Source organism: Monodon monoceros, unplaced genomic scaffold (genome assembly GCF_005190385.1).
Source record: "Monodon monoceros isolate NGI ecotype Baffin Bay Population unplaced genomic scaffold, NGI_Narwhal_1 Super_Scaffold_20, whole genome shotgun sequence".
Classification (NCBI taxonomy): Eukaryota; Metazoa; Chordata; class Mammalia; order Artiodactyla; family Monodontidae; genus Monodon; species Monodon monoceros.
The window spans coordinates 40,506,159-40,578,247 of NW_021703777.1; the positions used below are offsets into that span (position 1 = coordinate 40,506,159).

General features: G+C 38.5%; 1 protein-coding gene across 1 annotated transcript; it reads right to left on the reverse strand.

Moving 5' to 3' along the window:
• Window positions 1-2,840: 2,840 nt before the first annotated feature.
• On the reverse strand, window positions 2,841-34,199 carry LOC114903250 (vesicle-associated membrane protein 714-like). Its single transcript, XM_029236090.1, has 6 exons — window positions 34,122-34,199; window positions 29,203-29,273; window positions 26,103-26,199; window positions 24,413-24,514; window positions 17,499-17,657; window positions 2,841-3,364 (listed from the first exon to the last, which is right to left on the reverse strand). Exons 1-6 carry the CDS (start codon window positions 34,197-34,199, stop codon window positions 3,227-3,229), a joined length of 645 nt encoding a protein of 214 aa, XP_029091923.1. The 3' UTR covers window positions 2,841-3,226.
• Between the last annotated feature and the right edge of the window lie 37,890 nt (window positions 34,200-72,089).

The window sequence follows — 72,089 nt, forward strand, 5'->3', positions numbered from 1 at the left end:
ATGCATATGAAAAAGTATCAAATGTTAATGTCTTGTCTGTCTGTGCTAGGCAGTCCAAATACAAAAAAGGCTTGAGGGGAGTAGACACATAGTTGTCTACCATGATGGGGATGAGTGCCCTTTTTGAAGCTTGCCTGGGCACCTGCAGGGACTCCCTACTTTTGTTTCTGTCACTCTTCTGGGCTTCCCTGCTGTGAGTCTTCAGGAGATTTCATGTGGAAGCTCTGTGATTTTGGTGAGTAATTTGGGAAAAGGAGATAAGCAGAAGAAGAGGAGTCACAGTAGACTAAGGTCTAGATCACAGACCTAGATCACATAGCTGTGATCCCCTTTATAGACACAGGAGATAAGGTCCAGTAAGCAGGTTTGTGGGGAAAGGAAGAATATATACGAGTTTTAGGATTTAACATTTGAGGTGTTTGCACGTTATCCAAGTGGATGTCTCCAGTAGAGAAAATGGTTTGGAATTCAGAAGGAAGGTTATTGCTGGAGAAGGCAATGCCATGGGAGTGAATAAAAGTACCCTGGAGAGTGCGGAAAATGAAGAGAACCGAAGGCTGAGCTCTGCTACAGTCCATCTGAGTAAATGAATGAATGCACGACTGAACTCCCAAGGTCTAGTCCACTTTCTCGACCCACACAGCAAGCAGTGTCTTCATTTGTTCATCTTTTTTCCTCTTACTATGTTAGTCCAGTGGACTCTGGCAAGTGACCTAACTTGTGCTTCAGTTTTCTTATCTGTAAAATGGAAATAATAATAGTACCCATCTCAGGGTTGTTGTGAGGATTAAATAAAAATAAAGTACTTCAACAGCTACTGGCATATCAGTGCTCAGTAACAACATTAACTGGACTGCCTTTACCTATTGAGATAAATTTGATTTCTAATAAGGTCCAATTCCCATCCCACTTACAAGTGTGCAAATCTTCCTCAGTGACTGGAGCCAGTGTTGATCATTATCTTTCTTTTTTCCCTGCCACACAATGCATCACTTAGTAGATGTTATTTTAACGTGTTTATGATCTTTGTTGGTCTTACCTCCTCAACTGGAATGTAAGCTTCCCTTAGGATCGGAACCATTTCTTATACTTCTACATACAGCCGTTAATTTCGCAAACGGCTGTTATCTCTATCAATGTGGTAACTTAGAATAAATCCTAATGATTTAGGACTGTTTTGGTGCAGAGGAGCAACTCAACAATATTTGAATGCATAAATGAAAAATCTTAAGATTGTCTTAATATCTGTTTCTTTCTACTCAGGTACATTCTGCTAGGTGTTGCACAAATAGCAGGGGAACACTTTACTAAATGAGTGCTTTGCTTACTTCTTCCTAGCAGCTTTCAACAGTTCATAAAAATAGAAGTCATCTGGAAAACTCCTAAACTATCTAAGACTGCCTAGGAAAACGGGTATTACATGGGACGTGCTGCCTGGAACCAGGGTGATAGCCCTGGTTTAAACACGCTGCAAGTGGAGGGAGGTTGCAAAGGCATTTTATTTATTTTTTAGGCTTCTGGGTCTTGGCATCCTAAAATGTAAAATTGGGGGTGGTGTGGTGGCTAGATTAGGTGTTAAATTTGATGTCTTCTAGCAATAAATATGCTAGTATTCACTGGCAATCAGGATACAAATACATTGTTTTGTACATAATTATAAATTACAGAAATTTTATAGGGCTACAAAAGTAATGGCAGCAAAATGCATGACAATATCCTCACAATATTCCTTCAGATTCCTATCTCTACCCCCCCCCCACCAAAACAACCTACTAACCTGGTCCAAAGCAAAATAGTACTGATGTGTGTTGTCTGGCCCACAATTAATTTAAGGGGTCAGATAATATACTCTGAGTTAAACATGTGGGTTTCGTGGCTATATACCTCAGTCAGTACTTGAATCAGTAAAATCTCAGCTTTCTAGCTGTGTGATCTTGAACATGCCATTTAACTTTGCTCTTTTCTCATATGCAAAATAAAGATAATAATATGAACTAACATTAACATAGCACTTATGTGCCAGCCAGTTTTATGTGCTTTACATTATACTAACAATAGTTTTTACCTCTTCGTGTCATTGTAAAGTTTAATGAGACACCTCTCCCCCAAAGCACTTAGTACATATGTCAGACTATATTTCTTTTCCTGGGTATAAATTACAGAAACTCCAAAAGTTTCTAACATTTAAAATGCTTTAAAAAATATTTTGTGAATAGAAAGGTGATATTGTGCTGGAGGAATTGGGACCTACTTAAAATGCTGATATTTGATCATTATCAGAATTAAAATGAGTTCTCTAGTAGTCAGGAACCCCTGTTCTAATCTTTTTATTCTTCCCCATGGATCACTATGATTTTTATGATTTTTAAAACGTACTTTAGACCTCAACATCCCAGTTAGGAAATAGAATTCATAAAACCTTGTAACCAACTGCGAAGTGAGGTTGAATGTTTTGGGTTTTAGAAATCTTAGTGATTCAAGGTTATTGGATGAAGTGTATCAGTTAAAAAGAGAATAAAGCTGTTAGGGTGGTAAAACAGAAGACATGACCTGTGATTTATTAGAGAAATGATAGTTTCCTAATTTTTTAATCTTTACCCAAAGAAATGCCTAGTGTAAAACACAATGGTTTGAATTTTCATTTCACATGAAAGAATATGTAGAAGAGGTGAATGTGTATCTGGACTGTACTCATGTAAGAATTCTTACTTCTAAGGGAATTTTAAGGTCATTTCTGAGTAAGGAGTAAGATAATGGGGATTTAATCAATGCCATAAATGCAGTCATCTTTCCTATTAAGTAATAGTTAACACTTAAATAGCATTTTCTATGTGGTAGACAACAACTCTATGCGATATTATTATTATTAGCTCCATTTTAAAGATGAGACAGGGTCAAAGGTTAACCAACTTGTCCAAAGTCATCTATATGGTATGTGGCAGAGTGGAGAGTTGAAGCTTGGCAGTCTGATTTCAGGGTATGTGCTTGTAATATTAACAAAGAGAAGAGTAGTGGAGCAGTGGTTAAAAAAAAAAACATGGGATTACAGAAATGGGAGAGGTACAAAGACAAGAGTCAAGGAACACTAAAGGGACAAGGAAATACTTCCAACTCCCTTTTCCTCCATTCCTCCTACCACTAGAGAAGGCTTTTGTAGTTGTTGGTTGTAGAACTCTATAATTACATATAACAATTTATTGGTACCTGCTGGGGATGGGGAGAAGGGTCAAGTTGGTATTACATTTGTACTTAAAAGAATGATGATGATTGAAAGGAGAATGGCCATAGTGATGACTATAATCTTTTTGAAGTGTTTCCACCATATCCTCCCAAGAATCTTTCTTGTTTTTTGGGATCCTTTGGCCTGAAATGAAAATAAACACAAATTTAATGTTTTCTTTCCATTTCTGGATTAATGTGCACACTACAATACTTATTAGAACGATTTAGAAGAACAGATTTAATTTGGGTTTGACCAATCACAAAAAGTCTCAATAAGTCTGAGCAGCTGTTATAAAATGATGCACCAAGATTCTTTATTGTGTTCAGCTATATACTTTTATTGGCTTTATTAATTTTGTGACCTTGAATAAGTTACTAACTCTCTGAACTTGTTTCCTCATCTTAACATCATGATTTTACTTAAATTCCACTATCCCCTACAACCCTATTTAAAATTGCTACCCCATCTCCATTCCAGAAGCCCTCTTCTTCTTCAATACATTATTTTTCTCCAAAGTACTTATCTCTTATCTAACAATATGTACATTTTACTTATTTGTTGTTTGTTGAGAACGTAAGTTCTATGAAGGCAGGGATTTTTTGTCTGTTTCATTCACTGCTATATTCCCAACAGTGAACAACATAGAGCAGGTGTTCAATTATAATAGTATTTGTTGAAAAAATGAATGACTAAATCTATTAAATGAGGACAGTAGTATCTGCCACATAGTAGCCCAGATTGTGAGGATTAACTGAGGTAGTGAATATAGTATATCGAGACTGGATATAAGAATAAATTATGCCATTAATATTTTAATGAATAATGAGATGGACTTCGTTAAGTACGATACAAAAAGTTTCATATCTTAATTAACCTAAACAAAATAGCTCACTTTTATTAAATTTTATTAAGATTATTGAAAGAATCCAAGGAGCAGTGGAGAGAAATGAAACACGGTCACACGGAATTGTAAAATCCTTCCCCCCATCCCCTGAAGTAAGCTTTATTGTTTTCATTTGGTCTACTCCTTTTTATTTTTAAAATATATGTAACTGCTTTTCCTATAGCATGATACAAATAAATTGTTTGATGCTTACATGGATTTCTGCTATCTGCCACCTGGATGAGTAAAACTCTAACATATTTCAGTTATCTTTCTTCGTGCAACAGATCTGCTTTTTTACTCTCAGTATATATGGTGATTTTCCAAGAACAAAATCAAGGTATGTACATGATTACAGTGCATGCTATAAATGGCATGAGTCCTGGTATGCCACTCAGATGGTCTCATGACTAGTGTATGACAAGTTATGGGAGCCCCAGGTTTATATATCCAAGATGCTGGTGGTTATTCTCAAGGATCTGGCGTATGGAAGCTACTGACTACATATACTTTCCAAGATGTTATAATTTATTGAATGCTTAAAGTGCAGGTACTATAGGACATGCATTATATGTATTTTTGCATAATAATATGCAATACTTATAATAACCCTAGGTGAATATTCCTGTTTTATAGTGTTGAAGAAAATGAGGCTCAGAATGGTTTAAGTTGCTTGCCTCAGAGTAAGTGGTGGAGCTGGAATTCAAATCTAGAATTGCATGACTATACTGCCTCGTGTAGAAACAGTGAATTAAGGTATAAATGGACTTTATATCTTTCTCTTAGATTATTTATTCTCTTTTATTAATGTAGCATGTATATATAGTTTGAAAAGTCAGAATTCTATAAGGCTTATGAGTAAAAACTGCATTTTCCTGCCCTGCTCCTCTTCAACCTGATCCCATTTTTCAGAGGTAATCACTTTCAGCTCTTTTTCGTGTGTTTTGTTAATTGCTGTATCTCTATTTCCTGGAACAGTGGTTCTCTCCTGGGGATAAATTTGCCCTCCAGAGGACGTTTGGCGATATCAGGAGACATTTTTGACTGTCATGACTGTAGGGGTGCTACTGGGCATCTAATGGATAGAAGCCAGGAATGCTGTTGAATACCCTACAATGCATAGGACAGTCTAGAGTGTGCCACGGCTGAGAAACCCTGACCTAAAACAGTGTCTGACATGTAGTGGGTGCTCAGTAAATACTTGTTGAATGCACCTCATTTAGCTGTTTATTTTTTCCTGCTGTTTGTTTTCCTCTGTATTGCTAGAAACCATATATATATATATTTTTTCTTGATTTTTCCTGTTTCCAACTATAGAAAAGGGGATATAACTTCTACCATACCTCCAAACCCCCCTTCCCCAAACACATACCTTTCCTATTCTTTTTGTTTAATTAAAGCTTTGTAACTATTCCCTGAGACATGGAGCATATTTGACTACATTGACTTTAGTGTATAGCTTTTTGGTTTCTCTAGAGCTAATAATAGGTAGATAGTTAAAATGTTTTCATTTATTAGTTTTTAATCTACCAACCAGTAATTCATTCCCAAACTCTCCAAAGGAGCTGGAAAATATCCTTCCTTTGATGGCTCCTCTGTTGGATCCTTCTGCTTTATCTTGAAGTTCCTCACAGAGCCTTTTGATCTACTCCAGTGTGGTTTGGTTGGGGTCTAGGTTTGCTACACCTATAGCTTTAATCTTCAGATCTTTCTGCACCAGTATCCTGGGAATGCCCTTCTCTTGTGCTGGGCCTTTTGCTTTTTCAGTCTCATTTCGTTCCCTTTCTTGATTGACTTCCTTCTGTTGGTGAAAAATTTCTGCTGAAAACTTCTTAGAAAGGGTGAGTGGGAGATATGTTTCTGAGAATTTACATGCCTAGAAATGTCTTGATTCTACCCTTGGTAATTTGGGTATAGAAGTCTAATGTGGAAATCATTTTCCTTCAGAATTTTAAAAGCATTCCTTCATTTTTGTTTAGCACCCATATATTGCTTTTGCAAAATCTGTTATTCTAATTGCCAAGTCTTTGTTTTTTCTCTCTCTCTAAAAACCTTCAGAATCTTCTCTTCCTTTTTAACGTTCTATAATTTCGAGATTACATGCCCTGCTATGATCCTCTTTTGTTGTTCATTGAATCTGTAAATTCATGTTATTTAGTTCTAGGATTTTTTCTTGTATTAATCTGATTTTCTCCCCTCTGATTCCTTCATTTTCTTTTTCTGAAAATCCTGTTATTCATATGTTGGATCTCTTAGACTGATTCTCTGTCCTTTCTCTCTCTTTTTGCTCTGCTCTCTGAGAGAATATCTCAACTTTATATTACAATCATTCTATTTAATTTAAAAATTTTACTGTTGTTTTAACTTCCAAAAGATCTTTTTGTTCTATGAATAAGCTTTTACATAGCTTTCCATTCTTGTTTCAGGGTTGTACAATATTGTCTTCTATTATTTCTCCGAAGACATTAGAGAGGTTTTTTTTTTTTTTTTTTAATAAATTTATTTATTTAATTTTGGCTGCGTTGGGTCTTTGTTGCCGTCCGCGGGCTTTCTCTAGTTGTGGTGGGTGGGGGCTACTCTTTGTTGCAGTGGCTTCTCTTGTTGCGGAACACGGGCTCTAGGCACACGGGCTCAGTAGTTGTGGCTTGCAGGCTCTAGAGCTCAGGCTCAGTAGTTGTGGCGCATGGGCTTAGTTGCTCCGCGGCATGTGGGATCTTCCCGGACCAGCAGCTTTTACTGCTCTAATGAGGCTCGAACTCGTGTCCCCTGCATTGGCAGGCAGATTCTTAACCACTGCGTCACCAGGGAAGCCCTGTTTGCTTTTTTTAAGTGAAGTATAATTTACAATATTGTGTTAGTTTCAGGTGTACAGCACAGTGATTCAGATATACATACATATGTATATGTGTGTATATATATATGTATATGTGTGTGTGTGTGTGTGTATATATATATATATATATATATATACACACACACACACATATATATTCCTTTTCAGATTCTTTTCCCTTATAGGTTATTACAAAATATTGAGTATAGTTCCCTGTGCTATACAGTAGGTCCTTATTGGTTATCTATTTTATACATAGTAGTGTGTTCATGTTAATCCCAAACTTCTAATTTATCCTTCTCCCCAGAGAGATTTTTTTTTTTAAATGAAGCTTTCTTTTGCTTCTGCATTATCTGTTTTGTCTGAGTTCCTTTTTTCTGTTTACTTTGATTTTTTTTTTATTATAGAGATTTTTCTCAAATATCTCATGATCTAAAATGATGATTGGAAACTCCATATGAGTGAGTGAGGGCTATCATTTGGTGGGCTTCACTATAGGATAATCTGGTATGAACCTGACTATTTCATTGGGGGAATGCCTCAATATCTGTAGGTCAGTATCTGTAGGTCTTTTTTCCTTGGCCTCGTGAGTTTTCTTAGGGAGGAATCCTCTAATCTCCTGCCTGGGTGAAGCTGACTGTGAGAGAGGTTGGGGAATGGTCACCCTATTCAGGATGCAGATTTTTACTTAGTCCACCTAATTTTAATATGATGGTCACTCTGGCCTTAACTGCACCTGGTAAATGAGTTTAGAATCTCTTAGGTCTTTTGTCTTTAGATAATACAATTTATTATCCTTTGTCAGGGGTAAGGAGAGGAAACTGTGGCTGTAAAAAGTCGGGAAGGGGCTCTACGGGTAAAATGTTCCTTTTAAACACATTATACCCAATCTCTTCTTTCTAGACCCATACTGCTTTTAGAAGTACCATGTGTCTCCTTTTAGAAGTACGATGTGTGTCCAATTTCTGATCCTTTCCAAGGTTCTATGGCCTGGATCATTTGGCATCTTAATATCTTCTGCTATAAGCTTGTTTTTCGAACTTTTACTGCTCTAATGAGGCTATTAAGTACTCAGAACCCATTTTCCTAGCTTCCAAAATTTTGAAATTTCTTTTCTCTTGTTCTTTTTCTAAAAAATCCTAGTGGTTTATACATTAAAATCTCTAATTGTTGTTTTACCTATCATTTTGTTGGAGTTTTGAGAGGATACCAAAATAAATGTATATGTTTAATCTGCAAGTTAAAATCCATGACCCATATTTATCTGTAGGCAGACTGACAGAAAGCTTATTGGCCTACTTTTTGTTAAAAAGCCAAATCTGCTTTTTAAGAATAGTTGGGTCTGTTACAAAAAGATCAAGAGAGAGAAAATTAATTTAGCTAGGCAAAAATAGAGGGTTTAGTGAGAATGATTATGTGATATCTGTGTGAAAATAATCTGAGAACAATTGTAAAATATTTCAGTCAAATTTCATCTTTATTTTTTTTTCCTTTATTTTATTTTTTTGCTGCACTGCGCATGGCATGTGGGATCTTAGTTTCCCGACCAGGAATCAAACCGGCAGCCCCTGCAGTGGAAGTGGGGAGTCTTAACCACTGAACCACCAGGGAAGTCCCAAATTTAATCTTTTATTGAGCTGCTTCTACTCAACTGGCTTCAAAGAGGAAGTCATTTTTCCCCATGTAATCATGAATATACAATATATACATAAAAGTGGGATTTGTTTGGAAGGAAAGGCAGTAAAGTGAAAAAAAAATCTCAATTTTTTTGCTATAACTTTCTGGGATTTAGATGTTGCCTCTTTTCTGATAAGAAAGAAACATGATATAATCTAATAAAAAAGTAATAGATCCAGTGATATAGTGGATTATGTAACCCTATAACCCTGCCACTATTACTACTCAGAAATGCTAGATAAAATATAAGAAGCAAACTTTTAAATGCATAACTGATATTGGAAGAAAGTAAGAGTAAGGCCAAGTGCAGGAACCTAGGAAAGCAGTGAGAAGTTGCACTGATGGTGCAGCTCCTCTGGATTTGGGAAGGTGATGATGTTGGCCTCTGCCATGCAGGCAGGGCTTAGGATTTAGTGCTCACAGTGGGCTAACCCTTGGGCTCACGTGAGGAAAGCAATGAAACTACTCAATTTCCATCCTTCCTATTAACTAGGCTCAAAGCTTTGGAGTCTTCCTTGACTCTCTCTCACCTCGTGGCCAATCTGTCAGCAACTCTAATTCGCTCCACCTTCAAAATATATCCAGAATCCAACCACTTCTCATCACCTATATTGCAGTCAATATTCATTTAGTGTTACCTACACCTTTACCACTATCTATATAGTTCCTTTAGAATTTCCTTTAGTGATAAACTTCCAGATGTGATAAAGACAGCCAGCTATCCACTGAAGACTTTGAGTTCCCCTTCCATAATGTAGAGTTGTTGCTGGCAAGAGACTGTCCAATCACAGATCACATTTCTCAGGCCCTTCACCCCACCCCTTGCTGTGTCCTCTCTCTACCCCATGTACCTATGCAAAGCTATAAGACTAATTCCTACCAATAGATTGTGAGTAGAAATGATGGGTGTCACTTTTGGGCTGAACTGGCTCAAAGCAAATGTGCTTCTTCCACTCCCTGTTTAACCAGCTGCCACCTGAAATTGAAAGATTCTGAGGGGCCAAAGGCAATGACAGAGTCACAAAATGGAAAAAACTTGGGTTTCTGGATTACCCTGTGGAAGTCTGCTCACTGAAAGCCTGCCTTATACTGTTATACAACTGAGAAATTAACCTCTGTTGAGTTAAAACACTGAAAACTTGAGGTATGTTGGTATAGCTAATGTTTCTCTAATAGTGAAATTGTAGTAGGATGAGATGTTGTTATTATCAATACAGAACTCTAAAACATGTAGCGCTGGCTTAGCCATCAGGTGGTAGGCACAGAAGAAACTGATAATAGAGTCTGGAAAGATAAAGACCAATGCTCTTCAGGGTAAAATATTTGCTAAAACTATTGCCTGTGACAATTTGGAAGGCAGGCAAAATACTACTGAGTCTGTCCTTTTAGAAGAAAAGGTTGGAAAATAGAAAGGTAGTAGTGTGAGTTCTTGTTACTGGCTACATTTAGCAAGGCAGCAACTGGCTGGTTTGCAAGAAGAAATGAAAAGGAATAGAGAGACTGCAGAAATGTGGAACATTGGAAGATTGGATAAGCTGATGGTTTTGGGGCCCAAATAATAAGACATTAGATTAAAAAGGCCTTTTAATGACAGATGCCCATTAAGATTCTACCCTTCCTCAATTACAACCCCCCCCCAAACCTATTAAAAATGGACAAATGACTTGAAATGCAAATCAAAGTAAGATACCACTTCACACCAGTAGGATGGCTAAAAAAAAAAAAAAAAAAAAAAAAAGGAAAAATAACAAGTGCTGAAGAGGATGTGGAGAAATTGGAACCCTCTTACATTACTGGTGGGAAGGTAAAATGGTTCAACCACTGTGGAAAATAGTTTGGAAATTCCTCAAAAAGTTTAAATAGAATTACCATATAATCCAGCAATTCCATTCCTATGTACATACATAAAAGAATTGAAAACAACTATTCAAACAAAAACTTGTACACAAATGTTCATAGCAGCATTATTCACAGTAGCCAAAAGGCAGAAACAACACAGATGTCCATCATTTGATGAATGGATAAACAAGTTGTAAATCTATACAATGGAATATTATTCAGCCAGAAAGGAATGAAGTACTGATACATGCTACAACATGGATGACCCTCGAAAACATCATGCTAAGTGAAAGAAGCCAGACACAAAAGACAACAGATTGTATAATTCCATTTATATGAAATACTCAGAATTGGTAAATCCATAGAGACAGAAAGTAGGTTATTGGTTGTTAGGGGCTGGGGAGTAATTGCTTAATGGGCATGAAGTTTATTTTTGGGGTGATAAAATGTTTTGGAACTAGATGGAGGTGGTGGGTACACAACATCGTGAATGTACCAATTGCCACTGAATTGTATACTTTAAAATGTTAATTTTTTGTTATGTGAATTTTACCTCAATTACAAAAAGATTGTGCCCTGCATTAGAGATCAGATTAAGGGTATAAGCTTCCTATCCAACCAAGCCTAATGGCCTCAAGGTAGTTGCCTTTAACTTGAGAGGGAGGCATGAACAAGGAAGCAAAGAAAATACATATTGGAAAGGATAAAAAAAACCAGTCATTTTTCATATATGATGGCATTTCTATGTAGAAAATGCAAATAAGTCCACAAACAAACAGTATTACCATAAAAGAGTTCAGCAAGACTTGGGATACAAAATCAGTATGCAAAAATTGACTGCGTTCCTATTAACCAAAAATTTTTTGAAAATGTAGTTTCAAAAATATCATAGGGCTTCCCTGGTGGCGCAGTGGTTGAAAGTCCGCCTGCCGATGCAGGGGACACGGGTTCGTGCCCCGGTCCGGGAAGATCCCACATGCTGCGGAGCGGCTGGGCCCGTGAGCCATGGCCGCTGAGCCTGCGCGTCCGGAGCCTGTGCTCCGCAACGGGAGAGGCCACAACAGTGAGAGGCCCGCGTACCGCAAAAAAAAAAAAAAAACCAATAAAAAATATCATATACAATAGCAACAAAAACAGTAATATATCAAGAAATAAATCTCAGAAAAGTTGTACAAGACCCTTAGGGGAAAAATTATAAAACTCTACTGAAAGATTTTGAAAGAGACTTAGAAAAATGAAGAGACATAGCATGTTCAGAGAAGGGAAAACAGTATTTTAAAGGTGTCAGTTCTCCCCATATTAATGTAATTCCAACTAATATCCCAACAATTTGTGTGTGTGTGTGTGTGTGTGTGTGTGTAACTTGAGATGTAGAATCTAAAATTCCCCGAAAGAGAAAGAAGCAAGCCTTGCCAACATAATTTCTAAAAAAGAGAAAGTAGACGAACTTGCCCTATAAGATATTAAGACTTCTCATAAAACCACAGTAACTAAAATGGTGTAGTACTGGCCCAAGGAAATAGAAATAGATCAGAAGAATATAATACATACGAATCAAAAGAATGAAAATTGTTTACATATGAAAACATTATATGTGGCAAGGTTGGCATTACAAACCAAATGGGAAAGTCTGAGCTATTTAATAAATGGTCGTTTGGGCAACTGGTTATTTATACAGAAAATAATAGAATTTGATTCCTACCTCACATTTTATGCAAAAATAAAATTCCAGATGTTTTAAAGGTTCATGTTTAAGAAGCAGAAATAAAAACTTTTAGGAGACAATATAAGAGTATCTTTATAACCTGGCGAAAGGAAGGCATTCTTAAGACACAGAAAGCATAAAGGACAGGACTGATACATTTGCCTACATGAAAGTTAAAGACATCTGTCCTGATAAATGGATAAAGAAGAAGTGGTACATATATACAATGGAATAATACTCAGCCATAAAAAAATGAAATAATGCCATCTGCAGCAACATGGATGCAGCTAGAGATTATCATACTAAGTAAGTCAGAAAGAGGAAGACAAATACCATATGATATCATTATATATGGAATCTAAAATATGACACAAGTAAACCTATCTATGAAACAGACTCACGGGCATAGAGAAAAGACCGGTGGTTGCCAAGGGGGAGGGGGTTGGGAAGGGATGGATTGGAGGATGGGGTTAGCAGATGTAAGCTTTTATATATAGAATGGATAAACAACAAGGTCCTACTGTACAGCACAGAGAACTATATTCAATATCCTATGATAAACCATAATGGAAAAGAATATAAAAATGAATGTATATATAGTTATATATGTATAACTGAATCGCTTTGCTGTATAGCAGAAATTAACACAACAGTGTAAATCAACTACACTTCAATAAAAAAAAATAGTAAAGAGAAAAGACTTCTGTCCTAAAAAAGACACAATACACAAAGTTAAAATCAATCCACATACTGGGAGAACATATTTACACTTTCTACAACTAAGTATTAGGATGAAGATTATATACTCATTCATTATTCTAATAGTTATAAAATTAGTATTTTATATATATATACTAAATTATTAAAAAAGATAAGCACCCCATTAGCAAAATGGGCAAAGGATATCAACAGGCCACTCACAGAAGAAACGCTAATGGTTAATAAACAAAAATTTCTCTCTGTCATCCCAAATTAGGGAAGTGCAAATCAAGACAATAGTTACTTTCTTTCCCCTACCAGATTGTTAAAAGTTATAATCTAATAATCTCAGGTTTTGGAAAGACAGTGTGGAGCGATGGGGCCTCTCGTACAGCGCCAATGGGAGTATAAACTGGCACGACACTTTGGAAAGCAATTTTGAAACATTTGTCTAATTCAAAGGTGCACATATTTTAAGATCCAGCAATTCCATTTCTATGTATATATTATAGAACAGTGGGTCAAAAATGGGATCTAGCATCCCAGGGGGTTGTAGAAGATGACCCACTGGAGAGCAGGAAAATAATATTAGAACCATATCTATTTGTTCATTTTAATCTAAAAAACAAGAAGGAAATGAAAATATTTAAAATTTAACATACACTGACATTTTCCCTAGGTATGATGTAAAATGGTAAATCATGAAAGTTAAGATGTTTTGAGGGTAGAGGGGAAATTCCACAGTGATGCAGAGTTGGCCACAGCGGACCCCTTTGTCCACTCTCTTGTAGTGTATTGCAATATCTACAATTTATATGGGTAAGTGAATTATGGGTAATATTATTTAGTTTTAACTAAGCTAAAGTAGACATGTGACTTAATTATACTAACAAGGCAAAGGTAAACAACAAGAAAATGACAAAGAGGATATATCTCTGCTTCTAGTTTGAACACTACCTGCCATATTTAGAGACTTAAAAAATAGTCATTTGTAATCAAATCTGGCTTTTAATCACACTATCATTAAAATACATTATTAAAATTTTTCTTAGAGAGACATAGTTTTAATTTTCTTAAGAAAAATTATTTAATATTTTATTTCATCTTTGTCTCATTCTTTTAATTTCTATTAGTATGTTTTAATATATAACATTACTATCGAAGAATATATATAATTTATATATATTTAAATGCATTCTCAAGAATATTTTATGAATAAGTATGCATGATCAAAAAACTCTATAGACCATTGTCTTAGAAACATTTTGTAAATGTGTACTAAAAGACATGTACAAGGGTGTTCAGTGCAGTGTTGTTCATAATAAAGAAGTTGGAATCTACGTTAATATTTATTAAAAGGGGAAAGGATAAGTATTTCTGTATTACTTAAAATAGTAATGATATGCTGTCAGAAGCTAAATTGATAAATTAGAGCTAAGTGTATCAAAATGAATACATTTCAAAAACATAATGTTGAACTAAAAACTCAGGTTGCAGAAGGATAGGTTCATTATAATGTCATAAATACAAAGTTTAAAAATGCAAACCAATACTACAGATACATATATAGCTACACATATATAGCAGAGGAATCAAAACATGCATACAAATGATTCAAATCAAATTCACGATAGCGGTTCTTCTGGTGAGGGAGTGGAATGGGCTTGGGAAAGGTACACAGGGGACTTTAATTATATGTATAATTTTATTTCTTTAAGAAACAAAGGCCCAAACCAAATGTGGCAAAATATTAAGTCCAGATAAAGCTGGCTGATGATTACAAGGGTATTAGATATATTATTCTCAAAACTTTTTCATAGGGACTTCCCTGGTGGTCCAGTGGTTAAGAATCCGTCTTGCAATGCACAGGATGCTGGTTCAATCCCTGGTCTGGGAACTAAGATCCCACATGCCCCAGGGCAACTAAACCCACGCCACAGTTACTGAACCTGCTTGCTCTGGAGCCCGCGCGCCTGTGCACCGCAGCAAAGAGCCTGCACGCCGCAACAAAAGATCCCGTGTGCGCAACTAAGACCCAAGGCAGCTAATAAATAAATAAATATTTTAAAAAACCCTTTTTCATATACTTGAAATAAATGTTGAACGAGTTAAGGAATTTTCTGACTAATTTCAAAATGCCTTGTAAAAATGTAGATACTATCAGTTATCCACTGTTTGGCTGTTATGCTTTATCCGTCTATTATGACACTTAACACATACTTTATATTGCAGTTAGGTTTATACAAATATGTCTCCTGCAGTAGATTAAACTGTGGCAAGTATCTTATTCCATTCTTTTATCCCTGAAGATGACAAGCATAATATCCTGTATATAACAGGCCCCCAAAGAATGTTTATTAATGAACAATGAATGAATCTAAATGGCTTGGACAGTTTTATCTGAACTCTTGTGTTATAACTCTCATAAAGACAACAACTGCAATGCTAGACAATGATTTACTTTATTAATTCTTCTTTGTAGATTATACAAACTGATGTGACATCTTTTTCCTGCTATAAAAACAATGTAGAGGATTGCTTTGTTTAAGTAAGTAGTGTTCGATTTAACTAACATTGAGTGCTTGTTTGCTGGGGTTGTGGCTATCATATTCATCCTTATTATTCTTAGTGCCTATTATAGAGCCTGGTAGACAGTAGATCTTCAAAAGATATTTGTTTAATTGATCAATAAATACAAGGTGCAGGGATGGCATACATGAGAGAGGCATAAACTCAGTCTGGGCAATGGATGAGGAGATGATTCTTGAGTTGGGTTTTGATGGATGAGTAGAAGTTTTCCAGGGGAAGGAAAAAGAGGGAACAGTATGCATAAAGGTGTGAAATAATGCAACAGGTATTTTGGAGAACTACAAATAGTCTGATATTTTTTGAGATTTATAAACTACAAGACATGACCTCTGGGTGATATGACTGGCAATATAATCAGAAGAAAGCTCACTAAGTTAGGGAGGTTGGACTCTGCCCTGCTTGGACAAAGGGGCACCACTAGAGGGTTTCAAAAAGGCTATAGATAACGCTCATACTTGCATTTTAAAAGAATAGTGTCGGTATGGAGGATGACTGGAGCAGAGTAGAACCAAAAATAGGGAGAACAATTAAATCTGGGAATTACCATAGTCAGACAAGAGATAATTGATCTTGGAGTGAGGCAGTGAGTGGCATTGGAATGGGCAGAAGGTGTGTTTAAAAAAGATTTAGCTATCTGTGGAATACTATTTAGCAATGATAAGGAATAACATATTAACACACAACAACATGAATATAAAAAACATATTAAGTAAAAGAAGTCAAACACAAAAGACTGTATTGTATGATTCTATTCATATGACGTTGTAGAAAAGACAACACTGTAGTGACAGAAAGCAGATTAGTGGTTTGTTGGGGTCAGGGTTGGGGAAGAGTAAACTACAAAGGAGGGCAGATTTTAGGATGGAAGAGCTAGTCCACAACTTGACTGTGGTCACACAATTGTACACAATTACCACAATTTGTCAAACTCCACACTTAAACTGGATGAATATATGTGAATAATACCTTGGTAAATTGTTTTGAAAGGTGAAAAAAATGAGGCTTAGAACAAAAAAGATTTAGGAGGTTGAATCAATAGAACTTGATGAGTAAAAAGTAGTGTGTATACTTTGCTTTATATGGTGGCTGTGTTTCTAGAAAAGATCTGTAAAAATAAAATTTAAAATGCTCAAAGCGGGGTAATTCCCTGGCAGTCCAGTGGTTAGGACTCCGAGCTTCCACTGCAGGAGGCACAGGTTTGATCCCTGGTTGGGGAACTAAGATCCCACAAGTCGCGAGATGTGGCCAAAAAAAAAAAAAAAAAAAATGCTCAAAAGGAACTAGTGAACACTTGGTGATTGTTTTAAAACTATTTTCTAATAGAGAATTTCAGACACATACAAAAGTTGACAGGATGGTATAATGAACCCCTGTATACTCAGCAACCAGATTTAACCATTGTCAAGTTATGGCCACTTTTGTTTAATTTATACACCATTCTACTCCCCCACTCAAACTATTTTGAAGCAAATCTCAGATGTTACAAAATTTCATCCGTAAATTTTTTAGTATGTATCGCTAATAAGTAATGACTCTTTTAAAAACATAACCACAATGCCATTATCACACCTAAAAATTAGTTATATTCCTTAACCTCATCTAATATCCAGCTAGAGTTCAAATATCTATTTGTCTCATGAAGTTGTAAATTTTCACTTTTATAGTTTGTTTGAATCAAAATCCAAATAAGGATCACACATTGCAATTGATATACCTTCTAAGTCCTTTTATTGGTAAGTTTCCCTCTCCTTTTTTTCCCTTGCAATTTATTTGTTGACTAACCTGTGTGTTTCTTAATGTAAGAAACCCTTCTGTTACACAAATAACCACTTTCTACTTTAATGGGCTTTAAAATTTGGATTGTTTTATAATTATTCTTTTAATATTTTAGTTGCACTTCAATAATTTTTGATAAAGCCATAATTTGGTGACATAGGATTATCTCACCAAGTGTCCCAGTATGTTTTTGCTTTTGGCAGTTTGTCTCAAGGGCAATGATCCTATGACTTAGAGCACTGTTTGGGTATTAAGACAGCCATGTAACACTCACAGTTGTTTGCAGAGCATCTGTTCTATCAGTGAAGATATTCAATCTTTCTTCTCTTTCCAAAATTTTATCGATATTTTGGGTCATAACATTTTTTACATCAGTTACTTGACTCTTCAGTGTGGATATCGAGCTGTCCTCTTGATTTTTATTGTATTTCATCTATATAGAAGTGAAATATAATGTACATTTTATTTTCTATAAATGAAATCTATTGTAATATATTGTACAAATTAGAACAAAGGTGTCAAAGGCACATCTCACTTGTATTTCAGCATAAGGAATCAACTAAGCCTCAAACTGTCCTACCTGAATCATGCAGAAAAAATGGGGGGTGGCAGGAGAGGGAATATATCAATGTATTCAATCAGCAGTGGATTTTTAAAGAATTTAAATTGTGTATTTATTTGAATAGATTTTTTAAAAGAGCAGTTTTAGGTTCATGGTAAAATTGAGTGGAAATTACAGAGTTCCTGCATGCTCCTTACCCCCCATACATGCACGGCCGCCCTCACTATCAACATCCTGTGCTTGAGTGGTCCATTTGTCACAATGGATGACCCTATGTTGATGCATCATTGTCATCCAAAGTCCATAGTTTCCATTAGGGTTCACTGTTAATACTGTACATTCAGTGGATTTTGACAAACGTCTAATGACATGTTTTTGTCATTACAGTGTCATACAGAACAGTTTCACTGCCCTTAATATCCTCTGTGCTCCACCTATTCATACTTCCTTTTTCCCTTAGCCCTCGCAGAAACTTGTCTTTTTACTGTCTCCGTAGTTTTGTCTTTTCCAGAATACCATATAGTTAGAGTCATACAGTATGCAGTGTTTTCAGATTGGCTTCTTTCACTTAGCAATATGCATTTAAGTTTCCTCCATGTCTGTTCATGGTTTAATAGCTCATTTCTTTTTAGTGCTGAATAATAGTCCATTGTTTGGATGTACTGTAGTTTATTTATCCATTCACCTATGGAAAGACATCTTGATTGCTGCCATGTCTTGGCAATTATGGATAAAGCTGCTATAATATCCATATACAGGTTTTTGTGTGGATATAATTTTCAACTCCTTTGGGTAAATACCGAGGAGCACTATTGCTGGATCATATGGTAGGAGTATGTTAGTTTTGTAAGTAACTGCCAAATTGTCTTCCAAAGTGACTATACCATTTTGCATTCCCATCAGCAGTGAATCAGAGTTCCTATTGCTCCACATCCTTGTCAGCATTTGGTGTTGTCAGTGTTTTGAATTTTGGCCATTCTAATAGGTGTGTTAGGGGTATTTCATTGTTGCTATAATTTGCAATTCCCTAATGACATACGATGTTGAGCCTTTTCATATGCTTATTTGCCATCTGTATATCTTCTTTGGTGAGGTATCTATTCAAATATTTGGCCCATTTAAAAAATTGGGTTGTTTGTTTTCTTATCGTTGAGTTTTAAGAGTACTTTGTATATTTTGGGTTATAGTCCTTTATCAGATTTGCCTTTTGCAAGTATTTTCTCCCAGTCTGCGGCTTGTCTTCTCATTCTCATGACAGCTTCTTGATCCAGTTTGACAATCTCTTTTAATTGGTGTATTTAGACCATTAACTTTTTAATTTTATTATAATTAATTAATTAATTAATTTTTGGCTGAGTTGGGTCTTCATTGCTGCGTGCGGGCTTCCTCTAGTTGCGGTGAGCAGGGGCTACTCTTCGTTGTGGTGTGCGGGCTTCTCGTTGTGGTGGCTTCTCTTTATTGCGGAGCACAGGCTCTAGGTGCGCGGACTTCAGTAGCTGCAGCGCGTGGGCTCAGTAGTTGTGGCTCGTGGGCTCTAGAGCACAGGCTCAGTAGTTGTGGCACATGGCCTTAGTTGCTCCACGGCATGTGGGATCCTCCTGGACCAGGGCTTGAACCCGTGCCCCCTGCATTGGCAGGCAGATTCTTAGCCAGTGCACCACCAGGGAAGTCCTAGGCCATTAACTTTTAAAGTGATTATTGATATAGCTAGATTAATATCTACCATATTTGTTACCATTTTCTATTCATTGCTCTTGTTCTTTGTTGCTATTTTTGTCTTCAACTCTATCCATATTAAAAATGACCTCTACATCTGGAGAAAACTGTAATTTGAAAAGATACATGCACCCCAATGTTTACTGCAGCACTATTTACAACAGCCAAGACACAGGAGCAACCTAAATGTCCATCGACAGAGGAATGGATAAAGAAGGTGTGGTATATATATACAATGGAATATTACTCAGCCATAAAAAAGAATGAAATAATGCCATTTACAGCAATATGGATAGATCTAGAGATTATCATACTAAGTGAAGTAAGCCAGACAAAGACAAATATCATATGATATTGCTTATATGTGCAATCTAAAAAAAAAAAAAAAGACACAAATGAACTCATTTGCAAAACAGAAAGAGACTCACAGACATAGAAAACAAACTTATGGTTACCAAGGGGGACAGTGTGGGGAGGGATAAATTAAGAGTTTGGGATTAACATGTATACACTACTACTTGTAAAATAGATAATCAACAAAGACCTACTGTATAGCACAGGGAACTACAGTCAACTATATTTAATGATACTCAGAGTACTCAATACTTTGTAATAACCTGTAAGGGAAAAGAATCTGAAAGAGAATATATATATATAACTGAATCACTGTGCTGTACACCTAAAACTAACATGGCATTGTAAATCAACTATACTTCAATAAAAAATGATCTCTAAGGTACAGTGTTATATTTAAAAAGTAAGCTGCAGCTGCAGAAGAGTATTTAATAATAACTTATCAAGCACTTAGTATGTGGCAAGCACTGTTTTAAACACTTCACACGTATTAGTTCATTTAATTCCCAAACCATTATATAAAGTACTACTCTTTTCATCTTTTATTTTCTAAATAAGAAAACTCAGACTGAGAAAGTTAATATATTGCCCAATGTTACACAGCTAGAGGCAAAACAAGGATTCAGACTAAGAAGCTCTAGAGATTAAGCCTTTACCTATTGTACTAATGATCCCAGTTTTGTGAATTTATATATAAATAAATAAATATATATATATATATATATAAATTCTGGAAGCTTACACACCAAACTGTTAAGAGTGTTCACCTCAGGGGGTTTGATTGAGATTGTAGGAGATATTTATATTTCACTTTTTACACTTTTGTATTATCTCACTTTATTAATGAGCATTATTTTTAAATATAAAAATGATATTAAAATCCCCTGCTCTTTGGCAAGTGATCAAATATACCTTAAACAGAACTCTGATCTTGGTCACTGGACCATGCAACTTACAATTAATGTTCTGTGAGGAGCTCGCTAGTTGGAATGTAGAAAAGAGGGAATTCCTAGTTGAACTGTGTCTCCCCAAAAAGATTCTTTTAAGTCCTAATTCTGGATACTTGTGAATGTGACCTTATTTGGAAATAAGGTTTTTGTGGCTTGTGTTAAGAAATGTTTAGTGGATGCTTCTAAACATGGGTTAAAATTTTTTATTAAGACATAATCAAGTTAAGATATAGCACAGGGGACTCTACTCAGTGCTCCGTGGTGACCTAAATGGGAAGGAAATCCAAATAAAAGTGGATATATGTATATGTATAACGGATTCACTTTGCTGTACAGCAGAAACTAACACAACACTGTAAAGCAACTACACTCCAATAAAAATTAATTAAAAAAAGACATAATCAAGTTAAGATAAATGGTGAATCTTTAATTTTTCTTTTTATTCCTTTTCTCTTTTTCTCTCCTTTTAAAAAATGCTTGATCTTTTAAGATTAAGAGACTCATCTAAGTTTTGTTAAGATAATGTATTCATAGTCCATTCAATGGCATTTGGTACATTTATATATATAAATATATTTAAAACTCTCTCAAAACTACTTTTTTTTTTGCTGTGTGCATTTTTCTAATCATAGTATAAAAAAGTCAACACCTTTTATAAAATTTTCTACAGATTTGAAGCTCACCAGGTTAGTTTATACATGTTAAACAAAATTCTTTGATGTCAGATGTGTTAACTGCTTAAAATGTGAATATTTTCGCAGGGTTTTCAGGGAGCTATGTTAATTATATATTTTAGCTGTGTTGAATATTGCAGAATTCTCCATAAGAGAATATACAAATTTAATATATCTATCCTTAGTTACTTCTTCAGGCATTGTGGTGGACTCACCCTGTGGGGACCCCCACTGAGTCACATCTTTATAAAATTCCCTCCCCTTCAGTGTGATCTGCCCCTAACGAATGGAAGCAAAGGTGATGGAGGTCACTCCTGTGATTACATCATATTATATAATATTTAGCCGACTGGAGTGAGAGATTCCTCTGCTGGACTTGAAGAAGCAAGCAGCTGTGCTGAGGACGCCCTCGTGGCAAAGAACTGCTATCAGTCTTTAGGACCGAGGGTGTCCTCCAGCCAACAGCCAGCAAAAAGCTGCATCCCTCGCACAGCTCTTAGGAAATAAATTCTGCAACAGTCTGAATGAGGCTGGAAGCAGATTATTCCCCAGAGCTTCCAGATGAGAACATAGTCTGGCTGACACACTCACTGCAGCCTTGTGAGACCCTGAGCAGAAAACCCAGTTAAACCATGCCTTGCTTCCTGACTCATAAAAACTGTGAGATAATAAAATGTGTGTTGTTTTAGGCTGCTGATTTGTGGTAATTTGTTACCATACAAATTATTTATTTATTTATTTATTTATTTTTATCTTCATCGCGGTGCGCGGGCCTCTCACTATCGCGGCCTCTCTTGTTGCGGAGCACAGGCTCCATACGCGCAGGCTCAGTAGTTGTGGCTCACGGGCCTAGTTGCTCCGCGGCATGTGGGCTCTTCCCAGACCAGAGCTCGAACCCGTGTCCCCTGCATTGGCAGGCAGATTCTCAACCACTGCACCACCAGGGAAGCCCACCATACAAATTTGTTACCATAAATAGAAAACTAATGCAAGTATACTTAAAATATTTTATTATGGAAAAGTTCAAACATATACAGAAGCAGAGTGAATTGTTTAGTGTACCCATCACCTACTTTCAGCAGTTATCAACACATGGCCAATCTTATTTCATCTGTACTACTACTGATTACTCCTTCCCCAAATGTATTATTTTAAAGCAAACCCTAGACAGTCTATTATTTTAATCTGTAAATGCTTCAATCTGTATCTCTAAAAGATATGGCCTTGTTTTTCTTAAAAAACAAAACCACAACATCATGATCACATCTAAAAAAATTCCTTAGTATCATCAAATATTTGGTTTGTCCCTTATACACTGACGATGGGAATGTAAATTGGTACAACCACTGTGGAAAACAGTACGGAGCTTCCTCAAAAAAATAAAAATAGAACTACCATATGACCCAGCAATTCTACTCCCTGGTATATATCCGAAAAAAACCCAAAAACACTAATTTGAAAAGATACATGCACCCCAATGTTCATAGCAGCATTATTTACAATAGCCAAGATACGGAAGCCACCTAAGTGTCCATCAACACATGAATGGATTAAGAAGATGTGGTAAAAACAAAAAAACAAAACAAAAAGAAGATGTGGTATACATATATACAATGGAATACTACTAAGCTGTAAAAAACAATGAAATATTGCCATTTGCAGCAGCATGGATGGACTTGGAGGGCATTATGCTAAGTGAAATAAGTCAGACAGAGAAAGACAAATCCTGTATGATATCACTTACATGTGGAATTTAATAAATACAACAAACTAAGGCATATAACAAAAAAGAAGCAGACTGACAGATATAGAGAACAAACTAGTGGTTACCAGTGGGGTCAGGAAAGGGGAGGGGGGTGAGGTAGGTGTAGGGGATTAAGAGGTACAAACTATTAGGAAAAAAATAAGCTACAAGGATATATTGTAAAACATACGGAATATAGCCAATATTTTATAATAACTATAAGTGGAGTATAACCTTTAAAAATTGTGAATCACTATATTGTACACCTGTAACTTATATTGTACAGCAACTGTACTCCAATAAAAGAAAAAAAAAACTTTATTATGGTAAAACATACATATCATAAAATGTATGATTTTAACCATTTTTAGCTGTATAGTTCAGTGGCATTAAGTATGTTCACATTAAGTATATCACCACCATCTATCTCCAGAACCTTTTTATTTTCCCAAACTGAAACTCTGTACCCATTAAACAATAACTTCTCCTCCTCCCTTCCTCCCAGGCTCTGGCAACCACCTTGCTACTTTCTGTCTCTATAAATCTGACCACTCTATGTACCTCATATAAGTGGAATCACACAGTATTTGTCCTCTTGTGACTGTCTTATTTCACTTAAAAGGGGCTACTCTTTTAAAAAAAATTTATTGAAGTATAGTTGATTTACAATGTTAATTTCTGCTGAGGGACTACTTTAAAAATATTTAATTTAATATTTGTGTAAAATATTTACACAATGATTATGATTATTATAATTTTTAAAATTGTGTAAAATATTTACATGGTTCCAAGTTGAATTTGCAAGACAAGTTTCATTCAGAGAGGTCTAGTTTCTATTCTTGTCCCCATCCATACACAGGCAACCACTGAAATGTTTTTGGTTTATCCTTCCTTTGTCCGCCCATCCCCCCCTTTTTTTGCTATAAGCAAACATATTTGTATTTATTCCCTCTTTCTTAAATGGTTGCATATAAGGATGGTAAGTAAATAACAGTATACCATATATATTTTCTCTGTCTTGCTTTATTCAATATTTATCAATATTCCATGGATATCATTCCTTATCATTATATAGAGATAGAAGTTCTTAGTTCTCATTCACCTTAACAGCTCTTAACTCATAATTCCTAACTGATTTGTCAGATGTAATACTGACAATGTTTAGGACCACACTTGGAGGTTACATACCATATACTTTCCTAATACTTGTTGAAAATCTGTAGCAACTGCATTTGATGGAGAAAAATGTCCTTGTGACATCAAAGGATTTCTCAGAAAAGTCTCACTAACCTGGGGAAATTAATGGAAATATTTAAATTATATAGATAATTTCAACTGGAGAATTACATAGTAAGTGTTTATTTGAAGCAAAGTTTGGCAGAAACTTGCAATAAAAGAAACCAGAACAGTTCTAGAATTTTGGTGGCAGGGTATCTTTTCTATTTTAAAGATGCAGTATTAATGAAAAGTGTGCTCATATCTCATATCTCGTATCGTGAGATTGCAGGTGCCACCTTGATTCTTTGGTATTGGTATTTCTGAAGCTTGAGGGGACTTGCAGATGTTCACCTCTGGCAGACAAGGAAGGATAGGAGTCACTGATATTCTCTAAGTAAGTGCTTTTCATTTTCCCCTCCTGCTCTTACCCTCAAAATCCATTCAATGATAACAAAACAATCCCAACTAAATGTCATGAGACTATCTTCCAAACCCTATAGGGTTGTTATATGATATTTCAAAGCTTTAAGAAGGAATTCTGACAATTGTTTGTACTTAATGTTGTATCACCCGAAAAGCAGTGGTAAAAATCATGCAGTCTGGTTTTGGAAAGTTGGAAAAGTTGGATGTTTTTCCATAATGGCAGAGAGGGAAAAAAAAATTAGAGTATAGTCAGTTAAATGGCTAACAGTGTTTATCATGTAGATGCTAACAATTGTCTAGGCATAAGTGTAGAGTGAATTACAATATTAGGCCTTATAATCCTTGATTCTATATATGGTTACAGTTTGAGTTGTGTTAAAACAAGTTGGTACACTAAACAAATGAAATATATGCATAATGTGACTGGAGAATAACTATTAATAACTATAGTACAGCTGACCGATTTTTCCATTAATATTTTTTGTTAAAATATTTTTCATAAATTATATATTTGTGAATAAAATTGAAGATTAGTATTATTAACTTTTTAAAATAAGAAAAAAACATACTATTTGGATCATAAAATTACCAGAATAATGGTTTAGCCCTAGTCTGTCTCTGAGACTGCCTTTCACAGTCTTATTCTAGTTGGAAGTTAGACACTGGGTGATAGTCAGCAGTAGATGATATCTATTGAGAAGGTTAACTAGCCTTTAAGAAATTTATAAAATCTCATGTATCTGTATAAGTACATACACATAAGTACTCTATTTATCATATTTCATATTTGTTGGCAACTTTCAGGTAAAACGTTCTCTAAAAGTAGTATATCTTGATTAAAAAATTTTTTTTTCATTTAACTCATAATTGATTCATATTTTCTGCCAGAAGTGTCTTATCTATAATTATTTGAAAATTAAATACATATGCTATTGAGAAGGTATATTAAATATTAGTAAAGCTTAATTTTTCTTATTTTTAAAGAACAAAATAAATATGAGAGATTCCAAAGATGATCTGGGTTAATCATCTTTGTAGATCTTGCTTGAGAGTTAGGGGAATTGTAGAAGCAGAAGACAGATGAGGGATGAAGGTAAGAAATCTCTGAAGGTCACTAATGGCTCTGCTATATAGACAGATCTGCTTTTGGTTAGGGACATTATTACCAATAAACTATAAAACAGACCTCATAATTTCAATAACTGAAAAAGTCAAAGCAGTAAGAGAAATTACTTACATTTTTAAGAAATGCAGATGGTGTTACAGTATCTAAGGCATTGTCTGAGGCACATAGGTAAGTGATTCCGTCAATAAAGAGAGTATGGTAGACAAAGCTTTGAAAAGAATACATTCAGTTACATGATAATATTAAATTAAGTACTGATACAGAGAATTTAATTTTGTTTTCAAGCTCTCATTAATAGTATAAAAACTATGTAGATAACTTTTTATAATCAGAATAATTAGAAATCTTTCATACCTTTGAAAAATTAAACTATGTTAAATAAAAACTCTCTAAAATGTGAATATGCATTTAAAATTGCATCAATAAAAATAAATTACAATAGAGAAAATTCTAATAATCTAATCATATATATTTCACATGCCTTTGATGGAAGTCACTCTCATTCCAAGACTGAATCTAGATTCTGATCAAAGAGAAAATGCTATGTTCACTGATTTTTACTATCCTTATATTTTTAGGCAGACATATTTAGTTTTGGCACTTCTTGGCTTTCTATTATGATTGATTAGAATTTGAAAGTTGTAAATTCCCAAGACCAAATATTCTAGAGAACAGGATGAGTCTGGGAGGGGGAATTAAACTCGCCTGTAGTAATCCAGTGTAGCTTTTCCTGACCACTCCAACTTCTAGACCTTTTGTGCCTTCTCAGACTCACTTATTAGGAGGCTAGAAGACTCTTGGAAAGTGCTTCCATCTTTACTACCCAACAATCCAGAAAATTTAGGAATATGGCAACCAAAATAGTTGCTTGGTGCCTAGGGTTTAATCTAGTCATTTTTGAGCACTCTATATCCAAATGGTTAACAGGCAACAGGCCAGTTCAAATGCTAAACTGGATAGATATGAGAATGAGGAATCTCAAAAATAGGTAGAAAAGATAATCCCGGGGCAGAAAACTTAAGATATGTGCCCCTTCAACGTAAATCCTTGATATCATATCATGAATACAATATGCTACAAATATTTTTAATGATGATATTATTGACATGCATAATATCCACTAGGAAAATATTTTTATTTTTAAATAGGGAGGAGTCTTCACAGGAGAAGAGTTGCTAATTCTGTCATCTCTCCAAAAGTTATATATGTGATCTAAATTGATACTGGATGTGATTTTAAATTTATGCTTAGTGTGTTATTGGTAACACTCAGAAACCATCCTTAAATATTAAAAATCTTGAATACCTGATGACTAGGATATATTGTTAACTGACAATTGCAAGATGGAGAAAAGTGTGTATGATGTACTGCAGTTTATGTATCAGTCTCATTTCCTAACATAAGGGAAGTACAAATATATGTATGTGTCTCTTATAGAAAAAAAAAAAGGAAAATGATAAACTAAGAACTTATTCGAAATGGTTACCTACATAGAGGGAGAGAGAGTAGTGTGAAGAAAGCAATGAAAATTAGACTTTGTGAAGGAAACTCATTTCGTAGATTTGACTTTGGAGCCATATAAATGTTTTACATAATTATAAAATGTTATTAAATCAAACTTTAAAGAGTGCAATCCTTAAAAATCAAAAGCAAAATAATAAAAAAAAGAACTTAACTTTATATCAAGTCACCCAAGCAAGAGATGGTGGCAGAGGTGGTCAGATTCTGAATATGTTTGGAAGGTAAAGACAACAGGATTTGCTGATGGGCTGGGTTTGGAAGTAAAAGAGACCCAAGTCAAGGATCCCGAAGGTTTTAGGCCTGAGGAACTGGAAAGGTGGTATGTGGAAGACCGCAGGAGGCGTGGCTTTGGACAGAAGTTTGAGATGCCCATCAGACATCCAACAGATATGTGGAATGAGCAGTTGGATATACAAGTCTGGAGTTCAGGGAAGAGGTCCTCAAAAGATTCAAATTAGAATGTTCAATATAGGTAAGCCAAGAGTAGAGGAGGAAAGAATCTCTTTTTGATATCATTCCAGCTAACAAATGAAAACAAAACTAGAATATCACCATTATGCAACCCCCAATAAATTAATGGCTCTAGGGTGTAGGCAATGAATATCAATGGCTACTAGCATGCCAAAAGGAGATATAAGCAGGTATTATATACCGTCTCATGTAAAAACACCTGCAGTCTTGCCAAAGGGATTAGGCCACTGGATCCAGCCGCTTAGACCATGGTGAACTGCATTTTGAATATGCAATCAGCAAAACCAGACTGAGGGAAACTCTATAGGTTCTTCAACAATAAATTGTAAGGAAAGAAAAGGGGTGGAGGGGGAATATGTGGATTAAAGAGACTTAAAAGACACCAAATTAAAAAATGGGCAGAATTGGGCTCTCGTGCCTGAGGATGCTTATTTAGGTGCTGAGGCAATGAAGAAACAGGATAAGTGACTGCTACAGAATTTGGAATGGTGGTCGATTTGAGGGGGAGGGAGGAAACTGTGAATGGGGCAGGATACATGGTAGGGAGTTTTGGGGATACCTGGCAGTGTTCTATTTTTTGGCTTAGATGGTAGTTGCAGTTGGTTGGGGGAGGTCCTTTGAGAAACTTCATAAAACTATACATTTGCTTGATGTGGCTTTTGTATTTTGTTTTATTTTACAATATAAAGGTTAAAACACACCTCCTCTTAAAAGGACAATGATGAGTCTAAAAATAATAGATCTCTCTTATTCCCCACCTGTTTTACCAGCAAAATGTTTACTTGGGACATTACATAGTTTAAACCATACCATGTGATGTCCCAAGTAAAGTAGAGTGATGTTATTAAAGATATTTTCAAGTGGAAGTTTCCTTTTTTATTAATGAAATATTTTGGGGATAACTAAAAAGGTATGGAGAATAAGATAACAGGAACACTTGTAGACCTACCATTCAGCCAAAATGTTACAGATACAATTAATGTCCCCTGTATACCCTTCCTCAATTTCTCCTCCCTTCTCTTTTGCAGAGGTAACCACTATCTTGAATTTAATGTTCATCATTCTCATTCATGATTTTATACTTTTACATATAGAAGTTCTCCTTTCTGAGAGTTCAGTCAAGAGTCTGTATAAGAAATATTTTTCCCCATGTCATTATCACTGTAATTATCAGCTGGTAATGATTAAAAAAATAGACTTTTATTAGAATATACCTTACCTTCCCATTTGAATTATGGTCTTTGGTTCAGCTCTAAGAAGCACTAGTTTAAGCACTGTTGCTGCTGCTTCCTAAAAATAAATTGTCAGCATTTACTTTGTAGAAGATTGTAGTGTCTTTTATTACTCATCTGCTTAATTTACCAATGTTCTGTTTAGTTTATTAAGGAACAACTGTTTACTAGGAGAACTAATGGGTGGTTATTCATAATGCATGGTAAGAGGCAAGTTATCATGAAATGTTCATATGAATATGAAGGAAAATATTAAAATTACATAAATATACATATACTTTGTGTATATACATATAAGTGTGCAAATATAAGTTGCACTAATTAGTCCTTTTCACAGCACATTATTAATATGACTGGGAAGATATTTGACTATCTAATCAAATATCTTTTCAGTGACTTCTACGAAGCTATACATAAAATGTTAATGGATTAAAAGTATTCAGCTTTTAGTCTCTGAATAACCTATGCAGTCTTCTTTTTTTAGACTAAGATAAAATTTTTACTCATTATTATTCACTGACATCTTTCTATTAAACAAATAATTGCTAAGATCCCTTCTACTTATTTCTTTTTTTTGTTTGTTTGGCTGCGTTGGGTCTTCGTTGCTGCGCGCGGGCTTTCTCTAGTTGCGGCAAGTGGGAGGTAACTCTTTGTTGTGGTGCGTGGGCTTCTTGTTGTGGTGGCTTCTCCTGTTGCAGAGCATGCGCTCTAGGCGTGCAGGCTTCAGTAGTTGCAGCACGTAGGCTTAGTAGTTGCAGCACGCGGGCCCTACAGTGCACGGGCTTCAGCAGTTGCGGCATGCAGGCTCCAGGCACATGGGCTCAGTAGTTGTGGCTTGCAGGCTCTAGAGCACAGGCTCAGCAGTTGTGGCACATGGGCTTAGTTGCTCCGCGGCATGTGGGATCTTCCCGGACCAGGGATTGAACCCGTGTCCCCTGCATTGGCAGGAGTCTTAACCACTGCACCACCAGGGAAGTCCCTACTTGTTTCTTATAAGGCTCATTCTTTGGGAGAAAATTTGCAAGGTATTATGATTATCCATAATACCTTAAATACAGTTAATTATATGGAATCCCATTAATTGACTTTAGAAGTGTGAAAGGAATCTGAAAGTTACCTAAGAAGACTTGAATAGCCACACTCCTGATTAACTTTTCATTTTCAAAAAATGACACTTGAAATAAAAACTTTTTGGGAGAGAAAAGCTTGTTATTAATGGTAGAGAGTAAAACTTGAAATTCTACCAGAAAAATCCAGGCAATATTCTCTAGGAAACGATTTCCTAAGAAACATTAAGGGAATTAAGAGAAAACATACTCTTTCAGTTACTCTATTCTCATCACTGGAACATATTCCCCTACCCTTTCCAAAGTGTCCCTTTTAGAGTATATAAACTATGAAATCACAGAAACATGTGAAACAAAGCAAATGGCAACATGAGGCAGTAAAATAATTAACACGCTGGACTGTAGTGCCATTTCTGGAGTTGAAGTGCTGCACAACCTAAGAAAATGAGTTGTTTGGGTCTGTTTCCTTGTGTGAAGAATGAAAGGATTGGGTAAGATGATCTCTGCAGTCCTGTCCAGTTCCATTTGATTTCATGATTAAGCTTTGGTAGATACTAATATTTTCTAATGAGTATAAAATATTTGTGACATTAATATTTAGCACTGAAGGAAGATATGATAGAACTGTGCCTTAAAGCTCCTTCTCCCTGGTCAGCCTTCCACACAGCAGTCATTCCAGACCTTTAATCCTGTCCCCCAACTGCATACTGCTCCACCCCCTTCCACTTTCTTACTTCCTTGCATGCTTCATAAAGAGAGGCCAATGGGCTTATAAACTCCTTCAACTTTCTGACTCTCTCCCTTCATAATGAATGAAGTAGTTATTGAGAACATACTATGTCCAGGCATTGTCCACTGTAAGGACAGAGTTGAAAACAGTCCCTGTCCTGAAGGAGTCCGATGGCAGAGACAGATAAGTAAAAGAAGATTCCAGTTCCACCTGGCGAGTAGTTTGGTAAAGGGATGTAAATTAGCCTGGGCATAGAGAAGGCTTCAAGGAGGAATTGAGAAACATCTCAGAGCACAGAAGAGGTGACACTGCTAAAAAATGGAGACAAGTGGGTTCCGGGGAGAGGGAACAGGAGATTGGAAGGGAGATCTTGGTGAGACTGGAGAGCAGCATGAAGTTCAGGATGGCTGGAGCACAGGGACAGCTGGGGAAGAGAAGGAGGTAATCATGGAAAAGCCCTACCAGGGAGGGCTGTGAATGCCAGGCTAAGGACTATGAACTTTACAATGAAAGTAATCAGGTGCCATCCAATGATTTTAAGCAGGGGAGTGACAGGATCATATTTGCTTTTAGGAACAATCCTCTGAGCAGCAGTGTGGAGGCTGGTTTTGAGAGGGACAAGGCTAAGGTCTGGGAGATGAGTTAGGAGGCATCTTCAATAACCCTGGTGAGAAGTAACAAGGGCCTTGATGAAGATGTGGTTCAGAAACAAGGAGATGAATTCAAGATGTACTCAGGAGATGGAACTGATAAAACCTGGTGGCAAAGAACACATTTGAGGGTGCAGAAGAGGGAAAAATGAAAGATGACTCCCAGTTTCCAGCTTGAATGGCTTAGTAGAGCTATGCGGCAAGATTAGAAATACACGAGGAGGAATCCGCTAGGAAAGAATTAATTTAGTGCTGGACATGATATGTTTCAACTTCTTCTATTAGGCAATCTACTCGTGGAAAGAGATTACCTTGAAAGCAGATTTGGCAGTGATCAAAATAAAGGTGTCCATTTGTGTGAACAAATGTGTCAAGTTAAAAGAGGACTAAAGTTAGAACCCTGAAGAACATGGCATTCAAGGGACTGGCACAGAGGAGAGCCTCAGAAGGAGACTAAATTCCATGTCTATATCCACACCTCCTCCTTTCCCCAAGACAGCATTCCTCTAAACCAAGGCTCACATCTCTACTGCCACATTGGATCCATCCCTTTGTGCTCCTTCAGGTCTTGCTCTAACCAATAATCACTGCCCCTTATATCTTCAACCTCTTCTCCTCTCCATTAGCCTATATTCAGGTGAAGGTTTTCCCTGTATTAAAAAATGAGGCCCTTTCCTGGACCATACTTCTTCTAGCTTTCACCCTCTCTCATTCCCCTTCTAAATTCTTGAAAGAACAGTCTAACTTCACTCTCTCTACTTCCTGGTCTCCCGTTCACTTGGCCTAAAGCCATCTGGCTTCTTCTGCCTCTACCTCTACCACTATCAGTAGGATCACTTAACATTTCCTAATTGTCAGTCCAATGAACACCTCTTGGATCTTGTTCAACTTCTCTGGGTCATGAGACATTCTTGTAATTTTCTTCTCTCAGCTTTCAGAATACCACTGCTCTCATTTGGTGACCAGCCTCTCTAGTCTATTCTTAACAGTGTTCTGCCTTTCGGTACTCCTTTCTTCTCACTTGGGCAATCTTACCCACTTCTACCATCTTTAACTGTTAGCCCTGACCCTCTGACTGCTACCTATTGGAACTTTTAATGATTTAAATCTTTTGGGAATAAGATGGAGGAATAAGCACACAAACATATTGGCTATTTCCAACCGGCAACAAAATTCAACCTGTCCCAAAACGTATTTTCTGCCCTTGCATTTCCTCTGACTTCTTCCCCCAGAATCCTGCCTCCATCTGTAGTTTCCATCTTGTTTAATGCCACCTAAGAAAAAAATTTGACAAATCTTCACATTGTACACCTTAAACTTACAAAATGTTATATGCCAATTGTATCTCAATAAAGCTGGGGAAAAAAGATTAAAAAAAACAAAAAGAATCATCCTAGGCATGGCCCTGTTCCCTATCCTACATATCCAGCCAGTCATTAACTCCTGAGGATTAGTTCGCAAAGTCTCTTTAGGATCTGCCCACTCCTCTCCTTCTTCACTGTCATTGCCTTAGCTCAGGACTTTAGATCGCCTAGATAAACTATAACACCACCATCCAAACTGGTTCTCTTCCCTCCAATCCCCCTTCTGTATTGTAACCAGACCAAAATTTCCAGTAAATGGATCAGATCTTGCTATTCCTCCATTTATAAATCTTTAACTGCTCCCTGGTTTCCCTTGGATAAGAGAACAAACTGAATATAGGACCTTTCATCAACTATTCTCTGTCCACTTTTCTGACCTCAGCTTTAGCTCCTATATACTGCGATCCTGTGCTCTAGCCACACTGAGGTTCTTGCGGTTCCCCCAAACACGCCATTCTGTTCCCTCTGCATGGAGTCCCCATTCCCTTTTCCTGTGGCAGGCTAGTGCTCACTCTTGTAATACTTTTAAGCCAAGCACCTCCTCTGTGGTTGGCAAGCAGTCACTCATCCTGAGTGCTACAGGAGCAATCTCCATCTCCCGCCATTGAAATACTTTTTACATTGGAGGAGAACGAATGCAGCCCTTGGGTATAAAAGGACAATGTGTTCATCAAGGGACAGCTCCAGGCGCCATCTTCTCTTCCTTGTTGCATCCCCTACACCTTTACCCCGGGATTTTGCAACTAAAACACGTTCAATAAATGTGTGTTGAACTCCAGGCCATTTCTCCGCGGGGGAGATAAAATCTTTAAAGGTCTCCGGAATTAAACGTGACTGCAAATCTCAAGTATGTCGCGTGCAGCACCAACCCTAACCCCTGGGCGGCGCACTTGCGGCTCGGCCGGCCGGGAGCGCTAGTGGCTCACGCCGGGGATTCACGATCTCGCAGGCTAGGCCGTACGCGGGGGCGGGGCCTCAAGCCTCAACAGCCCGCTCCGGGCAGCCCCTCGGCGCTCCGTCCTGAGGGGCGGGTCCAGTGGGTGCCACCCTTGAAAAGTGGAGCCTGAGAAGGCCGAGGTGACGACCCAGGGGTACCTGATAAGAGCCGCCGGTTAGGGTCAGCTCCGCTAGGACGGCTCGGCCATTTGCAATGCAGCTGTAGGCGATCGTCATAGTGGGCGAACTAGTGAAGTACAGGTTCCCGCCGGACCTAACCGCCCGCAACAGTCTCGGGACACTGACTGGGGCGTGGCTCCGGGGGCGGTGTCTGCGCAGGCGCGAGGAGCGATTGATTGGCAGGGAGGGGGGAGGGAGGCGGGGCCCTCCCTTACCTGGGCTGAAACTGTAACGAGACAGGGCAAAGTCTCTGGAAAAACTGGCTTTGGTTAAGTGAAGTCTTTCTTCGTAGTCATCCTTAAAATCATTTAGGAGCCAGTTACTTCACAGTGTTTACTTACGTAGGATTCATTCTCAATCTAGGACATGTAAAATAATAGACCTTGATTTAAAATGAGATTCATTCATGAATTCAACAAGTACTGGCTGAACTCCCACTGTGCGCTCCCTAAGTGCTTGGACTAACAGGTATGCAAAAAGATAGGTTCCAGACCCTGACTTTTAGGAGTTCATGTTCTAGTAGTGGTCACAGAGGCACATGTAGACAAGTGCCAATCTCAAGTGACAGGTGTGCACTATGATTGAAAGATAAACTAATCGCACAAGTTGGAGTGGAGGCTGCTAATTCTCCCTGGGAGAGGGAGCAAAGCTTTCAAAGTCACTGTCCGATGGAGAGGGTGGGTTGGAATTCTCTTAAATGGGGAGGAAAGGTAGGACAGTCTAAGCAGACGGAACAGCTCTGTGAAGGCTTGGAAGAAGGCAGGCGGGTTCAGGGAATGGATGTGAGTGTGTGGTAGAGGAAGGGTGTGTGGTGGAGTGGGTAGGAGATGAGAAGGGTAGGAGTGGTAGAATGACTTGTTATCCTAGACCTCGAGTTTCTTGACAAGAATTTTTAAAAGTGCTTCAGATAAGCTTAGATATTTTCTTTTCTTTTTTTAACATCTTTATTGGAGTATAATTGCTTTACAATTGTGTGTTAGTTTCTGCTGTATAACAAAGTGAATCAGCTATACGTATACGTACATCCCCATATCTCCTCCCTCTTGCGTCTCCATCCCACCCTCCCTATCTCACCCCTCTAGGTGGACTCAAAGCACTGAGCTGATCTCCCTGTGCATAAGCTTAGATATTTTCATTAGCAAGACTTCGTGGTAGAGTTGGAAGAAGTCAGACACACTTGGATCCAAAATATAGGCATTGCCATTTACTCTGTGCCTTTATCGTAACTTAACTCTCTGAGACTCGGTTTGCTAATTTATAAAATAGGGATAGTTCTCAAGTTTAAATTAAGTAATTATGCAAAATACTTAGCATACCATAGATATGTAGTTGCAATCTTTAGTATGATAAATACATTAATGACAACTACTTTCCTGCTTCCAATGGTGTAACTTTAAAGGAAAAACAGTCGATGTCCTTATGGGGTGCCTGGCAGGAGGTGAAGACAGGTAGTTGACTGAGTTTATTTTAACCCAGTACAATCAAATTGTATTTGACAAGCAAGCAGCAAAACTGGTCTGGACTGTAGCGCTTGAGAAAAATGCCTTGTTGAATCATTTTATATAAAGGAAATCTTGAACCAATGTGTCTTATCAACTTAGAGATAATATCTCGTGTTACAGGTGGGTTGACTGAATTACAAGCACTGGTCACATTACTTATATGTGGGAAAATGAAATATATTAATTCTGAGGTAATGCACTGGTATATTCTTGCTTGCTGTAAAAATAAGCTTAGTAAACTTGGCCACATTGCGTTGCTCCTTCTGTTTAGTAAATAGTGGAGCTGAAAGCCACGGGGCAATGAAGTCATGAGCTGTAGTAACAACAAGCATCGGATAATTGGAGAGGTGTATATGGGACTGTCCCCCTCTTGGGCTCACCTTGTCATATTAAAACAATGCTGTGAAGCTAGTGTGGTGGGTCAACTTTGCACAGCCCACAAATTCCGGCCTACAGCAACGTAAAACATAATTTATAACACAACTCGACCTTTCTCGTGAGCCTCATGTTACCCGATATCTGAGCTTAATCTAGTCAGTGCGAGGTGTCCTCAGTGAACTCAGAATTTCCCCCTTCCCTTCTTTCTACATGGGGGGGTGGGGCGCATCTATGTCTGTGAGGAACTTGGTGGAGGGGAGATCTCCTGAGTCATGATCTTCGTCTCTCTAAGGTGGCATCTGCTGCTAATGTTTGTTTTCTGTCTGTGGTCATCAGTTCACATGCTCTACTTGGAACATGCAGGCTCCCTCATGCACTCTGGCTCTCTCTCAACCGCTTTTGTGGCCCTCTTAGGGGCAAAGGAAACTTTCTGCTGCTCCCTCATGGCATTCTGAGGCTTTGGGAGGTTCAAGAGTCTGTCTCAGGACTCTGGCCAACACAGCATGCTGCCACCCCTCCTGTCATGCTGTCAGGCTGTTGTCATGGGGGAGCAGCGCTCAGACTTTACCTCACCTGGGAAGCAAGCCCTTGGATCCCCAGTTGGCTGAGAGTCTTCTCATCCCACACTCCATCACCCCTCATCTTCCAGCCGGGGCTCGGTGGCTGGATTGCTTCCTATGGACCCTCTGCCCTCCTCCAGCATGGGGAGACTCCAGCAGGCCCAGGTGGGGAGCTGCCCACCCTTCAGGTATTCTTCGCAATTTGTGGCATTACTGTTGGCTTCTGCTGTCGCAAACCTTTTCTTTCCATGGACTCTCTCTTTAGGGAGTTTCCAAAATGTATTTTGAAAGGTTTAGAGCTGAGAATCTTTTCCTTCTCTCCCTGCTCTTCATCCACTGTACCTCCTCCACCTCCTCCTCCATTTTCTTTGTTTTCTATTTTTTTTTTTTTTTTTTTTCGGTATGCGGGCCTCTCACTGTTGCGGCCTCTCCCGCTGCGGAGCACAGGCTCCGGACGCGCAGGCTCAGCGGCCATGGCTCACGGGCCCAGCCGCTCCGCGGTATGTGGGATCCTCCCGGACCGGGGCACGAACCTGTGTCCCCTGCATCGGCAGGCGGACTCTCAACCACTGCGCCACCAGGGAAGCCCTGTTTTCTATTTTTATGCAAAAGGAATAATTGAGATTAAAACCCACAGCAGGTAATATAAAACAGCACATGTATTTCTGTCGTTCCCTTGATAGTTTGGCAAAATCTTGAGGGTGGAGCAGAAAGAGAAGATGGACCCCTGGGAAGGAGAAGGGGGACATTTCACTTTTGTCCATTTATTTTAAAACAAGCTTTTAGACCTCATGACTACTTTCATGGACCAGCAAATCTACTGTCATTGCTTTTTAGAGACTAGCATCTCAGAAGGAAAAGTCACTAATTTTGAATCATCCAATTTCTTAGGTCACTAGAGAGTTTCCGAATATTCCACAAGCTGGGGACTTTCAAGCACTCACTAATTCAAGATGCTTCTTGTAAAGTATTAAGTTCTCCTGTAAAGGACTATTCTTTTACTTATTGTTGTTTTTCAAAAATGGAAATATTTTTATAGTTTTTTTTCTTGTAGTGTTCACTTGTAGTGAACAGTGATCACTGTTGAAATTCAAACAATACAGCAGTAAAAGTCTCCTTACCATCCCATGAAAATAACCATTGCAGTAATCTAATTTATATTTCTTTTCTTTGTTATGCCTTTTATATTTAACATCAATGAATAACATATTTTCTGAACTCTGTTTTTTTTTTTTTTGACCGTGAGGTGCTGTATGCAGGATCTTAGTTCCCGGCCAGGGATCAAACCTGTGCCCCTGCAGTGGAAGCAAGGAGTCTTTAACCACTGGATTGCCAGGAAAGTCCCTGTTTTGTTTCGGTTTATTTATTTATTTATTTAATTTATTTATTTTTGGCTGCATTGGGTCTTTGTTGCTGCTCGTGGGCGTTCTCTAGTTGCGGTGAGTAGGGGCTACTCTTCACTGCAGTGCATGGGCTTCTCATTGCGGTGGCTTCTCTTGTTGCAGAACACGGGCTCTAGGCACACGGGCTTCAGTAGTTGTGGCTCATGGGCTCAGTGGTTGTGGCTCACAGGCTCTAGAGCGCAGGCTCAGTAGTTGTGGTGCACGGGCTTAGTTGCTCTGCGGCATGTGGGACCTTCTCGGACCAGGGCTTGAACCCATGTCCCCTGCATTGGCAGGTGGATTCTTAACCACTGAGCCACCAGGGAAGCCCTGTTTTGTTTTTAAAATTAATAATACATTGTTCTTTGACTATTATATATATCTCAAATATTTTCATCTGAAGTTTACCTTTTTCTTTTTGGTGTCTATTCTTTTCCAGACATTTTTGTTTCTTACCTCGTCAAACATGTCAGTATTTTTTTATTATGATCTTGGACCTTAGTGACATGTTGTGCAAGGCTTCCTTTTCTATCTCCATATAAAAATATTGCCTTATTTTTTTTTCTGTTTCTTTTGCTTGTTTTACTGTTTAACTCTTTAATCCACCTGGAATTCGTTTTTTTGTCTCTTGAAAGGTAGGAATTAGTGTTTTCCCAAATGTACAGCCAGCTGTTTTGTACCACTTACTGACTACTTTCCACACTAGTTTTTGTTTTGTTTTGTTTTGTCTTTTTAAAATTTATTTGGAGGCACCGGGTCTTAGCTGCAGCACGCGGGATCTTTAGTTGTGGCATGCATGCAGGATCTAGTTCCCTGATGAGGGATCTAACTTGGGCCCCCTGCTTTGGGAACTTGGAGTCTTTACCACTGGACCACCAGGGAAGTCCCTCCTCATTAGGTTGAAATGCCACTTTTACCACAGACTAAACTCCCACATGTACATTGTTAATTAGATTTTAGAGTTGATGTATAGGTCTATTTCTGTGCTGATATCACAGTGATTCAATAACGGATTCAATAAAGCAAATTTATTTTTTAAATTTAACAAATTGGAGAGAATTAATATATTTGCAATATTGAGTCTTTTCAGCCAGGAACATCGGTTGACTTTCTATTTGTTCTATATTATATCTTCCTATAAAAGCTCTGTAAGTTTCTTCATAAAGGCTTGACAAATTTTTAAATGTTTATTCTGGGGTACTTTGGGTGCTCTTGTTAGTGGAATTTGTTTTCCATTATGTTTTCAAACTAGCTGTTTCTGGCGTGTGGAAAATCTGTTGGCTGCATTTAATTTATTTGCATGTAGCTCCTGCTCCATTATATTGTAAACTCCTTAAGGCCAGGGCCCTCCGTAATGCTTTGCTCAATATGAACATGACGTAGGATACTATTGTTGACCGTCATATTAGGCTTTTCCATTATACTCAGTGACCAAGTGGAGGGGAACCTCAGGTAGCAGTGACATTTGTGAAAACTGGATCATGATCGAGACAGTGGGGAGAGATTGAAGGGACCTTGGAGTCAAGCAGACCTGGACTTGAATGCTGACTTTGCCACGTTCTGGTTGTGTAATCTTGGCATCTCTGAACCTCAGTTTCTTCCTTAGGCTCATCTCTGAACCTAATTCACAAAATGAGCTAACATATAAAGCATTTTGTGACTGGCCGCCAGCAGGTGTTCCATGATGGATGGTTGTTATGATCATTATGAGTCCATATTGTCATGTAACCAAATCTATCCAATAAGAGGCACATTTAAGAAGGCATGGTCTGGTATATTGAACTGATTCTTATTTATTTACCTACCTATTTATTTTTAATTTTTTGGGGGGGGGATTTTTTTGTTGTTGTTCAAACAGAAAGTCACAAAAATTATAATCATCCTCATCAGTTCACTCAGTCCCATGTAATTAATTTTTTTTATCCTGATCGTTTGTTAGCACTTTTGTGAGTTTATCAGTTTTCCATTAGAGTTCTGAAAATGCTTCTTCATTCAGCTCAGCAGTATAGTCAGTTACCAGAAACCTGTACTTGTCAGAGTCTTTTCCATGAATTCCTTGAACATGAAACCCTTTTATAGGAACATTTTTACAAAAGCATCAGAGTCCACCCAGAACTGTCTGCAAATGACAAAAGACTTAAAAATGACCACGGGTAAAGATTCGATGAAAGTTCATAATAATGCAATTGACAAGGAAATTTAGTTATTTCTGAGATATACATTTTAAAGTAATAACTAGAATTATGACTTATAACATTATATCAGAACATATAAGATTTTTAGGAATTTCATGTAATGTCGGAAACATTTATGTTAACATATTTCCATAAAATAACCCAAAGAAAGTTTAGTATTAGTTGTTTTTTTTGTTTGTTTGTTTTTCTATGCTGCAGGTTCTTATCAGTCATCAATTTTATACACGTCAGTGTATACATGTCAATCCCAATCGCCCAATTCAGCACACCACCATCCCCACCCCACCGCGGTTTTCCTCCCTTGGTGTCCATACATTTGTTCTCTACATCTGTGTCTCAATTTCTGCCCTGCAAACCGGTTCATCTGTACCATTTTTCTAGGCTCCACATACATGCGTTAATATACGGTGTTTGTTTTTCTCTTTCTGACTTACTTTACTCTGTATGATAGTCTCTAGATCCGTCCATGTCTCAACAAATGACTCAATTTCGTTCCTTTTTATGGCTGAGTAATATTCCATTGTATATATGTACCACATCTTCTTTATCCATTCGTCTGTCGATGGGCATTTAGGTTGGTTCCATGACCTGGCTATTGTAAATAGTGCTGCAATAAACATTGGGGTGCATGTGTCTTTTTGAATTATGGTTTTCTCTGAGTATATGCCCAGTAGTGGGATTTCTGGATCATATGGTAAATCTATTTTTAGTTTTTTAAGGAACCTCCATACTGTTCTCCATAGAGGCTGTATCAATTTACATTTCCACCAACAGTGCAAGAGGGTTCCCTTTTCTCCACACCCTCTCCAGCATTTGTTGTTTGTAGATTTTCTGGTGATGCCTATTCTAACTGGTGTGAGGTGATATCTCATTGTAGTTTTAATTTGCATTTCTCTAATAATTAGTGATGTTGAGCAGCTTTTCATGTGCCTCTTGGCCATCTGTATATCTTCTTTGGAGAAATGTCTATTTAGGTCTTCTGCCCATTTTTGGATTGGGTTTTTTGTTTCTTTAATATTGAGCTGCATGAGCTGTTTATATATTTTGGAGATTAATCCTTTGTCCGTTCATTCATTTGCAAATATTTTCTCGCATTCTGAGAGTTGTCTTTTCATCTTGTTTATGGTTTCCTTTGCTGTGCAAAAGCTTTGAAGTTTCATTAGGTCCCATTTTGTTATTTCTGTTTTTATTTCCATTACTCTAGGAGATGGATCAAAAAAGATCTTGCTGTGATTTATGTCAAAGAGGGTTCTTCCTATGTTTTCCTCTAAGAGTTTTATAGTGTCCGGTCTTAAATTTAGGTCTCGAATCAATTTTGAGTTTATTTTTGTATATGGTGTTAGGGAGTGTTCTAATTTCATTCTTTTACATGTAGCTGTCCAGTTTCCCCAGCACCACTTACTGAAGAGACTGTCTTTTCTCCATTGAATATCTTTTTTAATACAATTATCCATTTTATTTATAGGCATTTACTTATTAAGGAAAGATACTAAAGAGCACTAGACCAACTGTGAAATCACTTAGAGAGTTCTATGAGAGCAGAAACCATATGGACTATTTCCATTTCATCCTACCACCACTATACGCTCCCCCACCTCAGGACCTGTGACTTAAAGATTTTTTTTTTGCACACAGAGGTTATTCTAAACATAGTGATTGCAGACTGCAACAACAAGGCTGTAACTCTAGACTCTTACTCCATGAATACATTGTGGCTTTTTGTTCTTAAGATATATTTCCAAGATGAAATGGCCTAAATTGCTTATATATTATAATTAAACCCAACAATCACTTTGCATTGAGAAAGCTAAGTAATTTTATATTAAACAGTAAATAGGCTTAAAATGACCTTTGGGATTGGAAGGGCTCAAACTGATAAAATGGAAAGTTACAGCCTATCTTAGTTTCCCATAATCTCTTAGGGTTATTCAAAAGCAATGCTTAAGTATACATAGTAAGGGAAATAAACAATTATAGAGAAAGAAGAGAAAAAATGAGGGTGGTTAAAAATTAGCCTACATTAAAAGAATTTTAATATCCTGCATTTCATGCATCTGTAATGAAACCACAATTTTGTAGGTGTTTCATTCTTTTAAGATGAAAAGGTTTTTAATATGTATTTGGACAAGGAATGATATCTATATCCATATATCTATATTTATATATAGATATATATGCTGGTTTTTAAATGGGAAGATAAGCTATATTGACATAGTGAAGAATGTGCCACTTTGGGCAAAACAGAAGGACTGAATAGAAAAAGCATTTAAATTTAAATCAGTAAACCACACTTCTGGTTCTAACACAAACTGTGTAATCCTAAACAGATCAACCTAACTCTTTGTAGGTCCTTTTCTTCTCTTGTGTTTCCCACTTAGAGAAGTTCCTTTAGCATTTGTTGTAGAGCTGGTTTGGTGGTGCTGAATTCTCTTAGCTTTTGCTTGTCTGTAAAGCTTTTGATTTCTCCATCGAATCTGAATGAGATCCTTGCCAGGTAGAGTAATCTTGGTTGTAGGTTCTTCCCTTTCATCACTTTAAGTATATCATGCCACTCCCTTCTGGCTTGTAGAATTTCTGCTGAGAAATCAGCTTTTAACCTTATGGGAGTTCCCTTGTATGTTGTTTGTTGTTTTTCCCTTGCTGCTTTCAATAATTTTTCTGTCTTTAATTTTTGCCAATTTGATTACTATGTGTCTTGGCATTTTTCTCCTTGGGTTTATCCTGTATGGGACTCTCTGTGCTTCCTGGACTTGGGTGGCTAGTTCCTTTCCCATGTTAGGGAAGTTTTCGACTATAATCTCTTCAAATATTTTCTTGGGTCCTTTCTCTCTCTCTTCTCCTTCTGGGACCCCTATAATGCGAATGTTGTTGCGTTTAATGTTGTCCCAGAGGTCTCTTAGGCTGTCTTCATTTCTTTTCATTCTTTTTTCTTTAGTCTGCTCCACAGCCGTGAATTCCACCATTCTGTCTTCCAGGTCACATATCCATTCTTCTGCCGCAGTTATTCTGGTATTGATTCCTTCTAGTGTATTTTTCATTTCAGTTATTGTATTGTTGGTCTCTGTTTGTTTGTTCTTTAATTCTTCTAGGTGTTTTTTCTTTAATTCTTCTAGGTCTTTGTTAAACATTTCTTGCATCTTCTTGATCTTTGCCTCCATTCTTTTTCCGAGGTCCTGGATCATCTTCACTATCATTATTCTGAATTATTTTTCTGGAAGGTTGCCTATCTCCACTTCATTTAGTTGTTTTTCTGGGGTTTTTTCTTGTTCCTTCATCTGGTACATAGCCCTCTGCCTTTTCATCTTGTCTATCTTTCTGTGAAAGTGGTTTTTGATCCACAGGGTGCAGGATTATAGTTCTTCTTGCTTCTGCTCTCTTCCCTCTGGTGGATGAGGCTATCTAAGAGGCTTGACGGGAGGGACTGGTGGTGGGTAGAGCTGACTGTTGCTCTGGTGGGCAGAGCTCAGTTAAACTTTATTCCCCTTGACTGTTGATGGGTGGGGCTGGGTTCCCTCCCTGTTGGTTGTTTGGCCTGAGGCAACCCAACACTGGAGCCTACCTGGGCTCTTTGGTGGGGCTAATGACAGACTCTGGGAGGACTCACACCAAGGTGTACTTCCCAGATCTTCTGCTGCCAGTGTCCTTGCCCCCATGGTGAGCCACAGCCACCCGCCTCCTCTGCAGGAGACCTTCCAACACTAGCAGGTAGGTCTGATTCAGTCTCCCCTGGGGTCACTGCTCCTTCCCCTGGGTCCCAATGCACACACTACTTTGTGTGTGCCCTCCAAGAGTGGAGTCTCTGTTTTCCCCAGTCCTGTTGAAGTCCTGCAATCAATTCCAACTAGGCTTTAAGGTCTGATTCTCTAGGAATTCCTCCTCCCATTGCCGGACCCCCAGGTTGGGAAGCCTGACGTGGGGCTCAGAACCTTCACTCCAGTGGGTGGACTTCTGTGGTGTAAGTGTTCTCCAGTCTGTGAGTCACCCACCCAGCAGTTATGGGATTTGATTTTACTGTGATTGCGCCTCTCCTACCATCTCATTGTGGCTTCTCCTTGGTCTTTGTATGTGGGGTGTCTTTTTTGGTGAGTTCCAGTGTCTTCTTGTCGGTGATTGTCCAGCAGCTAGCTGTGATTCTGGTGTTCTCGCAAGAGGGAGTGAGAGCACGTCCTTCTACTCCGCCATCTTGGTTCCTTCTCTCCCGAATTGATTCTTTATAGATTCAGTGAACATATTGGAATCATCATTCAAGGCACATGTTACAGAAATTTTCTAAAATTCTTCCTTTTGAGAAATGTGCTGTATGTTGGTCTCCCCTCTCTAACTTGTAAGTTTCCTGAGAGTAGAGGCCGAGTATTATTAATTTTTAAATCTTTAGTGCCTCGCAATTGTGGACACAATATAGGTGGGCTGCATTTCATAGTATGAAGTATAATAATTTATTTTATAGTTCTCTTTTTATCATCCCCCCCAGCTTTTTGTTGTTGCTGATACAAAAGAAGTTGAACTCTCATCTTTGCTAGGAAGTGTAGCTAAGTTTAAGAGAGGATATGCAGATGGCAAAGATGTCTGTCTGTAGGCCACCCAAATGTAACTTTTATGGGGCAGTTGGTTTTAAATCTAACTGCTGGTCAGGGCCGGCAGAGGGCGCACAGAGCACAGCTTTGAAGGAGAAAGCTGACTACAGCTGTGCTGGGGAAGAATTAAAAAAAGGCCACTCAGGGCATTTGCAGAAGAAGGAAATGAGAGCTAGGAAGAAGGCCGTTCCTCGTTTTCATTCTCATCTGCTATTGTAACTCATTCAGGTCCAGACAGGTCTGTTCTCCTCTTTTCTTTGGCCCTTGCTCAGCAGCTTTTCACAACCCTTCCCTTTCTTCTACTTAATTACACAGGCAGACCTGCAAGTGCCGTCAGGTTCTCCAGGCTGGTTTCTCTTTTAGTCAGGTCGGTTACTTAGCTCAGATTTGGGGGATGGACATTGGTGAGGGTTCCAGAAAAACACTGACAAACCCAGAAGCCTCACTTCACCATCCCCACTGAATAAAGCCATTTGGGGGTAATTACAGGGTAGAAATGAGGGCTGGAGTTGGGTTCTTCTCTGCATGAGGAACTGAAGAGGCAAATGAGAGCAGACAGGAAAGGTTATGGGGAGTGGGGACAAAATGCTTTATTGTCTCGCATAAGAAGGTCTGTGGCGGGTACAGAGCCACCCGTGACATGCTCCAACCACACACAAACTAACATAGGCCAGCGTTTCTCAACTTTTTCTGTGGAATACTTGGATATTAATAGGTGTTATGAGGGAATAAAATCTGTGATCAAATAAGTGTGTGGAAACTCTGGGTTAAAAAAACTGAACCGGTTCCTCTACTGTGGGAGTCCTTAGATCCTTTGGTAGGCTAATTAATATGGTTTGTGAATCTCTGACAGAAAGGGATGTGATGTGAGATTTCCCAAACTTATGTGGACTGAACCTTTTTAACAAACAATATCTATGGGATGAGTATTCTATGAATTACCCTTGGAAAGTGCAGAAATAGACTTGTCTAGTGTTTAGGAAATTAGGCAGTTACTCCATGAAATACTTTAACAAGTAGCCATGAAGCTCTTTAAAAAGGACAGTGTTTTCTTCAAAAGACTCTTGTGGCTTCCCATTCCTATTGAGGGAGGTGTGCAGGGATGAGTGGAGTACTGAAGGAAGGAATATCAGAATTTCAAGTGGGTTTTTTGAAATTTGTCATGTCCCTTACTACCCTTCCTCCTCAGATATTCTGATATCGTCCTCGCTACCTCATTCCCATATTTGAGGATCTCTTGAATTGTGTGCCATTGCTGGCACTGGGAGCGATTGCATCTCTCAAGTGCATTGGAAGAGAGAAAATGGTTGTGAACTGTTGTCCTACAAGTGGAGTCCAAAATTCTCTACCTGTTGTTTAAGGTTTTCTGTTGGCTTCTTAAAGCCCAGTATCTCCCTAAGTTTAACCTTCTTCCCCTTCCCACATGATTTACCACTATAGTCTGCTCACTGATCTGACATCATATTATGCTGATTCTGGGCTGGAAGCTCTTGGACATATAATCTTTCCCCACATTCTCCTAATTCCTCTTCCATCCTTCAAAATCCAGCTTAAGTGTTACTTCCTTCAGAGGGCTCCAGTTATCTACCAGCCTACACCACTTATTTTTTACAATATTGGTTTCAGCCATTAATTGCAGATAGCTAATTTTTTGTTAAATCTGTTGGGTTTAAAAAAGTTTATAAAGTGACTGTTTGGATGTAGAGCACATTCCTTTGCAGAAATATTGTAACTGAGTCAAGGTGTATTTGAAACAGAAAGAGTAGAAAACAATCTCTAGTGATTAAATAAAACAGGGAATTAATAAGATTGAATTAGCTTACTCTCATTTATCTTAGTGCTGGTGTAAGGAAGAGCAGGTTTAATTAGAGGACGATGAAGAGGTGTAGGAAATTAGTGGGTATTCTGCATGGGCCTTATGGGACAATTTCACAGAAGACTTAGACTCTTTGTTATGTCTTCATTACTTCACAACTCCTAACTCTTCATTCCCATGATGCTGGGGTCTGGCTACTAGTGCTTTTGTATTTAGCTGTGGTTTGGATCACTTTTGGCTTAAAAAAGGTTATGGGAGAATGTCAGCAAAAATGGCAGAAAAAAGGACCTCCAAAGATTTTCCCCTCCTTAAGAGCAATGAAAAAACTGTCAAAAATATTCAGAATCACCTTTTTTAGAACTCTAGAAATTAACCAAAGGCTTGTAGTAACCCAGGAATTGTTTATTCAAGAAAAATGGCTGAATCTTGGTATGAACAGTGAGCTCTGTGGCATTTTAACTTGCCATAGTCCACCCCTCACCCACTTTCCAGCTATGTAATAGCCTTAAAAAATAACAGCCCACATTTCTGGACAGCTTGGCAGTCACCAGAGAGGGCAAAATGTATATGGGACTTATTCAAAGCCTCATTCTTATAGAATTGTTATTATCTGGTTTGTCTGGTGGTTCCCTGGGAGACTTCACTTATGAGGCTAGCTCAGGGCTCACTCAATGCTAAAAATCTTCTCCTCCCACAGGGGGCATTGTCAAGGACAATTAAAGGCAAAGAATTTAACTTTGCAGGTGCCTAAGATGGATAGCAGTTGGGGGAAACGGTAGACTAGCATTATGGTGAATGCACTGTTCATAGGGGCTTTGAAAAGCTCTGAAATATTCTTGGTAATTTAGAAGACCATGTACATGGAAGAGCTGTGAGCATGCTTAGAAAAGACCTGAGAAGGCCCTAAGCTCTCGTTCCTAATTGACCACATGGTTCTATGCAAGCAGGAAGTGAAGGCTAAGGTGGAGTTATAAACTGAGTTTTAAAGGCATGCTCCAGTATCGACACAGAGACACTCATAGCAAAATCTGGGAGATTGATTGGTTTCAGGGGTTTAAGGAAATTTCTGTCTAATCATTAGCTCACTAATGAGTTAACCAAGTAGAGACACTAACATGGCAAAGAATGTAGACTTTACAGAATTAGTTCAGGAAAGTCACTAAACAAATAGCAACAACTCTAACAAGTGGTAGCAACAACAAATGGTGTAGGTAGTGTGAGCAAAATAAGCCTCAATAAATTTAAAAGTATTGAAATAATTACAAAATATATTCTCTAATCACAATTCAATAAAATTAGAAACCAATTACAGAAGAAATTTTGCAAAACTCAAAATATGTGAAAATTAAATAACATACTCCTAAAATAACCAATGGGTCAAAGAAGAAATCACCAGAGATATTCCCTCATACTTTGACATGAATGAAAATGAAAACACAACATGCCAAAATATAGGATGGAGCTGAAACAGTCTTTAGAGGGAAATTTGTAGAAATAAAAATCCTAAATACAAATTCTATAAACAAATAAATACAGAAGGCATGTTCTCATGGTGATAGCAGAGGAGCAAGAACAAATAAACTCAATCAAGCTCTTTCCAAGGCTCTGCTTGTGTTACATCTACTAATATCCTGTTGGCCAAAATAAATTACATGCCTGAGCCAGAGTGAAGGAGAGGGCCACAACACACTCCCCACAGTGGAAGGGCCCTGGTGCTCTTCACTGTGTTATGCTTCTCTGTAATGTTGCTTGTTTCCGTGTCCCTGCTTTTGAAGTAGGCATAGAATTATAAAAATGCAAGATAAAAGCAGTGAAAACCATGTTGCTTTCATTGTTCAAGATCTGTGGTTGTGAATTACTACTTAGTATGAGTTCAAATGTTAGAAAACTCCTTTAATCGTGTATTCTAATCATTGGTGTCCATGGAGGAAAATATTTAACCTGTTGTTACACATTCTCTGATCAGCAGTGTCGGTTCTGTTCAGATGTCATCGTTTAAATGGGACTGGAAAATGATTCATTAATATGGCTTATTTTGAGATTGTCCATCTTAAAGTAGTGAGTTCTACTGGGGTTCTATTTATTAGCCCAGAATTAATAACCCTTCACTAACCTGTGAAGTTGGAGGATGGATTTGGAAGAAGGCTGAATATTGTATCATATAAACCGATTTTTGTGTTGTCCACTTGGTGGTAGGGTTGATTTTAGAAAGCAGCGTGAAGAGTAATGAGCCAGGTAAAAGAGAAGTAGAATCTCATGAATTTCTAGCCATGAGAAAAATGGAGCATACATTTTTAGTAGGTATTCTTCTAGGCAGCATCATTACTTTTATTAAAGTATAAAAGATAATGTAATCCAGGGTAGGTATGTTCATATAATAGTTTTCTTTTTTTTTTTTTTTTTTTTTTTTTGCTAAGGAGGTATGATAATTCCATTCCCCAACACATCAGATGAAGCAACTTGCTTACTGGGTAGAGTTCAGTGCTCAGAAATATAGATTTTAGAGACTGTCAATTTGGGTAATCCTAAACATCATTTAATCTTTATTATTATTTTTTTAATTTAGAAAATCCTTGTGTAAAGTAACACTCCTCATACAATATGGTCTAAGTCCTTCTTCCTTAAAGCATGGTTTCCATGCTTTAAGCAACACTTGGCAACACTGGCATCGCTTGGGAACTTGTTAAAAATGCAGAATCTTGGCCCTCACCCCAGATCTACTGAATTAGACTGCAATTTAACAAAATCCTTAGGTTTTTTGCATGCACTGTGAGTTGCATCATTCTCCATTGGTAAAATGCAAGCAGTGGATGATGAGGTACAAAAGGACGAGAAGTAGGGCAGGTATCAGGACTGGAATCATTTAACAGATATTCACAGATTTATCCTGAACCTGTAGTTGCTTATTTGAAACCATCCTGTAATGCCCATGCTCCGGCACTGGAGATTGTATACATGAAGGCATCCTGAGTTCTTTTAGATTGTAAAAGAAAGAAAATAGAGTTATGTCAGTCATTCACACACTTGTCAATCAATCACTAAAATACAAGAGATTCTGGAGGCTGGTGTTCTATTCTGGTCCAGCTGGTAACTGATGGTACGACATTTGGCAGGACATTAATCTCTTAGTCTTTAGCTTCTTTATCTGAAAAATGGTTTGGTTTTAGGTGCAGTCAGGGTTGAGATTCAGCTGGTAAACCCAGGTAGCCCTGTACCCATCTTTATGGGGGCATCGGTTTGGAGTGGCTGGTGCTGGTGCCCCATTGGTTGTTACATAATTTGACTACTGTCAGATGATGATTTCAGGGGAACTAAGTGCCAGGGACTGTTAGGAACTAGTATTATCACTGTAGGTTCCAGAATATTTGCATGTCATAGACTCAGACACATGCAAATACAGACCCGAGGTGTAAGAAAGCTGAACCAAGTGGTGCAGGGAGTAGAAAGTACATGGGCTTTCATGTCAAACAGTCTTGGGTTTGTATCCTAGCTCTGCTGCATACTAGCTGTATGGGTCTAAAGTATATTACCTAAACTCACTTGGTATCAGTTTTGCTTTTTAACTGAAAAATGGGATTAACATAATAATACATAGCTCAAAGTGGAATTAATAAGATAATTTATGTAGAGAATCTGGCAAACAGTGGATGCTCTATCAATGTTAGTTTCCCTTCACTTATGTATCCATACTCAGACTAACTTATATATAGATGTTTTCTTCTGGAAACCTCTATAATGTGATATACTGAATGAACAGAGACACTATATGTCTTAAGAATTTTTAAAAAAGATAGCTAACTTTTTTTTTAGTCGCACCACGTGGCATGTGGGATCTTAGTTCCCTGACCGGGGATCGAAACTGCATCCCCTGCATTGGAAGCTCAGAGTCTTAACTACTGGACTGCCAGGGAAGTCCCAAGATAGCTAACTTTTAAGGTAATTCTGATAATTCTAATTAGGGAGGGGGATGTTATACATCCATCTAGGGCTCTTGCTAAAATCAAAGATGACTTTTCATCTTTAGGCCAGTGATCTTTAAACATTTTTGCTTGTACTATGCCCTCCCTAGGAATTTTGAAAACAAGTAAACAAACAAAAAACAAACAAAAACTGCCATGTACTCCACATATATTTTTAAGGTGACATCTAAAATTTTTCATCATAAACTTAAATAGTTGCAAAGGCTGCAATTTCTGGTGTACTATAAATATTACCATTAAAAACAAAACTATTGTTTATCTTAGATTTAGAATAAAGTTTGTAAAATGTGTGCTGGGAAATTTCAATCTGCAAGGTGGACCACTCTGTATTTTTACAATTCTTATTAGTGATAAACAGCCTGGTGAGGAGTTGCTTTCACCAGTGTCTCATTCAGTGCCCTGGGTGCTTATTTATAAGCTTCATTTCAAGGAAGAGAAGGTGAAAAGTTACATGTTTATTTCTGACCGTTCAACATTGCATCTTTGAATAAAAGCAGGGATTGGCAGACTTTTTCTTAAAGGGCCAGATAGTAAATAGTCATACGGTCTCTGTCACAAGTATTCAACTCCCCCTTGTAGTGGAAGAGCAACCATACACAGTACAGGAGTGGACAGGGCTGTGTTCCAATAAAATTACTTACCCTATTAGTTGTCACTCCCTATTCCCCGTCCCCCACCCCATTCCTAGGAAACTACATATTTACTTTCTATCTCTGTAGATTTGCCTAGGCTGGACTTTTGGAAGCTTATTTAAGAGCTCGTTATGGTGGGTTTTTTGTTTTTTTACAGTTTTATTTATTTATTTATTTGGCTGTGCCGGGTCTTAGTTGTGGCATGCGGGATCTTTTCTTAGTTGCGGCATGCGGGCTCTTAGTTGCGGCTTGTGGGATCTAGTTCCCTGACCAGGGATCCAACCTGGGCCCCCTGCATTGGGAGCGCGGAGTCTTAACCACTGGACCACCAGGGAAGTCCCCGTTATGGTGATTCTGTATGAACCTAATTCTTTGTATTAAATTCCTTTCTGCTTAAAATGCCTTGAGCGGTTTCTGTTTCAAAGAGGAGCTTGTTTATTAATGTGTGTCAAATTGCTATGATATTTAGATTCAATTGTATACAATATTTACAGCATACCAAGAACTATATCTTTTGAAAGTATTTCTATTTATGATGAAAAAAATTTAGATGTTTCACTTAAAACACTATTCAAGATAAATAGCCTTCAAAACTCTTATAGGTGAGATGCAAGCGAAGGAGTCTGGCGTCCTGCTTTAGGCTGGGCATCATTATCTCTAGAATGTCCTTTGAAACTAAGGGCCATGTTTTTTGGCTTCAGTCTTTAAAAAAGTTTACTAACTTCTACAAATCATTTTTGTTTGATTCCTTCCATGACAAAGCAAAATGTATTTATTATTTAAAACTTTCAAAACAATACAGATGTGATGGTCCTACCTAGAACCACACTTTTAGAGGTAACTATACTTGCCAGATTTTTATCCTGAGATCTTTCTCTGACACAGGAGCTATAGGAGAAACTTACTGGGTTCGTTAGATGACCTCTTGAGCTGCCTCCTAGCATCTGAGATTGAAATACAAATTTGGTGCCTTTCTCTGGGCTCTGAATTCCTAGCATAGTGCCCTACCTCTGGTACTTAATGAATCTTTGTTGATGTTGACCTCTATTTTAAATGATTCAAAACCTCTAAAACGGGCTTCCCTGGTGGTGCAGTGGTAGAGAGTCTGCCTGCTGATGCAGGGGACACGGGTTCGTGTCCCGGTCCGGGAAGATCCCGCATGCCACGGAGCGGCTGGGCCCGTGAGCCATGGCCGCTGAGCCTGCGCGTCCGGAGCCTGTGTTCCGCAACGGGAGAGGCCACAGCACTGAGAGGCCCGCGTACCGCAAAAAACGAAAACAAAAACAAAAAACCTCTAAAAGGAGCTAAAAAGTAGATCATCTAAGATGTGAGTCTGAAGTGCACATCTTTCTGTGTAGTAAAGATCCTGTGCAAAGATAATGCTTTGTTTTTCTTTCTTTTTTTTCTTTTTTTTCGTAATTAAAGATGACATTCATTTTTTTAAAAAGTGGATAACTATCACACAGAAATAACCATGTCTTTTGTTATTTAAGTCAAGTATTACCTTCTTGATCTTCCCAAAATGAAGTGATGCCTCATGCTATATCATTTCAGTAGAGATAATACTGATAATACTTGACATTTATAATTGCTTTATATTTAACAAGTACTTTGAGATGTATCTTATTTGAGCCTAGTGGCACAGACTTAGTAAGGATTATACCCATCTTAGAGATGGGGGCTAAGAGAGGTTCATTGACTTTCTCAAGGTCATGTAGTTAATTGTAGAGCTTGAACTAAAACATTTTGACTTTAGTGTTCTTTTCCCCACCTACACATTAAATATTGCCCAGAAATTGCCTTTGTTAAATGATAATTTGGGTAAGATGACTTTGGGGGGCAATTATAGGATGGCTAGCATATGCTTCTGCAAACTTTGCTTATTCTTGCACAACTTCCCCATCTTGGAAGCTGAGCGGCAGTTTAGCACCATTAATATAACTCAGTACATTAAGTGTGGCCTGATGAGGGTGCTCTTATTCAATGCATGGTTTGAAACCTGATGTTAAATTTCACTTATAAGTTCACATATGGCTTAAATAAATGAGTGTGAGTGTGAGTATGTTTCTCTTGGACCAAATAGTTCAGTTTCACTTTTTTTTTTTTTAATCTATACAAAGAACTGGAATCTTGTCTTTTCCCCTTACTTTGAATATAACACAGTGTAGATTTAAAACAATAAGGAACATTCCAAAGATTGGATTGATTTAACTCTGACTCCTGAGGGAGAGTGTGGAGTGGGGAAAAGAGGCTGGATCGGTTCAGCACTGAGAAGATGGTCAGCAACTGGTGAAACATTTTTAAGGAGCCCTTTGACCCTCTTCCCTCAACTCAGACCTAGCAGTGCCCACATCACATAACTAGGGTTCCCTATGTATGTGCAGGCCCTCAGTGTTTGGATTAGCTTGCCTAAATTTTTGGCTAACACCAAAAGTTAAAAAATTTACATTTGTGTTTTTTGATTTACTGATGGAAAAATTAACCTGAGCTCAGCTTTTGTTTCTGAGCTGCCCATTTATGGACAGACTTGGGTAATACCTTCCTGACTGGGCTGATTCCCTTCCCCACCTGTCACCATCACAAACACATGCACACACTCAGGTCTCTCTTGAGCAGGTGCTGTCCCATCCACCTAGGCCTGGGAGTCCCTAGACAGTATAGGAACGTCACGTGACCTTCAGCCCAATAATCACTCTCCCTGGCTAGTCTGTGGATAGTTCCTTAATTTACTGAAATCCATTATACCACGGTACATTGAATTTCTTAAATAGTGTCAGACAGCAGTGACTTTGCCACTTCCTAGCCTGGAAACTCTGGGCAAGTGACTGAACTTCTTCAGAGTGGGGCCAATAATAGTACCTACCTTCAAGTGTAGTTGTGGGGATTTAAAGATTCTGTAGGAAAACCGACTAGCAAATACTCAGTATTATTAACCGTCCTTGGTTGTAGGTCCCAACCTTAGGGAGTAGGGTTTTTTTTTGGGGGAGGTGGGTACAGGACTAATAATGATTTTAGGAACAATAAGTTGCAATAGGGACCAAAGAATAATTTCTATAAACCCACAAGCAGAAACTTAATAATAGGACCTTAAGGGGGAAAGAGATTCAGGTTCCACAAAGGAAATTAACGGTCATTTTGGGAGATAGCATCCTGAGTCTGAGTGGCAGTAAAGGGGGCTCAGGTTAGAATTGGAGGTCCCAGTGACTCCCTCCCTAGGCAGTCTACCAGGAAGGATGACTCAGTGTTAAGCATCTCCAGGTCGAGGGCTGGAGCAGCTCAGTGCATGCATTATACCCAGGAAGACAGAGGTAGGAAAAGTGTACAGATTGGCACCTGAAATGATGAAATCCAACAACGTTTCACTGCACATCTACCCTTTTTTCCCTCAGTGTTTTACTCTTTCAAAATTTATTTCTATACAGTTGAAATAATATATGTGTCTAGGAGTTTTTAGTCAAGAAAGTGTTTGTTTGAAGATCTCAAGTATTTTTGGTTTGGCGTACTTTTTATATAGCAATAGATTATTGAATTCTTAGAGCATTTGAAGTGGTATGTTTGATATGATATGATTTTTTTTAATGCTGAGGAAGAGGACTCTCCCTATATGGATAAAACCTTCTGGTGATGTTCTCTTTCTTATCATCATTTAAATTCGTGTTTTAAACTTATCCTCATCTTCCTTCTCTGTCTTCAGCTTCCTAAATGCTGCAGAGAATGGATAAAATAGAATGATGTGACCAAGACTTCCCTGAGAGAGGAGCCTCTATTAGAGAGATGGGAGGCCTAGTGGACTCAAGAAAAGATACCAAATAGTAGTGTGTATTTCTGTGTGTGTTTGGGAGATGCGCTGAGGATAGTTAGGTAAAGGGAAGAATGTGATCAACTTGGAAGAATTAAACCTAAACCATCTATCTATTTAATTAATTAGTTTATTTTTTGGCTGGACCACATGGCTTGCGGGATCTTAGTTCCCAGACCAGGGACTGAACCTGTGCCCCCTGCGGTGGAAGCACAGAGTCCTAACCACTGGACCACCAGGGAATTCCCTATCTATTTTATTTTATTTTTTTAAATAAAATTTATTTATTTATTTATGGCTGCATTGGGTCTTCGTTGCTGCACACGGGCTTTCTCTAATTGCGGAGAGTGGGGGCTCCTCTTCATCGTGGTGCACGGGCTTCTCACTGCGGTGTCTTCTCTTGTGGAGCACGGGCTCTAGGCGCGCAGGTTTCAGTAGTTGTGGCATGCAGGCTCAGTAGTTGTGGGGCACAGGCTTAGTTGCTCCACGGCATGTGGGATCTTCCTGGACCAGGGCTTGAACCAGCATCCCCTGCATTGGCAGGCGAATTCTTAACCACTGCGCCACCAGGGAAGCCCTCCCTACCTATTTTAAATGACATTCTTGATTCCAAAATCTTAATGAAGTAGAGTGTAAAATCACTGATTGGAGATGTAGCAGTCAGGCTAGGCTAACTAGCTGAAAATCTCAGTGGAACAGAAAAAACTGAAAATCTCAGTGGCTTAACACAACAAAGGTTTATTTCTCTTTTTTGTCATAGTCTGATGTAGATTGGGTGGCTCCCCTGCTTGACTCTCCTCCAAGTGGTGACTCAGGGATTCAAGTTGCTTTTATCTTGCAATTCTTCTGTCTTATAGTACTTTGTTTCCAGCTGCATGGACAAGAGAGAGAGAGGGTATGGATGAGGTACACGCTTCTTGGATTAGAAGTGACACATCAGGGGGCCTCCCTGGTGGCACAGTGGTTAAGAATCTGCCTGCCAATGCAGGGGACACGGGTTCGAGCCCTGGTCCAGGAAGATCCCACGTGCCATGGAGCAACTAAGCCTGTGCACCACAACTACTGAGCCTGCGTACTACAACTGCTGAAGCCTGTGTGCCTAGAGCCCGTGCTCTGCAACAAGACAAGCCACCGCAATGAGAAGCCCATGCACTGTAATGAAGAGTAGCCCCCACTTGCCGCAACTAGAGAAATCCCGCGCACAGCAATGAAGACCCAATGCAGCCAAAAAGAAATAAAATAAATAAATTTATATAAAAATAAGTGACACATCACTTTAACTCACATTCTGTTGTTAAGAATTAGTGACATGATACCAGTAGGCTTCATGGGAGCTGGGAAATGGTGAGGAGCACATGGAGTTTTGGGGGGCATTAGCAATCTTGCCATAGACATATTGCCTCCATTATGTTATTCTGTGTCCTTTATCTTCTCATGATAAATTTCTCATACAATTAGTATCAGGAAAAAATTTCCTTTTCTAAAGAGTGTGCTTTACCTCCTAGAGTAATGAAAAAGAAACCAAAAATAAACAAATGGGACCTAATTAAACGTAAAAGCTTCTGCGAAGGAAAGAAGCAAAGGAAACCATAAACAAAATGAAAAGACAACCCACAGAATGGGAGACAATATTTTCAAATGAAGTGACCGACAAGGGATTAATCTCCAAAATATACAAACAGTTAATGCAGCTCTATGTCAAAAAAAACAAACAAACCAAACAAAACCAAAACAACCCAATCAGAAAATGGGCAGAAGATCTAAACAGACATTGCTCCAAATAAAACATACAGATGGCCAAAAAGCACATGAAAAGATGCTCAACATCACTAATTATCAGAGAAATGCAAATTAAAACTACAATGAGGTATCACCTCACACCAGTCAGAATGGACATCATCAAAAAGTCTGCAAACAATAAATGCTGGAGAAAGTGTAGAGAAAAGGGAACCTTCCTACACTGTTGGTGGGAATGTAAATTGGTACAGCCACTCTGGAGAACAGTATGGAGGTTCCTTAAAAGACTAAAATAGAAATACCGTATGATCCAGCAATTCCACTCCTGGGCATAAATCCGGAGAAAACCATAATCTGAAAGGATACATGCACCCCAGTGTTCATTGCAGCACTGTTAACAATAGCCAAGATATTGAAGCAACCTAAATGTCCATCAACAGAGGAATGGATAAAGAAGATGTGGCACATATATACAATAGAATATTATTCAGCCATAAAAAAGAACAAAATAATGCCATTTGCAGCAACATGGGTGGACCTGGAGATGATCATACTAAGTGAAGTAAGTCAGACAGAGAAAGACAAATATCATATGATACCACTTATATGTGGAATCTAAAAAAATGGTACAAATGAACTTATTTACAAAACAGAAATAGAGTCACAGATGTAGAAAACAAACTTGTGGTTACCAGGGGAAACAGAGCAGAGGGATAAATTGGGAGATTGGGATTGACATATACACACTACTATATATAAAATAGTTAACAAATAAAGACCTATTGTATAGCACAGGGAACTCTTCTCAATACTCTGTAATGACCTATATGGCAAAAGAATCTAAAAAAGAGTGCATATATGTATATGTATAACTGATTCACTTTGCTGTACAGCAGAAACTAACACAGCATTGTAAATCAACTGTACTCCAATAAAAAATTTTTTAAAATAGTGTGCTTTTTCTTTTTTTTTGTAGTTAGGAACTTTAAATTTAATGCTAATGTCTACCTGATCTCAGATTTTTGGTAGCATCCTCTATCCTATTCCTCTACTGGGTTTCTGAAATCATTTTAGGATGGTTTAAGCAATAAGGGCTTTATTATCTGACATGACAAGCCTGACATTTCAAGGACTGGTTAATTCAATGTTACAGCAATATCATAGAGGACCATGTATGCTTTATTTTTCTCAGTGTTTGGCAGTGTCTCCCCTCCTTGTCATGAATAGCTTAGTAGTTCTAGATGTCACATGTCATGGTAGACCTTGGTCAGGCATGTGCCTTGTGTTGCAGGAGACAAATGATGCTCACAGACTGGCCATCATGACTTGATTGCAATATAGTGCCACTAGGCATGCATCATGCCTAGTCATTATATAATATTGTATTATATAACCGGTGGAAAATGTTGCAAAATGATGCTGGGGGCAGGGCAAGACATTGTATCCAGAGTTGGATATTAGATCCAGGCAAATGGCTTGTTGGGAAAAGTTTTTGCAATCATATAAAGAAATCGTGTTGGTGTATTAGGTGACCTGTTTGGTGGGGGGTAGTAGTGATAGAAGTGGTGAGAAGCAGCTGGATCCTGGATATAGTTAGAAGGATTTGCTTATGAATTGGATGTGAGGAGTGAGAGAGACAGAGATGTTGAGAATGGCTCTAAGTTTTTGGTCTCAACAATGGGAGGAATGGAGTTGCTATTTATTGAGATGCGGAATATGGAGGAGCTTGGTAGTGTTTCATAAAATAAAATGTGTCAGGTTGTTAACACAGACTGGAGGTAAGACGTGGCAAGGAGTCTGGACTGGGGCTGAGTTAGAGAGCTGAGATGGAGAGCTGGAATCAGAGCATTGCCCCAGGACCCAGACAGGTAGAAAAGGTACCTGGCATGGGCAAGGACTCTGGTATGCTGGAGGCCCCTCCCCTTGTCCCAAGCCATGGTCCCCTCCAGGCATGATTGGCTACAAGTGTTCCTTTTACAAAGAGCTCTGATACCCATTTTCCCACTCAACCCTCAGGAGAGCCCTGCAATGTGGCGATTGCTCTTATGCCCATGAGCAAAGACTTGAAAGCAATCTCAGAAAAGTTGTTATTCATGCATTCATTTAAAAAACATTTATTATGTGCTGGCTGTATGTCAGGAAATAAACCCCAGTTCTTCTGGTTCAAGGCCAGTGTTCTTTCCATATATCTACTTCAATATGCTGATTCCTGTTTCACTCTCCACCTAAATTTGCCTCTGAATTATTCCCCATTCTGTTGTGACTTTGAAATGTCTACAAATTCATTAGTACTCCTCTTTTTAAGAAGGGGAGCTTCAGCTCCCTCCCCATGAATTTGGACTGGTTTACTTCTAATGAATTAGAATAAAGCAGAGTGATAGTGTGTGATTTCAGAGGCCATGCCATAAAAGGGACTGTAATCCCACATGCTGCAGCTAAGGATCCCACACTCAGACTTCCCTGGTGGCGCAGTGGTTAAGAATCCCCCTGCCAATGCAGGGGACATGGCTTCCATCCCTAGTTCGGGAAGATCCCACATGCCGCGGAGCAACTAAGCCCATGAGCCACAACTAACTGAGCCTGTGTGCTGCAACTATGGAAGCTCGCTCACCTAGAGCCCGTGTTCCACACCAAGAGAAGCCACTGAAATGAGAAGCCCACGCACTGCAGCGAAGAGTAGCCCCTGCTCGCCCCAACTAGAGGAAGCCAGTGCGCAGGAAAAAAGACCCAACACAGCCAAGGTAAAAAATTAAAAAAAATTTTCAAATTGAGATATAATTGACATATTAATATAACATTGTATAAGCTTAAGGTACACAATGTGTTGGTTTGACACATTAAAAAAAATAAAATAAAATAAAGACCCCGCACGTGGCCACAAAGATCCTGTGTGCCACAACTAAAACCCGGCGCAGCCAAATAAATAAATATTTAAAAAAAAAGAAACTGATTTTTTAAAAAAAGGGGGACTGCAACTTCCTGCTTGTTCTTTTGTTCTCTCTCTTAAATCACCTGCTTTGGGGAAGCCAGCTGCCATACTGTGAGCAGAATGATGAAGAGGTCCATAGAGGGAAGAATTGAGGCCTCTGGCCAAGAGACGTGTCAGTGACCTTGCGATCAGATCCTTTAGCCCAAGCCCACATCTTGACTGCAACCTCATGAGAGACCCTGAGCTAGAACCACCTCAATAAGCTATGCTTGCATTTCTAACCCTCAGAAACTGAGACAATAAATACTTGCTCTTTTTGAAAAAAAGTTAGGTTTTAAAAAAGTACTGAAAAATGAAGAAAAAAAAGACAATCCACAATCTCATGAAAAAGGATAATATCTATTCCAACAGTGTAGAAAGTTTTCTTAAAATTCTTTCTCCCTTCCCTGATCTCTACCTTCCCCCCCAGTTTTATTTAGATATAATTGACATATCCAAGGTATGCAACAAAACGATTTGATATATGTATCTATTGTGAAATGATTGCCACAATAAGTTTGGTTAGCATCAGTCACCCTGATCTTTAGTTCTTCATCCTAAGGTGACCAAGTTACTCTTCCACAAAATTTTCATGCATATGCAATTTTCATCTTAAAATCATTTTAAGATGTTCATTAAAAAATCGTATTACACTCTTGAAAAACTTAGTATACCTTGAAGATGCCTTCCTATCAGTACATACACATCTATCTTATTCTTTTCTTTTTTTTATAAATTTATTTATTTATGGCCGCCTTGGGTCTTTGTTGCTGTGTGCGGGCTTTCCCTAGTTGCGGCGAGCGGGGGCTACTCTTCATTGCAGTGCGCAGGCTTCTCATTTCAGTGGCTTCTCTTGTTGCACAGCATGGGCTCTAGGCGCCGGGCTTCAGTAGTTGTAGCTCTGGGGCTTAGTTGCCCCACAGCATGTGGGATCTTCCCGGACCAGGGATCGAACCCGTGTCCCCTGCAGTGGCAGGTGGATTCTTAACCACTGTGCCACCAGGGAAGCCCTCTATCTTATTCTATTTAATGGATTTTTCATTATTTGAATGTATCCTATTTCTTTAAATCAGTCTCCATATACGGATATTCAGAATATTTCCACTTTTTATTCCATTACAAGAATGTTGTGGTGAACATTTTCATACTTTTGTGGGTACCCTCAGGTAAATTCCTAGTGGTGGAATTCTGACATCAAAGGGTATTGCATTTAAAGTTGATACTATTCACCTGCTTCACAATATTTGTCTGCAGTTTACACTGACAAAGTATGAGAATGCTAATTCCCCACAAACCTGTGAATATCGTTGATAGTAAGCATCTTTTATTAATTTTTTGCCATTTAGTTTTCTTCTTTCGAGAATTACAAGTGCCTAGTAGAGTGCTTGTCTTATAATACGTAACATAATACTAGAAACATACAGCATTTTCTGAGTTTTCTTGTACTTTACATATATATTTTAATACTTACAAAGACCCTATGAAGTAGATACTATTATCACCTGCCCGTGGTTGGTGGGAAAACTGAATCATGAAAGATTAAATAAACTGCTCAAGGTCACACAACTAGAAAAGGTGGAGCCAGGATGCAAATGCTACTGAAACTAAAAATAAAAGTGAATAGTTATTGAATGAATGAATGAATGACATGTTTGCTTTCTTTGCTCATTTTTCTACTGTGTTTTCTATTTTATTGGTAGGAGCTTTTTTTATGTATTATGAATATTAACTTCTTTCCTATTCTATGTGTTAGAAGTATCCCCCTAGTCTATTACTTGTCTTTAACTTATTAATTTGCCACATTTCTTGTTCATATTAGAAAACCCCAAAGCAGTATTTAAAAAATATGACCCAAGATATTGTTGCTAAAATTTGTACTGGCCATTTGAAAAAAGCAGTGATAATAATTTAGGTGTACAGAGGAACTATGATGTGGGTAATACAGGGTCTCACGAAGTTCATCTAAATATGAAAAGTAACCTCAAGGGAATTAGTTTCTTTGTTCACACTGAGGTCCTTTAAAATTACAATTCCCCTTTAGGCATATTTATAATTGAAAAAGAAGGAGTTGGGGGTTTTCATATGTATTAGATTGGCATTTGGGGAAATGAATTTTTACTTCATCTTCAACAACTGAATCCCAATCAGTTAAGTGGCTCTGGGCTAAGGGAACTATAACAACTTCCTTTGCTCATTTTGTTTCCACTTTTTAAAATGCCCTTTTTGGCCCTATGAAACCCTCCCATCCTGCCAACCGAGTCACATGTCACTTCCCTTGAGGCCTCTAACCCTCCTCTGATCCCCTGAAGCATTTTACACAGAGGCTTTGGCAGACATCTTTCTTGCTGTCAGAGCCCCAAATTTGTTCAGGTGTTTACTTTCCCTCCTGCGACCTCAGGGGTATAGTCACGCTCCAGCTTCAGACGTTGAATCAGAATTTGTCAAAGCCTAAGCCAGTGTTCTCCAACTTTAGCGTGATCACCTTCACCTGGGGGGCTTATTAGAACACTGATCGCTGAGCTACACCCCCAGCATCTGATTCAGTAGGTCTGGGGTGGGGCATTCCTAACAAGTTTTGAGGTGATACTTATGCTGACGGTCCAAGGACCATGCTTTGAGAATCACTGATCTAAGCCAGTCATGATGATCCAGCATCCTTTGCCCATGATTGGTTTAGTCATACTATTCTTGATCTTCTCTGTTGTGTCATGCAGATTATCACACCTGGAAAGTGACACAAAAATAATTTCTCAGCTGAGAGCTCTCAACACGTACTGTGTAATATATGGTTACCATTTTATATGATTTCTGTTTTTGTTTCTGAAGATTGTGCACATAACACAGAGCCAAGTATTTAAATACATAGGATGCATAGAGATGTGTTTGTGGCTCTGTAATTCAGGTTAACTGGGTTTGTGAGGAAACCTGGTACATGGACTTGGATGTCAGAGTAGCTGTGTTTGAACTATACTTTTTCTGCACTGCACTAACTTACATGAACTTGGGCAAATGACTTAATTTTTTTAAAATTAATTAATTAATTTATTTTTGGCTGTGTTGGGTCTTTGTTTCTGTTTCTGTGCGAGGGCTTTCTCTAGTTGTGGCGAGCGTGGACCACTCTTCATCGCGGTGCGTGGGCCTCTCACTGTCGCGGCCTCTCTTGTTGCGGAGCACAGGCTCCAGACGCGCAGGCTCAGTAGTTGTGGCTCACGGGCTTAGTTGCTCCGCGGCATGTGGGATCTTCCCAGAGCAGGACTCGAACCCGTGTCCCCTGCATTGGCAGGCAGATTCTCAACCACTGCGCCACCAGGGAAGCCCCTATGACTTAATTTTTTGAACTTTGATTTTCTCATCTGTAACCAAATTAGAAAGTTGAAAATTCAAAATAAACCATGATGAAGTCCCCGTTTTTCCCAATGTCCCTCTGCATTTGGTACATACAGTCGATAATGTCTGATAATATTCATGTGACTGCTTCATGCATTATTACTAGCTATTCATCTAAAATCTAATTTATCTGTAGGACAAGAGTTTACTCTGTCTATTTTTGTGAAAACTAACTCTACAAGCCATTAGAACTTTTCAAATACAGATTTTCACTGCACTTGTAACTACTTCAACGTTGGCTTCCAAATCTTTTCTAGTGGTATTATGGAAAACTTTTAGAGTCTTGTATGGGTCATGTAATTACAAATTATACCTTTTGCTCATTTTGATGCTTTTAATACTCTTCAAAAAACCTTGAAAGGCCAGGGAAAATGCTTCACAGGGGAAAACCAATATAGGAATTTTATTTTCTCTTTATCGGATCAATGCAATTTATTTTTATCTTTTAAAAACTAAGTTGCTCAAATTGCTGACCCCCCAAAAACTCAGTCCTGAAATGAAACAACAATTCCAAAACTGGCCTTTGCTCTAGTTTTTCTAAGGATAATCAGATTGTAAATATAGTTTCTAATCAGTTTGCACATCATTAGGAGCCACACATATTAAACCAGTTTGGACTTTCTGTGATTATCACTCAAACTTATTTACTAATTATTTTTCTAAATAGCAAGATAAATCTGCACTCAGTCTTCCTCGCCTCTGATAGTCCCATAAGAAATCATTTTACTATTAGCCTGGAAATGTTCCAAAAACAGAACAGTGTGGTGGCAGTCTGCAGCATGGCCTCAAGGGAGACATCAGATGTTGGTTCAAATGTGACTTTTATGCTGTTGATCCCACATCTGAAAGTAAAGATGCAACATGTCTCTGTAAAGGTGGTGCTGAACGGGAGTGTTCTATCTCTGTCAGCTCATCAGCCTCTGGGGAAGTGCAATCTAAAAGCCATCAGTGGACTCCTGGGCATTGTCTTTAATCTGGGTCTTTTTTTGGGGTCTTGAAGTATGGAGGCAGTAACCAATTTAAAGCAAGCAAATGCTAATCATGCAGCAGCCAGCTGTATGAACACTTCTCATCTAGGGATTTAAAAACACTTTGCAAAACATGAGTCATTAATCTTCACAGTGGCCCTCTGGAGTAAGAAACATCCATCACCACCCATCTTTGCCACTAGGAAATCTGGGATTTCAAAAGCACAGGGAAGGGCTACGCCCAGCGTCCCAGGTAGGTACTGCAATACAAACTGTGATCTGATCATCAAGCTCTGGAATTAATCTCATGAGCAAGAAACAGTGGGCCCGTGGGGAGATGTGGCTGACATGGGGGGGCCATGTTTGGGTCTCTGGAAGTGCTGGTTCTATCTGGACCCCACCCAAATGCTATGTTTTATTTGAGGAAATGTTAATGGGAAAAGACCGAGCTGTTATGTCTCATCTTTTCCTTTCACTGATTATTTCTCTCCCTAGAGATTCTTTTTTCTTATAATCACTCTCTTAATTTGATTTCTCATGTCTGAAGTCATAGATTCACAGCCTCTCAGAACACAAAGAAACCTCAGAAATTGACCGCTTTTAATCTTTCCATAAAATTTTGATGATCCTAGGCAGGGGTATAAAGTTATTGACAGTGAAAACCCAGGCATTAGGGAAGAACGCTGTTTCTGTTGCTTTATCTTTTCTCCTGAAATTTTCTGGCTCATGGAAGTTGCTTCATAAATTTTTCCTGAATGAATGTATGGATGAGTAAAATCATGTTGGGGATAAGTCTTGGAAGAAAAGGAATTGTGGCAGTGATAATTGTTCAGATATTACTTAGGTAAGGCTCAGAGATTTACTAGATCATCTTTTCTTGTTGTTACAGTGGTGCCTGGGAACTTTAATCTATTTAAGGCCCTAACTTTATAGACCAAAATACTAAGGACACAGAGAGTTTAAGTGACATGCCTAAAGTCTCATAATCCTTAAAAAATATAGTTATAGAGTAAAATATGAGAAATCACTGCATTCTTTCCTGCTTTGTAGAACCTAAAAGTAATTGGTATAATGTCTCCTGAAGTGACTTAAAGCCCTAGTCTGTCACTTAGTGTCTGTGACTGGCCAAGATCACTTAATTCTAATGAGTAGTTGTTTCGTCATCTGTAAAATGCTAATAATGATATTAATCTTACAGCACAGTAAGGATTAATAAGATGATGAATAGGAGAGTGTTTAGTAGATGGTCGAGTATTATATATGAATAAATAGGTATTTTATAATTCTATTTGAATATAAGGTTCCTATTGGAGTTTTTTTCCTGAATTACTGAATTACGTATAGTAACTTATTCATAGTGACTCCTTAGACTTCCAGACAAGTTTCGTTGTTATTAAGCAGAAGAGTCTATCACCTAGAGAGGAAATGTAAATATGTCTGGGTAATGTCAACCATTCCAAATAAAAAACGAATAGGTATTGCATCACTGACAGTGTTGAAATGAAAATATTAGAAAGTATGTTGCAAGAGGTTGGTTGGAGGCTTCTTGCATGTGAGGAGACAGGGGAGTGAGCATGGCAAGGGAGATAGAATGTGTGAGAGTGTCGTGAGCCATATGTTGTGACACGTGGGCCTTGAAGGCAAAACTTAGGGCCTCAAAGTTTTTTAAAAAAAGGCTTCATCTTTATGCAGATATGTAAACATGTATGCACCCCTCTACCCACCACCAGCCCCATCCATACATCCTGTATCTATAGCTGTCACTTGGTTGTCTACTCAATACATATTTTCTACCACCTCTTCCCATCTAGAAAAGCCCACCTCTCCTGAATGAAGCTAAGAATGCCAGATTCTCCTTTTCTTAATGTGTTTACAGCTAATGGTATAGGTATGACCCAGCTCTGGTCAATGAGATGTAAGAGAAGTCTGATGGGATGCAGTTGGGAAAGATTTCTCCCTGTTAGAGAGATTTGTGTGAGGTCATTTTTTTCCTCTTCTGGTGTTGTGCACTATGGTGTGAGGACATATTTGGAGTTGTTTTAGCCATCTTAATACTGTGAGACAACCAACCAGAGGATGAAAATCCAATGTGTTGAGAATATCAGAGCAAAAGGATGGAAAGAGCCTGTGAGCTGGATGGTCACTGAACTGCTGGACCAATTCTTGAACTGTATGTCTTCAGACTTATTACTTGAGAGGATTATGTGTGTCTTTAGAGTTCAAATCACTCTAAGTTGGGCATTCTGTTAACTGCAGTCATAAGTATACAGAAGTATTCTTAATTCACCTTTTCTCTTCTTTGTCCCAGGAAGAATTTAAGGCACCCACGATATACTGTGATTAAAGAAATTTGAAATAGGTAAAAAATGATGCAACATAAAACATAAAAAAAGGTAGGAAAGAAAGACGGGATGAGGACAGATGTTAACACACAAAAGGTGTGCCATGAAATCCTATATACTTTCTAGAAGAATGCTAATATTCTGTGGTCAAAGAGACACTGTCAGAGCACAATATTCAGTAGTTTCTCTTAAAAGTTTGTTGCACGACTAAGTAAGAGTACAGGCCCCCCTGGGAAGGGGCTCCCTCCTTCTCTCTCCCCTCTACTGAGTATGAAGATTTTAGCTTGGAGAGTAAGGGAAGTCAATGACCAGGCGTTAAGACTGAGGCACAAAGGTGGTTTCCTGATGCTGTTGGCCACTCTGCCAGAAGGAGGAGAGGAACTCTTCCACAGAACTGTGGAAGCTGGGAAGATTAGATAACAAGTCCTTGGATCCTGATTCTGTGACTCTGTTAAAAAAATTACAAAACTTGGAAAGTGTTATCATTACGTAATTTGTAATGGCAACAACTGGAAAGACATTCCAACTTAAAAGGGTGATGGGGGTGCTTCCCTGGTGGTGCAGTGGTTAAGAATCCGCCTGCCAACGAAGAGGACACGGGTTCAAGCCCTGGTCCTGGAAGATCCCACATGCCACGGAGCTACTAAGCCCATGCGCCACAACTACTGAGCCTGTGCTCTAGAGCCCGTGAGCCACAACTACTGAGCTCATGCACCACAACTACTGGAGCCTGCATGCCTAGAGCCTGTGCTCCACAACAGGAGAAGCCACTGCAATGAGAAGCCCGCGCACCACAACGAAGAGTAGCCCCCGCTCACTGCAACTAGAGAAAGCCCGCGCACAGCAACGAAGACCCAGTGCAGCCAAAAATACATAAATAAAATAAAGTAAAAGGGTGGGGGAATGGTACAGTAAATTGTGGTTTATCCATTTAATGGAATTTATACAGCTAGTTTTTATTTATACACTTCTACCTATATTTATTTATTTATTTTTTGGGGGGCAGTTCTGGTGATTTGTTTATTCCTCATAAGCACTTGTTTCTACAGTACAATTCAGAGAATAAATAGAGGCACACGGCTCTAATTTCCAGCACAATCTGCTGTTGAGACATTCAGTGTGAGGATAAGGGGCTGGGTGTGGGGGGGCATGTTTGGGTCACAGGGTAACTGGAGGCCTCTGTGATGAACTGTGCAGGGATCCAATCGATCAAGATCTGTTTCCGTAGGCCTGATGGCCAAGGCTCATGGTGGAAGAGTTACAGTGAACCAAATGCTCTTTTAGTTCATTGCCATCCCAAGATGGTCCAATTCTACCTGAACCCCAAGGGGTTGAGGTGGGTCTGACCTACTGGTCCACTGGGAAGAGGCTGTGTCAGCCCAAGCCATCCTTAAGGATTCAGTTCACTCCATGACAGGGCCTGATGGGACCCACAGATATCTGCCCTTGCCCTGGAGTAAGTTATAAATACAAGTTAAAAGATGACTGTTTACATCGGTTTCTTTCTGACTAAAGCGATCCTTTCCCATGTGTAAGGAAGGAGAGAGGAGTACAAATTATCTGCTTGTAAAGTCAAGGAAGAGGGAAATAGCACTCACTGAACCCTTCACAGGGGCAATAAGCAGACACGAGGACCAGTCTGGTCAGACAAAGGGGAAGGCCTGGGGCCATGATGCCAGCCAGAAGCGAATGCAGGGGTAACATACAGCACAGCTCTGGCCTTGACTTTCTCAGGACCGCTGTACTGTCTGAGCCACTCCTATCGTTTTCCTTATTTCTCCAGGGCAGCGCAGAGCACTGGCCCTCATCTGGGGCTGGGATCATCTGCCCCGATTAGAGGCAGAAGGAAGAGACTCTGCATCACTTGGCAGAACGTGAAGTAGAAGGCAGCAGCCGGTCTGCACCGGTGACCCACGGTGTTAGGGACAGAGAGTACCAACGAGCGAGAGAAGGGCAGGGCACTCCGGGTAACCACTGCTGCAGGGCCAGCGGCCCGAGCCCCAGACCTTCTGTGACGGAAGCCCTGCCTGGCAGGTGACGGGGCCCCTCCCGGGGCTTCTGCTCCGTGGTCATTCTCATCTCCTCTCACAGCGGGTTCTTCCGTTCATGACGAGCGGGTGGCGGGGCATTGCTTTCAGTTGGGCGCCGCGCTGTGGCGGGCGGTGAGGCTCCGGGCTGACTTGGAGGTGCTCTGGGCCCGCCGAACCACCGCCGAGCACTTCTCGCGCCGCCCAAGCTTGATGTTCTCGAACAGACCTTCGCTGCGGGGTATTCCCTGAGAACCATCAGGGAAGTAATTACTATTACTGTTGATTATTAATTTTTGTATATCCTTCTAGTGTTTTATCTAGGGTTATATGTTTATGTATACATATTTTCTTTGCTAACAGTTGGTCAATTGCTTTAAAATAGCTTTAATATATTATGAACATATTGCATGTCATTAAGTACTCTTCTACCATGTTCTTTTGTTTTTATTTATTTATTTTTTAAAATTAAAGTATAGTTGATTTACAGTGTTGTGTTAGTTTCAAGTGTACAGCAGTGATTCAGTTATTTTTTTCAGGTTATATTCTATTATAGGTTATTACAAGATATTGAATATAATTCCCTGTGCTATACAGTAAATCCTTGTTGCTTACCTATTTTATGTATAGTAGTTTGTATCTGTTAATCCCGTACTCCTAATTTCTCCCTCCCTCTCTCTCTCTCACTACCACGTACTTTTAAATAGCTATGTACTACTCCACTGTATGGTTGTATCATAATTTATTGACTCAAACCTAAATTTAGGTTGTTTCCAAATTATTGCTGTCATTAGTGATATAGTGAATGAGATCTTAAGGTAAAATTTTGAACACAATTCCCAGAAGTATGATTGCTGAATTAAAACAATGGTAGATTTTAAGGCCTTTGATATGAATTACTAAATTGATTTCTAAAATGATTGTATTACCTTATGCAGTTGCCAGTGGGGTATGAGATTGTATTTTTCTAATATTGGGTGGTTTTGTTTATTTTTTAATTTTTTTTAATTTATTTTTTTATACAGCAGGTTCTTATTAGTCATCAATTTTATACACATCAGTGTACACATGTCAATCCCAATCTCCCAATTCATCACACCACCACCCGCACCCCTTCATGGCATATCCCCCTTGGTGTCCATACGTTGGTTCTCTACATCTGTGTCTCAATTTCTGCCCTGCAAACTGGTTCATCTGTACCATTTTTCTAGATTCCACATATATGCGTTAATATACGGTATTTGTTTTTCTCTTTCTGACTTACTTCACTCTGTATGACAGTCTAGATCCATCCACGTCTCCACAAATGACCCAATTTCGTTCCTTTTTATGGCTGAGTAATATTCCATTGTATATATGTACATCTTCTTTATCCATTCACCTGTCGCTGGGCATTTAGGTTGGTTCCATGACCTCGCTATTGTAAATAGTGCTGCAATGAACATTGGGGGAGCATGTGTCTTTTTGAATTATGGTTTTCTCTGGGTATAGGCCCAGTAGTGGGATTGCTGGGTCATGTGGTAGTTCTATTTTTAGTTCTTTAAGGAACCTCCATACTGTTCTCCATAGTGGCTGTATCAATTTACATTCCCACCAACAGTGCAAGAGGGTTCCCTTTTCTCCACACCCTCTCCAGCATTTGTTGTTTGTAGATTTTCTGGTGATGCCCATTCTAACTCGGGTGAGGTGATACCTCATTGTAGTTTTGATTTCAATTTCTCTAATAATTAGTGATATTGAGCAGCTTTTCATGTGCTTCTTGGCCATCTGTATGTCTTCTTTATAGAAATGTCTATTTAGGTCTTCTGCCCATTTTTGGATTGGGTTGTTTGTTTTTTTAATATTGAGCTGCATGAGCTGTTTATATACTTTGGAGATTAATCCTTTGTTTGTTGCTTCATTTGCAAATATTTTCTCCCATTCTGAGGGTTGTCTTTTCGTCTTGTTTATGGTTGCCTTTACTGTGCAAAAGCTTTGAAGTTTCATTTGGTCCCATTTGTTTATTTTTTTTTTTATTTCCATTACTCTAGGAGGTGGGTCAAAAGAGAGCTTGCTGTGATTTATGTCAAAGAGGGTTCTTCCTATGTTTTCCTCTAAGAGTTTTATAGTGTCCGGTCGTACATTTAGGTCTCGAATCCATTTTGAGTTTATTTTTGTGTATGGTGTTAGGGAGTGTTCTAATTTCATTCTTTTACATGTAGCTGTCCAGTTTTCCCAGCACCACTTATGGAAGAGACTGTCTTTTCTCCATTGTATATCCTTGCTTCCTTTGTCGTACATGAGTTGACCATAGGTGCATGGGTTTATCTCTGGGCTTTCTATCTTGTTCCATTGATCTATGTTTCTGTTTTGTGCCAGTACCATATTGTCTTGATTACTGTAGCTTTGTAGTATAGTCTGAAGTCAGGGAGTCTGATTCCTCCAGCTCCGTTTCTTTCCCTCGAGATTGCTTTGGCTATTCGGGGTCTTTTGTATCTCCATACAAATTTTAAGATGATTTGTTCTAGTTCCATAAAAAATGCCATTGGTAATTTGATAGGGATTGCATTGAATCTGTAGATTGCTTTTGGTAGTATAGTCATTTTCACAATATTGATTCTTCCAATCCAAGAACATGGTATATCTCTCCATCTGTTGGTATATCATCTTTAATTTATGATTTCAATGTTCTTAAATTTACTGAGGCTTGATTTGTGACCCGAGATGTGATCTATTTTGGAGAATGTTCCATGCTCCCTTGAGAAGAAAGTGTAATCTGCTGTTTTTGGATGGAATGTCCTATAAATATCAACTAAATCTGTCTGGTCTATTGTGTCATTTAAAGCTTCTGTTTCCTTATTTATTTTCATTTTGGATGATCTGTCCATTGGTGTAAGTGAGGTGTTAAAGTCTCCCACTATTATTGTGTTACTGTCGATTTCCTCTTTTATCGCTGTTAGCAGTTGCCTTATGTATTGAGGTGCTCCTATGTTGGGTGCATATATATTTATAATTGTTATATCTTCTTGGATTGAGCCCTTGATCATTATGTAGTGTCCTTCCTTGTCTCTTGTAGCATTCTTTATTTTAAAATCTATTTTATCTGATATGAATATTGCTACTCCAGCTTTCTTTTGATTTCCATTTGCATGGAATATCTTTATCCATCATCTCACTTTCAGTCTGTATGTGTCCCTAGGTCTGAAGTGGGTCTCTTGTAGACAGCATATATATGGGTCCTGTTTTTGTATCCATTCAGCAAGCCTGCGTCTTTGGTTGGAGCATTTAATCCATTCACGTTTAAGGTAATTATTGAAATGTATGTTCCTATTACTATTTTCTTAATTGCTTTGTGTTTGTTTTTGTAGGTCCTTTTCTTCTCTTGTGTTTCCCAGTTAGAGAAGTTTCTTTAGCATTTGTTGTAGAGCTGGTTTGGCTGAATTCTCTTAGCTTTTGCTTGTCTGTAAAGCTTTTGATATTTCCATTGAATTTGAATGAGATCCTTGCTGGGTAGAGTAATCTTGGTTGTAGGTTCTTCCCTTTCATCACTTTAAGTATATCATGCCACTCCCTTCTGACTTGTAGAGTTTCTGCTGAGAAATCAGCTTTTAACCTTATGGGAGTTCCCTTGTATGTTATTTGTCGTTTTTCCCTTGCTGCTTCCAATAATTTTTCTTTGTCTTTAATTTTTGCCCATTTGATTACTATGTGTCTCAGTGTG

Coding starts and splice junctions, on each gene's coding strand:
- LOC114903250 (XM_029236090.1), bottom strand. CDS start 34,199: ATGACGATCGCCTACAGCTGCATTGCAAATGGCCGAGCCGTCCTAGCG. Junction 26,200..29,202: donor ACCATAATTCAAATGGGAAG/GTAAGGTATATT, acceptor TTCTTTTCAAAG/CTTTGTCTACCATACTCTCT. Junction 17,658..24,412: donor AAGTATTAGGAAAGTATATG/GTATGTAACCTC, acceptor ACTTCTATATAG/ATGAAATACAATAAAAATCA.